The sequence below is a fragment of the Nicotiana tabacum genome, chromosome 5 (genome assembly GCF_000715075.1).
Source record: "Nicotiana tabacum cultivar K326 chromosome 5, ASM71507v2, whole genome shotgun sequence".
NCBI classification, from domain to species: Eukaryota; Viridiplantae; Streptophyta; class Magnoliopsida; order Solanales; family Solanaceae; genus Nicotiana; species Nicotiana tabacum.
Genome location: NC_134084.1, coordinates 156728524 through 156800612, shown reverse-complemented (window position 1 = coordinate 156800612; position 72089 = coordinate 156728524). Strand labels below are relative to the sequence as shown.

The 72089-nt window shown below is 38.0% G+C and overlaps 2 protein-coding genes, 1 long non-coding RNA gene and 1 pseudogene across 5 annotated transcripts; all 4 read right to left on the bottom strand.

The window, feature by feature from the left end:
- Positions 1–27275: 27275 nt before the first annotated feature.
- Positions 27276–30885, bottom strand: LOC107818256 (putative pentatricopeptide repeat-containing protein At1g03510). 3 transcript variants are annotated; one of them, XM_016644239.2, is made up of 2 exons: positions 27880–30885; positions 27276–27719 (listed from the first exon to the last, which is right to left on the bottom strand). In XM_016644239.2, exon 1 carries the CDS (start codon positions 30844–30846, stop codon positions 29395–29397), a length of 1452 nt encoding a protein of 483 aa, XP_016499725.2. In that variant the 5' UTR covers positions 30847–30885; the 3' UTR covers positions 27276–27719; positions 27880–29394. The 3 variants fall into 3 exon arrangements, with proteins under 3 accessions (XP_016499725.2, XP_075110328.1, XP_075110329.1); XM_075254227.1 differs by having other exon boundaries at positions 28122–30885; XM_075254228.1 differs by having other exon boundaries at positions 28618–30885.
- Positions 30886–36436: 5551 nt separating this feature from the next.
- Positions 36437–41066, bottom strand: LOC107764426 (uncharacterized; annotated as a pseudogene).
- A 7742-nt stretch (positions 41067–48808) lies between these two features.
- Positions 48809–49928, bottom strand: LOC107813588 (uncharacterized). The gene is made up of 2 exons (XR_001654386.2): positions 49787–49928; positions 48809–49055 (listed from the first exon to the last, which is right to left on the bottom strand). It is a non-coding gene; the product is annotated as an uncharacterized LOC107813588 (long non-coding RNA).
- Positions 49929–53265: 3337 nt separating this feature from the next.
- LOC107813583 (uncharacterized) lies at positions 53266–55357 on the bottom strand. Its single transcript, XM_075254226.1, has 2 exons — positions 54683–55357; positions 53266–54574 (listed from the first exon to the last, which is right to left on the bottom strand). Exons 1-2 carry the CDS (start codon positions 55222–55224, stop codon positions 53404–53406), a joined length of 1713 nt encoding a protein of 570 aa, XP_075110327.1. The 5' UTR covers positions 55225–55357; the 3' UTR covers positions 53266–53403.
- Positions 55358–72089: the final 16732 nt, after the last annotated feature.

Here is a 72089-nt window from a genome sequence, read left to right as displayed (position 1 = left end):
TATACCACTCCAGTGCCGACCCGCTCAAACTCTGGCCAAAGTAAGCTATCAGTAGCTCATCTTTGCCCCCCGTTCCTCTCATCTTGATACAAAAGCCCCATAGATGTGCTATAGGATTGCATGCCCTTCGTATAAATCGAACTTGGGCATCTTGAACCCTGCTAGTAATTGGACGTCAGGGAAAGGGCATAGATCCTTGTAGGCCACGCTGACCTGGTTGCCTAACCCGTGCATGTTCCTGAAGGACTGCTCCAGGCTTTTAAATTTCCGCATCACCTCGTCCTGCTCTGGGCTCTTAGCCTGCTTTTCAATCTCCGTCAGGACCTCAAAGTGGAGATTATAGTTATGGGGCTCGGGTGGTTTGAATGTGAGTTCAGGGGGGTAATATTGCGCATTGTGATCTTGAAATAATGGCTCACTAGACGATCTGTGCAATGAAGCTGGGGGAGGCGCCACAAAGACGGGAACATTTGGTGGAGGAGGATTCTGATTGGGTGGTGGAGTTTGGGGATCATAGGCCTCTCTTCCCTGATAGTAGTGATGGCTTGGGAAACTCGTTGATGGGCAGGTGGAGGGGTATTCCGGCATGTGTCCTGGTTGGAGAGTAGGAGTAACGGGAAGTTCATGCCCCTTTTGGGCTCTAGCTAAGGCTATCTGCATTTCATTCATTTCCAGCCTTATCTTTTCCATTTTTTCCATGGCCTCCTTCAGCATCTGATTTGTCGTCTTTTCTGACTCAACACTGTTGTCTGAGCCAGTCATGCTTTCTGGTATGGGCCCTTTTGATCTTGTTTGATAATGGTATGGTGTCAGTACGTTTTAACAAACTAACTGATATAGATTGGAAAAACAACAAACTTGTCAGTGTTAGAGTCTTAACAGATATTGTAATTGCACGTTGGGGGATGCAATGTTCTTAGGCAGTTAACCATTTCTAATATGCTTTTGCTCTGACCGCATGCATCATCCCGGCTTATTTTATTTGTGCCACTTTCGAGTGTTTCAGAGACCTCTCTTTTCTTCTTCTCTCTCTCTTTTTTTTCAATTACGGTCGAATCCTATAGAGATTGCCTACGTATCGTGACCCCGCATGAATCAGACCAGGCGTAGTTCGTGCTCAATAAAAGATAAATAATAATAAAATATTTTTTGGAATTTTCAGTTTTCATAATAAAACAAACTTGATTACAAAAGTTTAAAAACTGACCATACTAACAGACTTTGACAAAAGACAACAAACGGTCTCGAAAATCAAATAACCTGCATACTCTAATCAAAGAATTACAAACTCAAAAACAAACAGCCAGATTCCTTCCCCTATATGCCAATTCTAACCAAATGGTTGTTTTTTAGACGTGGCCCCTTCTCAATTCCACATGAATTTTAAGGCCGGGAAGGATTATTTAACGAACTTTCACAAACTTGTTCGTTCTTTTACGAAAATAGCCCTTCGACAACTGAAAGATACTCTAAGGCTATCTCGGCAAGAACGGTTTTAAGACATCACCGAAGCCGGGCCGGCTTATTTTAACTAAAAACCAAACGGTATTCACTTAACCACTGACTATTTTCTTGTTTTTCAAATAATAAAAGACCTGGTTTTGCAAACACGGTCTTTCAGCACTTCGGAGACAAAGATTTTAAGGTTGTGCGGGATAACTAGTCACAACCCAAAAGAATGACCAAAGATGGTCGTTTATGCAAAGTCAACCTTCTGGCATCCCCTTCGAGAATATTCGGCTATTTTTGACAAAACAGCGTGACCCAACTTTTTTATGACTCTTTTCTTCTTTTCTTTTTTTCAAATTAGAATAAAAGACCCGGTATTGCAAACACGGCCTTTCAGCGTCTCAGCGACGAAGATTTTAAGGCTGTGAGGGTCAAAAATCAAAACATAACCAAAGGTGGTTGTTTATGCAAAATCAGCCTTCCGGTGTCCCGTTTGGGAACATTTGGCTAATTTTGACAAAAACGGCGTCACCCGGCGTATTTATGACTCTTTTTTTTTCGTTTTTCAAATCAAAATGAAAGATCCGATAAACACAGCCTTTTTTAGCGCCTCGGGGACGAAGAGTTTAAGGCTGTGTAGATAACCAGTCAAAATTCTAAAAGAATCACCAAATGTGACCGTTTATGCAACGTCAGCCTTCCGGCGTCCCTTTCGGGAACATTCGGCTATGTTTTGACAAAACAGCATCACCCGACTTCTTTATGATGAAATTAAAATTTGACATATTGTTTTGGCTATTTTAGCAAAAGGGGAGGTTGGACCCGACGAGGATTGCCTACGTATCTCACGCCCTGTGAGAATCAAACCGGCGTAGTTCCGGCAAATAAACTAACTAATTTTTGAAAACAAACATATTTTTTCCTTTTTCTTTTATAGCAAAAGAAACTATTTTTCCTTTCCGTTTTTTTTTTTTTTTTGAAAACAAAGCAAACTAAAATAAATGACTCTTTCCTACACACTTTTTTTCTTTTTGGGTAAACAAACAATTTTTAAAAGTAAACTATTTTTTTTTTAAACTTCGGCAGAGTTCTGACAGTACTTGGACACTGGTTTTTTTCTAAATTAATCATCTAACTCTCCACTTGCTATTTTTCTCTTTTTCTCAATTTTTTCCAAAATTTTCTAACATTTCCTTAGATTCAGAAGCCGGTCAACATGCGGGTTCGAAACAAATAAATGCACAGAGCGTAAGTAGGATGCATCAGGATGGTCTTTTCTGTTTCAGGTTGCTATTCCTAGACGGACCCAACCCCTGTGTTGAGTCCCCTAAGTCAAAAATGCACATGATGTAGATAAGCGTTCCTACTAGGGATCCGGCATGAAGTTGAGTTATTCTAGGTTCAGAACTTGGGTGTTTGTTTTAGACCTGGCTTACCCGAGCGGACAACTCGAGCCGAGGGGTGGCAGCGTACCGGGGATACAGAAGCCCAACCCGGCTTTGCAACTTATCCGAACCTCGTTCTAAAAATGGGATTGACTCTAAACAGAAAAGAAGTCACACGAAGTGCACCCTTCTTCATGATTTAGAAAACTCAGAGAGGAGATGGGTTTCGGCACAATTTATATACAGTTCACGAAATATCAAAGCGGTAAAAGCAGTCAACTAGCATATTAAGCACCGATCACGTAACAAAATAGATAAAGCTCAACATAACAATTTATTCTAAGCTCGATTTCTAACCCTGAACCAGAGGTTCTAGGTATAGTCCCCAGCGGAGTCGCCAGAGCTGTCACACCTCCTTTTTACCCGTGCCCGCAAGGGCACAGAGGGAGTTTTTCCAATTAAAGGACAATCGAAACAGGATTTGTTTATTTAATTCAGAGTCGCCACTTGGGAGATTTATGGTGTCCCAAGTCACCGATTTAATCCCGAATCGCGGAAAAGAATGACTCTGTTAACAGTCCGCGAACCAGAAATCCGGATAAGGAATTCTGTTAACCTGGGAGAAGGTGTTAGGCATTCCCAAGTTCCGTGGTTCTAGCACGGTCGCTCCACTGTCATATTTGGCTTAAATATCTAGTTTTTATACGATTATGGACTTATGTGCAAATTTTAACTTTTAGCCGCTTTTATTATTATTAATTTTTATTTATTTATTTTAAGAATGTGAACATCGTTTAAAACATGTCTTTGGATTGCGTCACATGAAATGCACCCGCAATCCGGAACACATTTTATTCAATGTTTTGGGATTTGGATTTGGGTCGCATGAAATGCACACCCGAGTTTAAGAAGGTAAGATTATTATAATGCGTGCCTAAAACGACTAGCGCGTGGTTATTTTGGAAAAAGCCGTGAATTTCGCTAAGTGGCCGATTCCGAGTTCTAAGTAATTAATACATACATTTGTGAGGGCCCCGCAATCTATACGTTTTACTAGGCGAGGCTCATCTCATTTTATTTTTTTTTAATGGACAATCCTAAAATGACTACATTTTTCTATTAAAATTAGTCTCTAAAATAAAGAAAGAAAATCCTAATTAATTAGGAGCTTTCAAAAAATTAAGAAAACGTAACATACTAATTGCTAGATTAAGACAAATATTAATGGAAAGGAATTTTACTAAAAAAAAATTCGAAATTGTAAATAAAATAAGAAATTCGGCAACTAATATTCAAAAGAAATCAAATATAGCTAGATTGAAGCTCGCATTGTTATATATAAAAAAAACTATTGGAATTAATTATTCACAACCATTTGAAACTAGATTTAACCATAATTACTAAAGCATATTAAAAAGTTTATTAAACTTAGACATTATCTAGTCTTGTTTGAATTCAAATCACGCCTTAAATAAATTTAGCTACCCGTTCACGATTAACCTACTATTGACAATATTAAAACCTTCACAGCTAGTGAATTAACCTATTTTGCCAAGCCGATTCACTAAAGACCAACTTATGTTATTTTCCTCTTATTCCAATTATTAAACAGTTTGACGGTAAGGAGCATGCTTAAACATATATTACCTAATAACCGAACTAAAACAGAGTACTATTTAGTACATCACTATAAGATGCCTAGTTATGCAAAGCGATAGAAATTTATAAAATAATAATACCTGAAATAGCCTAAATACAATCAGTAAAAGAAATAAGGAAAAAGCTAAATTAAAACTTCAAAGTTCAATTCTTCATATGTATTCATGTTTTCACATTTTCAGCTTGCAATAGCTAGTATTACAGTCGTGTACCTGGTATTGGAAACAAAAGAAGATGAAGATGAGAATCAGCAGCAGTAGTAACAATACAGCACAGCAACAACAGTCCAGCAACAATAATAGCCCAGGAACAGAGTTTGCAAACCGGTGGAGCAGTAACCCAAAAACCAACCAGACTTAGGAAAACCAAGCAAAGACCCGAAAATCTCAATAACTTTCACAGACAAGACAGAATGAACCCAAAAAGACCGAAGAGGCTCTGGGATAATTCAGATTTTTGTTCTTTTAAGATTCGAAGTCGAACACTCTCAAGATTAAAAGTCTGTTTTTATCTCTTTTTGGTTCTGAAATTTCTATCTCCAAATTCAGTTCTTTTCTTCCTTTTTCTTCTCCTCTCTTCTAAGTGTTAAATGAGTCCTCTTATACCCAAAGCAAGACTCCCTTTTTCTTTCTACCTCCTTACTTTTTCTCCAATATTCTTCTACTATGTATAACTTTTAACTTTTTATTATTACCTATACTATTTTTGATTTTTACTTAAGTAAAAGTAGTTAACACGGACCCCACGGTTCCCCCCTTTTTGAATGGTCAAAGAAGGCATCATCATTAACCTCCTCTTTTGCTTTACATCATTTTGTTTTGTCCACCACTACCATATGTCTTGTCCCCCACTATAATATTTAATATTATTAAGCCTAGTGGACGGAGCACTTCAAATTAATAAATCTGCAATTGGTTAATTCCTGTATTACCCCTAAAACTACTGTTGCTGCCCTGATTCAAAAATCTGTTCAAACTTCAAACATTATCTAAAAACTAAAATCCAATTAACAACTACAACCAATTCACCCAATCAATTAACCAAATTATAGCAGCTATAACCAATTCTTAATCAAATTCAATCAATAAATTCAAACTAAACGATGAACAACAAAGAAACAACCAGAATTATTTTGACTGAACAATATTTTTAAACAACATCCTATTTTCAGATTCAACAACAATAACAAACAAATATATTCAATTTTTTTTTAAATTCAAATTAAGCTTAAATGGAACAAATAAACAGATTCAAATCACTAAACTAAATAACCAATTGATCCTCAAACTAGATCTAACAATATTACAGTCAAGACGAAGGATTCAAGTTATCAAATCGACATATTTCTATATTAAAACTAAATCCTTTTAAACGAATAAAAACAAACTGAAGAAATAATTAATTGAACTTAAACTTAAATCTAACGACATTATAATTAAACTAACAGTTTCTTTATTAAAAATAAACAATAACAAATGAAACAAACTGAAGAAATAATCAAGAAACGATAAACACGAACAAAAACAAGAATCAAACATCTACTGATTTCAGATCCGAGAATATCAAAACAAAATACGGACAGAAATGAAACTTAAACCCACTAACCAGATCGGAACGACGACGAACTCGAACGAAAACAAATCTGCCCGGAAATAATTATCGCACCAAAATAACTTGACGCCGAAGACGACCACGAACGGACGATCGAAGAAGATGGTCGTTTGGTGTCGTTTGAAGACGAAGCAGTGGCGACGAGGAGGCGGTGAAGTAGTAGCAGTTGCTACTGCTGAACATGCTCGATGGAGGGAAGCTTTGGTCGTCGTCCATGGCTGGACGTAGCAGAAGGCAGCAGAAGCGACGCTGCAGCTCGTCCATGGCTGGACGTAGCAGGAGCGGCAGTGGCGACGCTGCAGAAACTGGATGAAGCAGTAGCAGCAACGCGGGCAACCATGGTCGTGCATCGTGAATCTGGTCGAGCTGTTGGTCGTTTGGGACGAGGAGGTGGAGCTCGTTTTGGACTGGTTTGCTACGTGCCGAAGAAGATGACGAAGCAGCGGCAGCCGCAGGTGGTGACGATGGAGAAGACGATGCAACAGGGGTAGGCAGCCATGGTTGCCGGAGGTGATGGTGACGATGAGGAGGCAGCCATGGCTGTTAGGGTTTAGAGGGATTTGGAGAAGAAGAAGAGGGAGGGGGCGGGTAGGTTCTTAGGTTTTTTGGGTTTGTTTTTGTGAAATGAAAGATAGGGAGATAGGGGTGTTGGGTTTTTTGGGTTATGGACTGGGTCGATCCGGTTTGAAATGGACTGGGTCGATCCGGTTTGAAATGGACCGGGTCATAGGGGAAGGTTGGGTATATTTGGGCCTGTGGTTCAAAATTGAAGAAGAGGCCCAATTCCGATTTTCTTTGTATTTTTTTTTTTGCTCTCTTTTCTTTTACTTCCTAATTAATAAAACTAAAATTCTAAATTAAGTTAAAAACTAAATCGACTTATCAAAAATATTAATTAATTCCTAGCAACAATTATCGCACATTTAAATAGCAATTAACGATAAAATTGCACAATTTGGACGTTAAATGCTAAAAATGCAACGTGCATTATTTTATGATCTTTTTCATTTTGTAAAACAAACTTAATTACTCCTAAATGTAGAATTACATATTAAATGCAAATGTGACATATTTTTATATTTTTTTTATTAATTTAACAAATAAACATGCACAGACAAAATATAAATAATTATCCAAAAGTGCCACGAAAATTCAAACATTGCACACAAAGGAAAATTGTTTTATTTTGAATTTTTGGGAGTAATTCTCATATAGGGCAAAAATTACGTGCTCACAAAGTTCATCTCTGGAAATTTCTCTGGGTATTTGGGTGCACATGGTGTTTCCTTTGGTAGCATCAATATTTAAGAGTAAAGTATTTTCTCCTCCGGGAAGGCAAAGATCCATGGTACGATTTTGGACTCGCCACGCCATTTGGTGATGAAGAGTGGCTTAGATAGAATCTTTGGCTTGAGGGGGTCTTTGAATTTGGACTTGGATTTTTAGTGCTTCGGTTAAGTATGGATCATAAAGGGATATATTGAAATTTGGAAAGATAATTATGAAGACAGTCCCAGCATTCAGGGTAACTTCTGCAATACCCAAATTTGTCTGTTGGTACTCCAAGTATCTTGTATCTAGAAGAGAAAGTCGAGTTACAACAGGTTGACCTTTTCTCCCGTGATATGGTAAAAAGATTCGGATAGTACCAAAATGGATATGGGTAAAACCATGATCTATCCATTGCCTGGGAAAATCATTGGGATTTGAAGGGTGATAAATTGTTCCTCTCGAGTGGCAAGAATAGGATGTTGGTCAAGTTTTGAGGCAGCAACATATTCTTTAACTCCTTTTGGTCTGTGTTGGACTAAGGAATGAATTTGGGTCCAAGGTGCAAACGATTTTTTGGCAAAAGCAGAATAGGGGTTTATGAGGGGTAGTTCAGTGGAGGATATTTTTTATTCATTGAGCAGGATATCTACTTTATTGAGGTAATCATATTTTCTGGACAAGGTTTTATATAGAATAGGAGACATATTCATTTTTCTAGGGAAGAGGATGATGGAAATGACTCAGACATATTTAATAAACTGTTCCTCCCTCCGAAAGGATGGGCTGGCTCTGATACCACCCTAGGGAAGAGGATGATGGAAATGACTCAGACATATTTAGTAAACTGTTCCTCCCTCCGAAAGGATGGGTTGGCTCTGATAACACAGTATAAAGAACAAAGTAAAAGATTCCAAGAAAGCAAACTAAATTATAGATATGAAAGTTTCCCTAAAAAGGGACTAGCTTCAACAACCCATAAGGGATGGCTTGCCAAGCTACACAAACAGTTAATTTGTTTATAGTCACAAAGGTTTTCCTACAAAAGGGTTGGCTTCAACAACCTATAAGGGACGGTTTGCCAAGCTACACAACTTAGAAAACTTTTGTACTACAACCAACGTTAGTTGTTTATAACTCAGAAACTTTCGTACTACAATAAGCTAACTTTCAAAGAGTATTCTTACTCTATATTCATACATGGACCGGTTTTTTCATCCATTCGAAAGAAAGAACAAGAGGGAAAATTAGAAAGCACTCATATGTAATATATCACAAAAGATTTACAAAGGTTACAAGATGATCTTCCAACTACTACAAGGCCTCCTTTATATAGGACTAGGAGGTTATTACAAGACAAACTTATATGATAAAATAAACCTATCTTACATGGCAAACTTATCTACATGTGGGTCCTTCTTGGCATGTGAAGGACTTTAGGCAAAACAACTAAAAAGCTCCTGAAACATGTGAAAGGGGAGAAATATACATGGTGTAGCATGTTAAAGTATGAGGGAGCATGTGACGAAGCTTGTGGAAGCATGTGAAAACAAGTGGAAGTGGGGCCCAAATAGTATGGAAAGATGTGGAAATATGTCTTAGAATGGGTAGATGATTTTGAAGGGTTTTTTGGTGGGTAGTGTAGGATTATGGTGGGATTAGTAGGGATTTGGATAATTATCCTTCATTGATTCTAGGGTTGTCTTCTAGGCATATTTTCAAAGAACTTGTGTAATAATGCCTGGAACTTGACGGTCCTTCTCTGTTGCGTTCTTTATCCTTTGGATTGAGAGATGTATTCCGCAACTTTAATCTGGAAATGTCGTGAGTGATTTTTTCTTGGATGACTTCGTATGGGGTTTGATACTCTTTTGCTGCTTCCTGGACTCTTTCCCAGTGAGGATGAGTGTTGGTATAATCCCAGCTTGCCCAATCTTTTGGCCATATCTCTCTCAGGAGCACTTATTTTCCTGGAAAAGGATTCTTTGTGCCTCGTTATATTCTTCCTCCATTGATAAAATAGACACGGGAAATTTCCACCAGAATGATGCCTCTGCTTGTGCCTAGACTTTTCCATTAATAATCTTCACTGACATGTGGAACATGAATACCTTTGCTATGTAGGAATCGTTGAAATATTTTATCCAATATCTTCTACGTTTGAACCATAGCAAAAATACTTTAAGAGCTGGTGCAATGTTATCAAAATCCTTGAAGACGTTGCATTTGAATTCCATAAAAATATGATACTGATGGCATAGGTACCATAAAAACCATAATAGTTCTTGTGGAAAATCCTTGGCTTAAGCTATGAGTATATGGCAGAACGGATATTCTGGATTGACCCCATATGGCTTGAGAATGGATCCTCCATGTTGCCGAAAACATGGAGCTCATAATAAGTTCTTCTTTCCATAATAATTGACGGATCAAAGGGATCCATGAGGTTGAACAACTCCGGTGGATGATATGTTGGCTTTAATGAACTTGTTCCTGGTATATTTGAAAGCATGAAGATGTGGCTAATTAGCTCTTTCTTTGACTTCAGTTTTGGTAGGGAAAATCTTTTTGAGAATTCTTTCGGTCGAGACAAAAAATCCACGAGAATATTACCCTTTCCTTTCAGGTGCTTGACTTGAAATTTGTATGGAGAGAACCACTAAGCCCATCTGAGAAGCTGGGGATAGGGAATAATTTTTGCATTTATCTGGATCATCTTTGGGAAGGCCTTCATATTCATCTCTATTAGAAATTCTGTATGAATAAAGAAGAAATTGAATTTCTTGATTACATTCTTTACTGCAAGAATTTCCTTAAAAATGGAGTGATAATGTTGCTCGGCATCTTTGAACTTTCCACTGGCATATCCGCATATTTTTCTCTGACCATCTTTTTCTTCAAATAGAACAGCACTCTAATATTCATTGCTGGCATCAGTTTGTAGTATCTTCTTCCCATCTAAAGGGATGTAGAGGGACTTGACATTTTTAGATATCTTCTTTATTTTTCTGACTGCTTCATCCTATTTCTCTCCCCATGATAGAGCATTTTTCTTCAGCATTTCTGTGAGCGGTGAAATGTATGTAGAAATATTTGTGATAAAATTTCTTACATAATTTATTACATCCAAGAACTGTTGGATCTGATTTGTTGTGAGGTTGGTATCCGGAAATTGGAATAATTCCTAACATATATATGGTCCTGGACTGTATTCACCTAGGACAAAATGCATTCCGAGAAAATCGATCTCCTTTTGAGCAAGAACTATCTTTTTTGCTGAAAGCATGATCCCGTACTGCGTTACCAATGCCTCAAATTGACGAAGCAAATTGACAAGTTCTTCCAATGTATCACTAAATAACAGGATGTCATCAATGTAAACTAAGGAGGTATGGAGGTTGGGGTGGAAGATTTTTATCATGGCTTTTTGGAACAATGAGGGTGCTATTTTCAACCCGAAGGGCATGACTTTCCATTGGAAATGATGATCGGGGATGCAAAATCCCATTTTGGGTCGTTCTTCAGGGTGGATTCCCAATTTCCAAAATCCAAGTTTTAAATCAAACCTCGAAAAATATTTGGCCTTGGCTAAGTCGGAGAAAAAAGTGAGTTAATTTGGGATGGGGAATTTATCATCTTGGAGGAAATGGTTAAGTGGTTGGTAATTAATAACTAACCTGAATTTTCCTCTTGTCTGCTCAGCTTTTTTGTTGACATAAAATGCTTCGCATGCCCGTTGTGAATCCGATGGCTCTATTAGATCAAATTCCAAATATTCTTCGCATTCTTTCTTTGAAGGCTGAAGATGATCTGGATTCATGCCTGAATGACTGGCCTTTGTCAGATTGATGTTTTCATTTTTCTTGAACGGGAGCTTGATAAAAAAACTCTTGGTTTTTCCATAACGGGTTTTTCCCTTTCTTCATGAAATCCTTGTGGGATTGAGCACATGAATGTTCAATGAGATTTTGCTCAATCTCTTTGATTTGTTCGTCATTGGTGATTTGGAATAGCCTTGGAATCTCAGAATAAAGTTTGAACTGCTTTTTAAAAGCTATCCCATTAGCCTTATCTGGAGTTGATCCCTAAGTTGTCTGTAATTGTCGAATCCAACAATAAGATCTTTTCCTGGTACATTAGACCCTATCAGCTTGGTTCTGTACTTCAATCCTGTAAAGAACTCAATTGTGACTGGATGCTTTGTGATGAGGGTGGTAGTCAGGATTCCATTTAATGCAGTGTTAAAATTCTTAAAGTGCGGCACCCATTGATCTTCAAGGAGAACAACAGGATTTATGAGTGAGGAAGCAGCTCCGGTGTCGATGAAAGCAATAACACGAGTTGGTTTATCCCATTTGGATGAATAGACCTTGAGTTCTACTTGAGGAACGACTACGAGAGCATTGATCTCCTCTCGGGCTTCGAGCACTGGTTCTGAAATTTGGTAGTGATCATTGCCTTGATCTTCATAGACATCAAGAGAGAATAAAGTTTCTTCATTAGGTTCATCATCCATAGAGAATATGGATTCAAGGTCCTTCTCTTTTTCGAGATGTATGCCAGTGTAATCTTCAATCTCTTCAAGGAGTTTGACAGATCTTCTTAATTGGGGACAGTTTTAGCGTAATGTCCAATCTTGTGGCAAATAAAACATCTGTTTTTCTTGTAAAAATTTCCTGGCCTTCTACGTCTGAAATATTTTATACGTCATGGACCTTAATTTCCTGTCTGGAATTCTTGGCCATTTGAACCTCCTAAATTCTCTCCATCGCCTAGATGTGTGGCAAGAACATCTTGACCCGGTGATTAGGTTAGATTTGCGGCATGCTTTGTCAAGCGTTGGATTGTGTTGGATAATTTGTTTTAGGGCAGAGCACTTCGTACAAATGTCATCTAATGCGACGAAAATAGCTTGCCTGATATAACTAATTTGAGGGATTGTGATAGGCTGAAACTTTTCTTCAAAATGGTCAAGGTTCGGCTTGCCAACAACTTTGGAAGGAAAGAGACAAAGGCTTGCTTTAGATTGATGTCTCCACCGATCTCGAAGTATATCTTTGCCATTTTTTGAAAATGCCTGTCATTGTCATTTTTGTCAAATGACACACACTTCATCTCGAAGAGTTGTCTTCGCATTTTCTCCTGTCTTTGGCCAGTATCTCCGCAGAAAAATTCATGTAGGATGGGAAGTAAGAAAAGTATTTTTGTCTTGAATTCCAAGTGAGTTCCACCAATCTCTAAGAATTCCTGAGAACCGTGAAGTGATTTCTGACAGGATGATATAATTTTCTCGTTCCACCAAATTTTTTTGGTCACCATCCAAGTATAGAAGTCTTGGATCCTTTGATGCCATGGGCTTATATCTTCTTTATGGGATTGGTTCATCTGTCATGCCTTCTTGTTCCTCATCTACTTCAGATACTCCTAGATCTCTTGGCTGATTTACAAATATTGGTGGATTGTCATCTTCGGAAGAGTTTGTTGTGGATTCATTGCTTGATTGAGAGCTATCTTCCATTGTTTCATCGTCTGATGAATTTAGAGATTCCGACTATGGAGTATCTTCTTCTGATATGTATCTTGGCTAGGAGATATAAAGGTCTGGAGCCTTCTAGTCAGAAATTATCAGATTTTTGAGGTTCGATTCTTTTGAACTTTCTCCTTGGTCTCGCCTTTTCTTTGTTTGTTTTTGTTCCGCAAGAGCGTCCTTCCTTTCCTAAACCATTTTTGCAATATCAAAATCATGTTCTTCTTTTAAGGGTTGGGTGAAAGTGATTGGATTTTGTGAGGTAGATGGAAAAGTAGAAAAGGTGTGGTCTAATTTAGGCGGGGAATATGCTTGTGGAGACATAGGGAAGAAGGTAGGTTTTGAGGGGAAAACTGGGGTCTTTTTGTGGCTCAAAGTGGTCATTTCTCAAAAGTTGTATTTGTTCTCTGATGGAAATCGTCTCCTTTTGTTGTTGTTGGAAAAATTAAAAAAGTGAAGTTCCTGGAGGACAAATCTCGTATTGTAAATTTGAGTTCCAAGGCTTGGATTTGCCCGGCATGGTGAGACGATGTTTGCTCCATCTTTTTATCAATTGTTTCCATTTTGCTCATTATTTTGTTTTGTGTATGGGCCACGTTCTTTATGGTGTTGCCAATGTCGTTCAATAACTTGTGTTGGCAGATGGAGTTTTTTGATTGCCGGTTCATTGTTGCTTCAATGTCACTTGTTGAGGGTTTTTCTCCAGTAGGTAGCACTATGTTTTTCTTGGGAATTTTTGGAGCATGGTTTATACCCTCCTTTTCAAAATGATGGAGTGAAGGAAAATCTAGTGTATGACTGGAGCTTGAAGGACTTAGCATGAATATCTGTGGTTGTGTGGGATTTGTGGTTTTTTGAGTTGGTAAAGTTTCAGGTTCAGGTGGCACTTTGGATTCTGGGGTATGAGCTGATGGTGATTTGGGTTTGGGTGTGGTTTCACTATCCTCCCAGCTTGGAGTGAATTTTTCTGGTAATTTTGGCCATTCTTGGGGTTTGTAACTGACAAAAAATTCATATTTAACTGGATGGCTTAATGAGCCAATTAAAGGATCTTTATTTTCATAACTGGACGCTAGTGGTGTTCATCATATTCTCCAATTGGATCTTCCAAACAGTCTTGGCAGTCGCAATCAAGATCCCAAGGGCAGTGTCCCGTAAAGGGGTATTTGAACCACTAAGCCCTTTTTCCTTCTTTATCAGAATTTTGGCACCAGTCATGTTCTTTCATTATGCTTTTTGTATATTCCAAAAGAACTCTCCATCAGGTTCAGAGTATGTATCTGTTGTATCTTTGGGTTGAATCATTTGGCAAGAATAGATGGTTTGATTGGGCTTTTTGAGATGGGAAGGGTCAAAGCTTATGTAGATGGTTTTGTCTTTTCTTTTGGTAAAAGTTGATTCACCAGATTGCAGAGATTCTTCCAGTTCTCTTAACTCTTCATAATTTGTGATCCAGGAATTAGGTAGAATTTTGACAAGTTCATCTCTGGAAATTTGTCTAGGTATTTGGATGCACATGGTGTTTTCTTTGGTAGCATCAATATTTAAGAGTAAAGTATTTTCTCCTCCACAAAGATCCATGGCATAATTTTGGACTCGCCATGCCATATGGTGATGAAGAATGGCTTGGATGGAATCTTTGGCTTGAGGGGCTCCTTGGATTTGGACTTGGATTTTTAGTGCTTCGGTTAAGTATGGATCATAAAGGGACACGTTGAAATTTGGAAAGATAGTCATGAAGACAGTCCCAGCATTCAGGATAACTTCTGTAGTACCCAAATTTGCATGTTGGTACTCCAAGTATCTTGTATCTAAAAGAGAAAGTCGAGCTACAACATGTTGACCTTTTCTTCTTGATATGTTAAAGCAATTCGGATAGCACCAAAATGGATATAGGTAAAACCATGATCTCTCCATTGCTTGGGAAAATCACTGAGATTTGAGGGTGATAAATTGTTCCTGTCTAGTGGCAAGAATAGGATGTTGGTCAAGTTTTGAGGCAGCAACATATTCTTTAACTCCTTTTGGTCTGTGTTGGACTAAGGAACGAATTTGGGTCCAAGGTGCAAATGATTTTTTGGAAAAAGCTGAATAGGGATTTATGAGGGGTAGTTCAGTGGAGGATACTTTTTGTTCATCGGACATGATATCTACTTCATAGAGGTAATCATATTTTTTGGGCAAGGTTTTATATAGAGTAGGAGACATATTCATTTTTGCTAGGGAAGAGGATGATGGAAATGACTCAGACATATTTAGTAAATTGTTCCTCCCTCCGAAATGATGGGCTGGCTCTGATACCACAGTATAAAGAACAAAGTAAGAGACTCCAAGAAAGCAAAAAACCCATATCTATTTTGGTGCTATCCGAATCGCTTTAACATATCACGGAAGAAAAGTTCAACATGTTGTAGCTCGATTTTATCTTCTAGATACAAGATACTCGGAGTACCAATATACAAATTTGGGTACTGCAGAAGTTACCCTGAATGCTGGGACTGTCTTCGTAACTATATTTTCAAATTTCAACATGTCCCTTTATGATCCATACTTAACCGAAGCACTAAAAATCCAAGTCCAAATCCAAGGAGCCCCTCAAGCCAAAGATTCCATCTAAGCCACTCTTTATCACCAAATGGCGTGGCGAGTCCAAAATCATGTCATGGATCTTTGCCTTCCGAGAGGAGAAAATGCTTTACTCTTAAATATTGATGCTACCAAAGGAAACACCATGTGTACCCAAATACCTAGACAAATTTCCAGAGATGAACTTGTCAAAATTCTTCCTGATTCCTGGATCACAAATTATGAAAAGTTAAGAGAACCGGAGGAATCTCTACAATCTAGTGAACCAACTTTTACCAAAAGAAATGACAAAATCGTCTGCATAAGCTTTGACCATTCCCATCTCAAAAAACTCAATAAAACTATCTTTTCTTGCCAAATGATCCAATCCAAAGATACAACATATACATACCCTAAACCTGATGGAGAGTTCTTTTGGAATATACAAAGCATCATAGAAGAACATGACTGGTGTTAAAATTTTGACAGAGAAGGAAAAAAGGCTTGGTGCTTCAAATGCCCCTTTACGGGACACTGCCCTTGGGATCTTGATTGCGACTGCCCGTTTCTGGTATGGAAGAATCTACCATGATAGAGGGGCAGAACTCGGAGGCTACCACGATTATTCTGTGTGGTTCATCGACTGTGCAATAGGCCCGTGATCCCTCTTCGATCAAGTTTGCTTTCTTGGAGTCTCTTACTTTGGTCCCTCTATACTGTGGTATCAGAGCCAGCCAATCCTTTCGGAGGGAGGAACAGTTTATTAAATATGTCTGAGTCATTTCCATCATCCTCTTCCCTAGCAAAAATGAATATGTCTCCTTCTCTATATAAAACCTTATCCAAAAATATGATTACCTCTATGAAGTAGATATCCTGCCCGATGAACAAAAAGTATCCTCCACTGAACTACCCCTCATAAACCCCTATTTAGTTTTTGCCAAAAAATCAGTTTCACCTTGGACCCAAATTCGTTCCTTAGTCCAACACAGACCAAAAGGAGTTAAAGAATATGTTGTTGCCTCAAAACTTGACCAGCATCCTATTCTTGCCACTCAGAGGAAAAATTTATCACCCTTCAAATCCCAGATGATTTTCCCAGGCAATGGAGAGATCATGGTTTTACCCATATCTATTTTGGTGCTATCTGAATCGCTTTAACATCTCACGGAAGAAAAGGTCAACCTGTTGTAGCTCGACTTTCTCTTCTAGATACAAGATACTTGGAGTACCAACATACAAATTTGGGTACTGCAGAAGTTACCCTGAACGCTGGGACTATCTTTATAACTATCTTTCCAAATTTCAACATGTCCCTTTATGATCCATACTTAACCGAAGCACTAAAAATACAAGTCCAAATCCAAGGAGCCCCTCAAGCCAAAGATTCCATCCAAGCCACTTTTCATCACCAAATGGCGTGGCGAGTCCAAAATCATGCCATGGATCTTTGCCTTCCAGGAGGAGAAAATGCTTTACTCTTAAATATTGATGCTACCAAAGGAAACACCATGTGCACCCAAATACCCAAACAAATTTCCAGAGATGAACTTGTCAAAATTCTTCCTGATTCCTGGATCACAAATTATGAAAAGTTAAGAGAACTGGAGGAATCTCTGCAATCTGGTGAACCAACTTTTACCAAAAGAAATGACAAAATCGTCTGCATAAGCTTTGATCATTCTCATCTAAAAAAACCCAATAAAACCATCTTTTCTTACCAAATGATTCAACCCAAAGATACAACAGATACATACCCTGAACCTGATTGAGAGTTCTTTTGGAATATACAAAGCACTCATATGTAATATATCATAAAAGATTAACAAAGGTTACAAGATGATCTTCCAACTGCTACAAGGTCTCCTTTATATAGGACTAGGAGGTTATTACAAGACAAACTTGCATGATAAAATAAACCTATCTTAAAGCATCTCGCATTTACACATGGCATAGGGAAGGGCCATACACCAAGGCAAAGGCGGATCCAGACTTTGAAGTTTATGGGTTCCTATAACGATCTCAAGTTAGCAGTTGGGTTTACAATCAAATATTTATAGATATTTAATTAATTTTTTCATACATATACAAGGACTATGCAAAAGCTATTGGGTTACCGAGAACCCGCATATCGCCCTCTAGATCCGCCAATGCCCCAAAGGGTATGATGTAGTCCGCGTACCCTAAGCAAGCTTTACCTATAGATCACGCGGGTTAAAGAAGTTTAGTGTCCAAAATTTATTTATTTTATTTCTTGAAGTTAACGAGCATCGGTTATTAGTTAACGATCGAAAAAGAACTTTATAATTAACAAGCAGGCAAAATGCAGTATCAGATTTCGATCACTGCCTTCAATAATAATAGTAAATAGTATTGAAGTAGAAAAGAGTTTTCTTTTGCTTTGTTTTTATTTAAGATGTTGTCTTGTTCTTTTTTTCAGTAATTTTCTACTATATATAAATGGGAAAGGGCGGAACAAACAGCAATATTGACATTTCATTAGTGTGTTTCTGCTTTGCTGTGGGAGACATGACCAAAAGCCTCACTCATATTTTTAAAAATGACACTCTTGTCCTCCTCATTAATTGATTTGAAGGTCTATTCGGATATTCAGTTTGAGAAGCAACTAATGTAAAGCAAATGTAGCAATTTGTTGGGTTTTTGGTATTATTTTGACATGGAATGAAAATAGAATAGCTTTAGTTAAATAAAAGATAATACTAGCAAGGAAAAATTAATCATATCATAATTTTTACTTTGTACAATTTTTCAAATGGTGGAGAGAATAGCTTTGATCAACGTACGCTCATGCACCTTTTTTAGCGTTAATTAGTTTAGTAAATCAAAATTTCATGACTTCTTTAAGATTCTTCCATATGTTTAGAACGCAAGTACATTTGATTTTCTATATACTTATGTGACAGCAATTTCGTACGCTATGCAAAAAACGACATGCAATGACTGAACACAAAGTTTAATCATTGAATTTAACGTGAGAAAAGATGGCGAATTGAGAGAAATAGTCAACATTTTTACGCTTTGAATTGATGCGTAGTGAGACCCCATATTGACTTTCTTAAAGTGCTCTCTTGCCGTTGACGAAGTCACAAGTTTTTAGCAAATCAAGAGAGAACTTAATTTAATATACACTATCTTTATACTCTTTCTATCTCAAATTATTATTCGTAATTTTGTCATTTTAGAAGTTTAACACATATTATTTTATTCTCAATTTACCCTTAATAGTAATTGTTCTTGAAGATAAAAATGATACATAAATAGAATAAATATTCAATGAAGAAAAATTATGTTAAGACATAAATAAGAATAAAAAAATAGTCAAAAATTCCTCATAATTAAGATTTTCTTAATAAGCATGTAAAATAAAAACATACAATAAATAATTTGAGACGGAGAAAGTATACCTTAAAATCAAATCAGGAATAACCTTAGGAAATGAATGAAGGAGGCACATTAACTTCTCTCACAGGGTGTTATAACCAAACACCTCTGCAAGGAAAAAATTCCAAGCTTTTCTTTTTTACAAATCTAACCCATAAAAAAAACAATTTCATGTCAACTAAAAGAAAAAGAAAAAATAATAATAATAACAATAAAAATAATACAGTGAAGAAAGATGTCGAAAAAAAGAATTAAGAAGCGCGCAATTCACCAAGTATTGCTTCATGTTGAGCCCATCCATCTCTCTTCACCTAAAACCTTTTCAATTAATACCAGTTAATCACTTTTCAACATTTCTTCTCTACTAAAAGGGCAGCCTTGTGCACTAAGTTCTCGTTTTATGCACGGGTCCGGAGAAGGACCGGACGTCCTGCATTTCTACAAGAAGCTATTTCTAAGGTTCGAAGCCACCTCCTAATCACATAGCATCAACTTTACGAGTTATGTCAAGGCTCCCCTTCAACAGTTCTCCTCTACTGCATTATGGAATTAGTTAATGATCGGAAAACGACTTCTTCACAAGGAATGGTAATGCCCATGTCGTGATTGAACCCAAACTCCTCTTCGGCACAACGGAGAAGGGACTGAAACTGAGGGTGAGTTAAGAAAGAAATTGGTATAATATATCGCGTTCGGTTCTCTCCTACGTATACAGCAAAATGACCTTTGGGCACATCAATGGGAAGGCCATCTTCGTCGTCGTCGTAGCCATTTTTCTTTCCCAAACTCGAACACCTTTTCAAGATTTGCTTTAGAATTGCAGCTTGTGACAACTTGTTTGATTTTCTAATGGCCATTTTAATTTGTTTTTTTGAAAGTTTGAGAATGTAAATGAAAAGAAAGTTGAGAGTTTTGGGAAGAAGAAGAAAAACACTTCTTTCCTTTGAGAGAAAGAAATGCTAAAAAGTGAGTTGTGTGATGATAGAGGGATGTTCAGGTATTTATGAAAGAAGAAGACCCCAACTATGACTTTTTTTTTGTTTTACTTTTAATTTTGAAGTTGGGGTTGGGGGGGGGGGGGAGCATAATACACAGGCAGATTTATTAGCTCTATAACAACAGGTGGAACACATCCACACTACTTTCAGCCCCAATAATATATGCTATAATACATATATGTATATTGATTTTAAGGTATATATATACACACTTATAAAAGGCAGCTTGGTGCACTAAGCTAATAGCTGGATCCAGGGAAGAGCCCAATCACAAAGGTCTATTGTACGCAGAGCTAGACGTATCCAATGTAAAAGCTATGGATTCAACTGAACTCATAGTTTTTGCTCATACCCTATATTTTTGCCCAACAAATCATTAAATATAGATAAATAAATAAAAAATAAACTCATTAAATTAGATTGAGATGATATAGCATTACAAATCTGAACCCATAAAGTTCAAATCATGAATCCGCCTCCGATTGTACACTGTTTTATCTTGCATTTCTATTAGAGGATGTTCCCTTGACTCAAGCCCGTGACCTCCTGGATACATGGCAACAACTTTACTAGTTACACTGATAGTTTAGAGATTTATTATGTTGTTAGTGCAATTTTATTGGTTATAACAGATTACTGATGTACGATATTTCCATGTTATTGTATCAGGCTTGCTATGAAAAGTTCCATATTATGTTATTGTAGATTAAATTTAACTTCACTACTAGAAAACAGGCAAAACCCGTCCAAAACATACTGACCGAAGTCGGTCGGAAAAAAAAATGACCTAAATTGATCGAAAATTAAGTTATATGGTCGGAAAAGTCAACAAAAACATTTCTGACAAAGCAAATAGTGGTCCCACAGCAAATAGTATATAATATAGTATATAAGCTATATTCGATATAAGCTATATTCGATATAAGCTATATTTGATATAAGCTATATTTGTATATATACCATACACTTAGTATATATACTATATTATATATACATCTTATAGTGGTATATATAGTACATATAGTATAGTATAGTATGGTGTGTGTGTGTATATATATATAAGCTATTTGCCTGGAAGGATCGGTATAACAGTGAAATTTGTGCAAATTTGACGTTTAAATGTCGTAAGAGACTATCTGATTCCTTCAACTCCGCTCGAAAGAAGAGCAAGAAGCCTTCATGGGTTCTACCGCATTTATGGAAGGATCTGCTGAGGTATTGGACCACCAAGAAATTCGAGAAGAAGAGTGAATAGAGAAAGAAGGCTCGAGCATATGAGAAGGGTGGCTCCTTGCACTATGTGGGTGCAAGGAGCATGAGGGCTACGAGGAAACTACTGGTAATTCCTTAAAATATTTATATCTATTTTTATCGAACTATATTTATATATGTTAATTTAGTTAACACGTTTCATTATATTTGTAGGGGGGAAAATATGGGAGGAAGATGACTCATGATGAGTTTTTCATGGAGACTCACATCTGGAAGAAGAAGGCACTGACAGATCCAAATAGATGGGTCGAGGACCGGGCGAAGACTGCATATGTAAGTTTCATAACTACTATAAATTTTTATAATATTATATATTTAAAAAAATTCTATCTTCTAAATAAAGGGTCGCTACAAGATTAATGTGGAGGAGTACACTCAGAGCTTGCCATCAAATGAGCAAGGCGAGCGACCACCCCTTTCAGACGGAGAAGCGCAGAGGATATGGTTGGATGTTATCGGTGGTCCTAAAAAGGGTTATCATACGACCTTCCAGAGAGATCATTTCGGCTCTACATGGATGGATTGCAAGATATAGGGACTTCCGCCCAAGGCAAGGCAATTGATAGATCGACTATCTCGTCTGTGGAACAGAAGATCGCAAAGCTGACAGCAGAGCTTGAAGAGACAAAGGATAGAGAACAAAGAGAGATGAATAATTTGGTACCCTTCAAGTTCAGCTAGAAAAGAGGGACGAACAATTTAATCTCCTGCAAGATCACCTGGCCAATCTTCTTGCTAGTGGTGCTTTCCCCATTCCCAGTCTCCTGCACCTTCCCATGTGCTAATCCTTCTCGTCGTGATCCTTCGAACCATGCCGAAGATGAAGGTTCTAGTAGTGAAGATGGAGATGATGCAATATAAAACACTCATTGAATGGTGTGTATTGTTAAACAAAGTATTGAACTTGTCAACATTTAGTTGGGACTAGTTTTGAATGATGATTGTTTGTTGACATTATTTTGTTATTGAACATTTGTCTAGTTATTGTTGTGCTTGGCGTTGTTGTTATTAGCATTGTTGTTGTCGTTGTTATTAGCGTTGTTGGTTAATTATTGTTGTTGTTATTGTTAGATAATTGTTGTTAGATAATTGTTGTTAGATAATTGTTGTTAGTTAATTGTTGTTGTTGTTGTTGATTAATTATGGTTGAATGACAGCAATATAATGCTGCCATTATAGGATAGATATTGGTTGTAATTGGCAGGTGGTGTAGCTTAAAAATAGACATTTTCTGCCCGGTTTTTACCCAAAAAGCAGACCGAAATCGGTCGGATTTTTCTTTTGGCCCAGAAATTCAAAATTTCCAACCGAATTCGGTCGGGAATTTCAAATTAAATAAATTTAAATTCATTTATTTAAATAAATAAACAATTTATAAATAAAATTATTATTTATTTGAAATACCGACCGTTAAATTAAAAAAATTATTATTACCGATCGATTTCGGTTGGTAAATGATGTTTGACAGTCAGTCAACGCTTTGAAAATATCGACCGATTTCATTGGCAACATGTTAGCGACCATCATTTTTTTGACTAATTAAAAGCAGTCGGAAATCGGTCGATTTTTTACAATTTCCGACCGATTTCGATCGGTTTTCTTGGACGAAATTAAGCAGTTTTTTAGTAGTATAGTTTGATACTGGAAAAAATTATATTCTGTAAGTACATAGAATTATCGTTACAGAAGAGTAAGGTATACAATAATACTATGTATCTATTATTCAAAATCCTAACTATAACATGTTTCTGCACAAGACAGAAAACACAAGATATGTTGATGTATGTGTAATAGAGAAAGGACAAGGTGGGGGCCAAAACCCATTGGGTTTACATTTTGTATGCTGGCCCTCCTTATGGCAAAGAGGCCCCATTTCTCTTTGTCATTCTAAGTTTAATTTCTTTTTCTTTTTTTGGATTTTATTTCAAGTAGTATAGGTTTTGGAACATTGAATTTGAATTCTATTCTGGTCTAACTTTCGGTTTGTGCTGTGGTGTATTTGGTAAACGATATTTATGATGTCCAGAGACATGTCTTTCACTGCCAAAGGATGGTTGCAAGTTTCAACATCCAGACTTTAATGGTATTTGTTTCCATTTCCATCATTCTGTCTCAGCTTCTGTTGAATTTTTCTTTTCCTAATAAATAGCGGTTCACTTTTTGCTTCATATCTACTTCTGTGGCTCCTGTTATGCCGCCTTCAATTTTCTTGGTTTTTCAACTAGTGTCCAGTATCTGCATTGGGACGAAACGAATTCAGATTTGTGCAAGAAAATTCCATTTTGGGAAGTAAAACGCTCCCTACCAAAAGTGACTCCAGACTGAGGGCTCGACATCCTTCATTTCTCTTTTGTTTATGTTTTTCCGTTTGGGAACATATTGATCGATTTATCTAGATTCGTATTGCATAAAGTTCATTTAAGGGAAAGTGCTTTCTAATAGGAATTTCTCTATTCCGAGGGTCTAAACGTGAAACCTCTAACTAAGGGTGGATGATCCACTTGCCCAACTAATCCAAATTTACGCCGCATAGGGCCCAGTTAAAGTAAAAACGTTTCCTACCAAGAATTTCTCTATCCTCAAAAGTTCGAACTTGAAACCTCCGAATAAAATCTTCTTAATTCATCCCATCACATTGGCGTTTATTTTATGTTTTTGAATATATAAGAGTAACTTTAGTTTCTTATTCTTCTACAAAAATTTGACAGAAAATACAGTCACTTTTAGGCATTTCTTAAAAGTAAAAGATATAGCCAAAAGGGTTATTGGTAATTGTCCATAATAACTAAAACTAGTTATTCAACAAATAAAGTAGACAAATCACTACACTAAGTTCAATTATTTTTATAGTAAAATGTTATTAGTATATAAGTTAAACTGAAAACGAAACTATATATTGCTGTAATTTTGTTTTTCTTTTGGTCTAGATTTTTGGCAGAAATGCAAGTGCACATCGACTTTTCAATTTTGACTCTTTCCGTACACAGTCATATCGTTATTCGCAGTTTTATGTTACACAAGAGATACATTCAATCTCTCTGTCCTACCACTCAAGATTTTTCGTGTTAATCTAGAAATTAACTTGTACTTCCATCTTAAAAACTATTTACTCATTACCAAGAACTAAGAAAATTTATGAGTGTGTGTGTGTGTTTAACTTAAGCGTAAATTAAGCATATTCCAATAAACTAAAAGGGATTTCCCAAAGAAGTCAGTTTAAGGTGAAGGTGTACTTTTATTACACTAATAAAAATGAGACTTAACTCGAGCTCAACACCTGTTTAGAGCTCGATTTGTTTTTGATAGGTGATATACGTTACTCCCATTGTTTCTATTGATATGAACCTATTTGATTAGGCACGGAGTTTAAGAAAAAAAGAAAAAACTTTTGAATTTATAAATCATCGCATAAAGATAAATTGTTTTCAAATATGGAAAGGGGTCATTCTTTTTTACAATGACTAAAAAGGAAATATGTTCACATAAATTGAAACAGAGGGACTACATATTTTGCGAACTGTTTGGAGTTGGGAATAGCTCAATATGTTGCTGTTGATTCTTGACGTAACAAGAGAGAAACCAAACATTTTTAAGTCACTAAATATAAGATAGGATTGAGATCTGTAAATGGTCCTCCAAGAGAGGACCAATGCAGATTACAGCAGCACCATTTGCAGAACAGTCACTGTTATCAGACAGTGAGCACACTCCAACTCCGATATGCACCACGGATATATTCTCCCCCGACCGACCACATGCTGATTTAGAATTTAAATTTGAAGTATAAATTTTAAGTAAGAGTTCAAATTTTAATATATATATATATATTTATGCTCTCCGTAGAGTACTTTTTTTTTTTGAACCCATTAAACAAGGCTCCATCTATATCTGCATCCAACCCCAACAATAACCAACCAAAACAAAGAAAAGGAAAAATCTTCAGCTCCAATAATGTGTGTGGGTGGGGGAGGGGGGGGTGGTTTGCTGTTTACGATTCTAGTATCTCTTTGCATGTTCTAAGGCTCAAAAAAGGATCCCCAGAGCTATCCTTTTTTGAGCCTTAGAACATGGTTTCGGTTCCCATTATATATATATATATATATATATATATATATATATATATATATATATATATATATAATGCCTATATATATATATATTAGAAAACACAACATCCATCCCTCAAAAGGCCAAAGAAAGAAAAATAATCAGATTTGCCCTTTAAAGTCCTTTCCAAAGAACAGAATTACATCCTTCCTTCAAAGGCCAAAGAAGGAAAAAGCAAGTAAACTCCCAACCATACTATACCCATCAATAAAGAAACTGGAATCCCCTCCAACGTTTAATTCTCCAATTCTCCCATAACTAGGGAGTAGAGAAAGGAAGGGAACGGTATAAAAAAGTCTAATTATGACGAATCCTCTGAGATAACTACAATTATTTTCGGATTCTAGTATTAGTTGATTGATTGAAATTGAGAGTGCAATAAAAATGAGTAATATTCACAATGCAGAAGTAGCAATGTTTTCAGAAGCAAGAAAAAACATTTGTAAAAATGACACTTGTCTTTTTAACTTACCGTGGACATGACCCTTAATAGGAGGGCGTGAAGGTCGAGAATTAGGGTAAAAGGTTAGCAGGTAGTCGAGCGTATTTCTATGTTGTACCAATAGGTAGTAGTATTAGTCTTGTACTCTCGTATTCATAGATTTCTATTATTTGTTGATTTTTCCCCCTTTTTTCTTTTTCCTTGAGCCGAGGATCTTCTTCGGAAACAGGCTCTCTATCTTCACTAGGTAGGGGTAAGGTTTGCGTACACACTATCGTCTTCAGACCTCACTTGTGGAATTGCCCTGGATCTGTTGTTGTTTTGTTGTACTTCTTGTCTCTTTAGTTTGTCATTATCTATACACTGAATTACACAACAACTAGAAGCTCACATGCAGGAAAGAGAAAGGACCAGATCCAGGTAGCTGAAAACCGAATGTACACAAGATTGATCAAGAGTGTCTCTCCAAGTAAATAATGAGTGTGGATAAAGAAAACAAAAAGAATGACAAAAATAATAAAAGAATGTGCCTAAAGCTAATTATGTACCACAATTTTCTTCTATTTGGAGTTTGATGGTGACTGAGGCTTCTCTATAGCACATGAATGCCATGTTACTCTTGAAGCCTGTCCCTTCAAAAATGTTTTACTCCAGTACTAAAGAGTCTTGGCGTATCTGGTAAAGTTATTGTCAAGTGATCAGGAGGTCAAGGGTTCGCGCCGTTGAAACAGCCTCTTGCAGAAATGCAGGGTGAGGCTGCGTACAACAGCCCCTTATGGTCCCGCCCTTTCCTGCACCCCGCGCATAGCGGGAACTTAGTGCACCGGGCTGCCTTTAGTAAAGACTATTGTAAAGCCCTGTTATATCAGCCCCAACAACTTTGAAACTACCTTTAAATGCTATACATCATTCATATGCTCTAATTGCCTCATCCAAATTGTAGATGGTCCTATAATTCATCAAGTCTAACAGTCTACCTGGGACACATTCCTTGATATTTTATCTTAGTAATTTCTATAAATGATAAACTTAATGCCAAGCAACAGACGAAAAATTGAACTCAAACACAGAATCTTCACATTTATGGGAGTGTCAACCATTTGGAGTTGGCTTTCTTTTCACTAGCACTGACTACTATAAGAATCCACGAATTACTGCAAAGGCTATCGAAATTGGTTTTCTATTAACTAAAATGTATCAGGATTAAACCAAGCAGATAATCTACCACCGCACATGCAGAAAGCTTCTTTTTTTTGGTTTTTTGGGTGTGTGTGTGTGTGGGGGGGGGGGGGGGGTGGAACTCCCAGTTACTTCTATTTAAAGCATTATTATAGATCACAACTTATAATATCAAACCCCAAAATTAAGAGAAATGATGTCATGATAAACCATCCAACGTAGTTTGTTTTCGGAAGAGTTTTAAGGTACCCATATGACGTGGCCTAAGTACAAGAAGCCTCAGTTTCTAAGCCAAAAATATTTACACAGACAGATATATGTATATATTGTATATATAGAGAGAGAGCAGATATAAGGATGGTTGAAATAGATAGGCCGAGGAAAATACTCTTTGGACCCACAGCAAATTCTGCAAATGTTAAGGATTAGGATTTCACATCCGGTTCGGAACAAACAAAAGCACAAGCTAGCAGCAATTAAGTAGGTTGAGAAGACCGTAGATAGTACATGCACAATCACCCGAAATTTAGGAAAACAATGTAAAACGGCTTTCTATTCATACCTTATTGTCACAGCTTTGAATCTCTCCAACTATGCTTTCAATTGTTCGTTTTTACAAGAGCTCAGTTGAGACCCTGTGCACTCTATTACCTTCCTACATGAGATGAGCATTTCTGGAACTTCTAAATCTATTGGACTGCTCTCCACGCTACTTCTGAGCCACATCGGATGGGCATTGTGTCATCTGCAGGTGCAGCACCTCCTTTGTGTACATCCACCTCTGCAATGGATGAGCACCCGCCACAACTCCTGGGCCATTTTGAAGTAAAACTGTAATTCTTTCCCACGACTCCCTGTGGTGCAGTAAAACTGTATCAGGATAAAAGTGAAAAGACCTCGTACATCAGAGCACTTAGCAGAGTGACGAAAATTACGGTACATATAGTTATAATAAATTCACAATCAGAGGCAGGTTTCAATTGCAGGTGCTGTCCATCTATCAAGCTCAACTACCTTCTGAGAGCTGCAGTATGAACTTGCACCTCCAGATGCGAAATAAACCATCAGTAAATATCTTCAGATTATCATACTATATACATAAACCATGTCACAGCGAAAAACCTTTGAGGTACAATCTTTATTTTGATGAAATATGCATTGGTGATGGTACTATACTTGAAGATATCTGGAAATCTTCAAACAACATAGCTCATTTTCCATCTCGATAGTCGATGCATTGTTATAGAAGATCTTACCCAATTTATTTCATGAATTCCATTTTGATATACCGTGAAAGCCAAGCATGTTCAACTGAACCACAAGGCTCACTTTACACATGCATAACTATCAGATTCCACAACTTTTCCATTGTCATTGTTTTAAAGCTTTTCTAACTATTAGTTATCCTCCAGTCATTCCACAACTTAGCAACTGAATCTCAATGCACAATGACGAAAAACGAGCAATAAATTCATCCTTCACTGAGGAGGCAAGGATATTTCGTATCACTGAATATGGTTTGGACTTCCTTTCACATGGCTCATCTGTGCCTTATATGTCAGTGGGTCTCTTATTAGGACCCATTTCATTTGATTCCTGACCATGAAGTTAAGAACTAAGAGTAAGTCATTTCCTGATATTATTTTGTAACCTTTATGCTTCAAATATGAAGAAACTTAAAGCCATTTCCTGATATTTAGTTGTAACCTTTATGCTTCAAATATGAGGAAACTTATAAAGAATTATGGTTACTTTTCCAGATGAGCTAGTTCTTGCCATCTTGTGCGCTTCATGCAGCCCTGGCGACTAGCGTGTCCCACAGATTTTAACATTGAATTGCCATAGTTTCTTCTTTATCTCCTCTAATTCCTTCCTCCTCCCTGCCCACCTGTAATTCCATCATCTTTAACTGCTATAGACTCTCCTTACGTTGCTCATTAAGTCCGAGCATATCAAAGTCATGGCACAGCCCAAATCCTCTTTCTCTGTTGTCACTTCACAAATAAGAAATCGGTTCATCCCCTCAAGTCCAACATAATTTTTAAGAGCTTCAATGAAAATTGAATTTGAAGAACGTCTCCAGAGTAAAGGTTTCTTCCAAGTAGCTCTTCATTGAGATGGAAGAGGCACTCCTCTGCCCCAGCGAGCTCCTTATTTAGCTTCATGTCAATTTGATGAATATTTTTGGTTTCCTTTGTCCTGGAATATTTGGATGTAAAGGTTACTCCCCGTACTCTACTGCTTTAAATGCCCGCAGTCGCACATAAGAAACTAGTCCACATTGAAACATGGTCTTTGAAAAATCTAACTTCAGCTACACACTTGTAGGAGCACTCCATGTGTGAACCACCTTGAACATCATAACTGCACTTATAGTATGCTCTAATCACTTGTCGCAATCTATCTTACACAACGAGAATAATCAAGGACCCTCACAATCTGTGCCAGTAATACCTCATAAAACATTTCTTTTAGCTACAGAATCCATGAGAAGAAGAATGTGGCGTATTTCTGACCATTGCTTTTATCTCATCTACAGATATCCACCAAGCTATGTCCTATGTCTTTCTTTAATCCCTTCTCTTTTATCTGTTCCCTCAACATCTCAATTTCATTCCACATGCCATTCCTGGCATACATGTTCGATAGCAGAACATAAACCCCGTCATTTTGAGGGTCCAAATCCAATGCCCTTTGAGCAGCTACTATACCTAGTTCGACATTGTCAAAGTTATGGCAGGCACTAAGCAAGGCTCCCCACAAGGTAACAGTGAAATTATCATTATCTTTGTAAGATAACTCGTTGATTAGTTTCCATGCTCTATCCAACTCACCTGAACGACACAGTAAATCAATCACACAACTGTAGTGCTCGGGGCTGGGTTCCAAACTGTAATTAGATGCCATTGATTCAAAGTACTTCATTCCAAGATTTACGTGGCCAGTGTGACTACAAGCGGAGAGAACAGTCAACAATGCTACACCATCTGGTTTAATTCCATCCATCACCATGTTATTAAACAAATTAATCACTTCTTCAAATTTCCCATTTCTTCCGCAAACACCAAGCATTGATGTCCAAAGAACAACATCCTTCTTTCTTTCTCCACATCTAAAGCCGACCATGTCGAATACATGCCTAGCCTTCTCCACTGACCCACATTTGCCATACATTTCAATCAACAAACTTTGAAGAAAAACATCAGATTCCAAGTCATGAAGTTTTCGAATAACACGTCCATGAACTTGCTTACCCAATTCAAATGCAGAGAGCCCAACGCAAGCACGCAAAGCAGCTGAAAAAGTGAAATTATCCCAAGATAGATTCAAGCACGGCATGTTCCTAACCAATGCCAACCCCTCCATCCACATCTTAGCTTCAGAATAGCCCGAAAGAAGCGCGTTCACGCACACTGTGTTCTTCACAGGAATTTCATCGAACAACACAGCTGCGTTCTTGATACACAACGATTTGGCATACATGTCAATCAAAGCAGACCCCACATAAACACTAGAAATCCAACCTGATTTATGCACAAGGGTATGAACCATTTGCCCAAAGTTTACATTTTTAATAGCAGATGAAGCTGTAATGGAGCTACACAAGGTGTATGAATCAATGTCGATAGCACTAAAATGCATGAAAGAGAATGTTTTAAGAGCAAGAAAATGAAACCCATTTTGTGAAAAATGGGAAAGAATTGAATTTAAGAGCAAAGAGTTTTTGGGTTTGAGGAATTTGAAGAAGTTGATTAAGGTTTTAAGGTTATTACCATTGGGAAGTGAAGTAGTTGTGCATGTAGTAGATATGAGTTTGAATTGAAAGTTAGGGGAGATAAAGAGTAATCCTGTTCTAATTAGATGTGCATGAAATACTTTAATGGCTCTCAGATTCTTTGAGTTGCAAAAATGGTGAAAGATGTTAGTGATGGAATAGAAGTTTGGTCCTGTTTCATACTGGGAATAGGATTGAGTCCACATATTTGAATTCACGTCAGTTTAGTAATGACAAGTGATTGTTTCCTCCCCTTATATAAAGGATAAATACCTGCGCACCCAGTGTTTATGACATAACTAGGCCCGGGCTTCGTGCCATTATAAAAGAAATAAATGAATTTCAAATTAATTTATAATATATAAATTTTGTCAAAATAGAAGAAATAAATATATCATGTAAATGCAGGCAAAAATTTAGTTCCATATATTGACGTATATGTGCTCACGAACATATGAGCTCCATTTTAATGAATTGTATTTTCTCATGAAATAAAATTAAAAAAAAAAAAGAGATCTTTTTTGTGGAATTTTATTCACTTTAGAATTGGTGAAAGATATCAATGAATTTAGAAATAATTTTTTCATGTATATGCAGGCAAATTTTTTATTCTATATATTGATTGTATATGCGCCGCAAACAAATAAAACTGGATGAACTGCATTTTTCTTTATTTATTTTCTCATAAAAAGGAAAATAATTTTTTGGAGGAATATAGTGACTATGTTGTTTTATCACATGATTCTCTTTATAACATCATTTTACAAACTTGTCATAGTATTCTTTGGATTTGATTTTTCATATATTCTCTATAACAATATTTCACTATAAGTATGACCGTATATATTAAATCCATAGTACATGAATATTTGCTTTTCTTTCTTTTGCTATTCCAAATTTTTTTTTTCTTCTTTTTCTTTCTATTCATATTCTACTCTGTAATCCCCCTCAATTTTTCATCCCTTAAATAAGTTCTTATTTTCCGAAAGTAGTTTTTTCCCTCTAAATTTTTCTTAATATTTCCCTTTTCTCCTAATTTACTATTGGTACTTCCTTTATGGGCTTTCTTTTTTCTTCTCTTTCCGTTCATTTTCTCCCCTCTTTCCCCGGTTACTCCAAAAAATCTTAAACTATGCTCCTCCTTAATACACACAAATATCCACTTCCTTCCTCTAATTCTGTGCAGCAAAATTTAAAAATTTTGTTCTCCATCCTAAAATTTCCAGGAAAGTAATCCTTCAGACGAAAAAAAAAGAAAAGAAAAGAGCTCCAAGCCTGAACATTGAAGCATTGAGTTTGAAAAATGAGAAGGAAAAAATCATTCCTATCGGCAATTTATCATAAACACGGAGGGTTCCTTTTTGTTCTTTCTTTTATCCTACAAGATCAGTGCAAAGATAACATTTTTCCCTTTTCACATTATTAGTGTGGAGTAAAGACTTTAACCAAATATTTTAGGATTTTTGTTCCTCTTTCTTTTTTACAATGTTTCAAGATATTTTCTTCATATAATTAGTGGCGAATAAAAGATGTCTAACCAAGCACTCCAAATTTGTGATGCTACAATTTTAAATTGTAAATGGTGACAAGACTAATTTATAATTTCTTAATTTTTATAAAAAAAAATCATATTTTTAGTAATAAACATATTGTCGTGATTCTGCTATGAAGTACAAAAATGGATAAATTACCTATTACAATTGTTAAAAACTTCATATGAAGAATTTTTTGTCTCTTGAGACAAATATTATGGAAAAAATCAAACGGCACCAACTGTGTCCTATCGTCTATTGAAGGATATCGAGTTGCATCCGCAATTCTTGTGCAAGGACCAAGTCCTCTTGCTCCTTGAACCTTAGTGCCTTCGACGACTATGACACAAGTCGAGGAAAATAATTATAAGTCCCGTGATAGAAAAATTAAAAAAACACAGATCGAAACTTAAATAGAAAAACCTAAAAATCTAACACCAACTAAACATGAAGCTTCAGACAATCCATGGGCTTTTCCGTTGGAGCTTCCACAGTCACTTCTTCTCCTCCAATAATTTCTTTCTATTGTAAAGGCACTGATGGGGGTATCAAATGAGAAACCAACATATTCTCATCTCAACGTATAATAAAAAATATATTGATTAGGAAAGTAGATAATTATAGCTTAATAGAAGTTTCGCCGCCGAGTTTTCATTCATCACAAGAAAAGATTGAATAGGAGGAGGATGAAAGGAAGACTATTGTTTCATTCTTTTTTATTATGGAGCAAGGTTGTAATGGTTGAGAAAATAAAGAAGGTTGTAATGGTTGAGAAAATAAAGAAGGTTGTAATGGTTGAGAAAATAAAGAAGGTTGTAATTTTCTTCCTTCGCTAAGTCCAAAACGGAACTCTTTCCGTTTTAAAACTGAAGTTGTCTCTCTTCGCTTACTCATTATGGAGCTATAATTAAATTCTTAGTATTTTGTAATAAATGAGTTCTTATAATTATACAATATATCTTATTATTAGACAACTAAAAAAGTAGTGAAAAAGGCAAAAAAAGGAGAAAAAAGATAAATAGAATCCTTGGCTAAAAAGATGTGTCAAGTCACCTTTTTCATTCCCTCCTTTATATATATATTAGTAAACTTATCCGTGCTTCGCGCGGTCATAAAAGATATTAAAAAATTTATGAATAATTTATTTAAATATTTTCCCTCTTTCTATGAGAAGGAAAATGCTCATAAACAACAAACATTTGGGGTTAATTATAGTCATATGCTTATTCATTTGTTTGGATTATTTTAATTCTATCTAATTAATAAAGATTTAAGGAGTATTTAATAAAAAGGTAAAATTAAAACTAAATGTTCTTAAGATTCATCTTATAATTGCAAATTACCATAAACATAAAAATGTTTAAAATACTATTGGTTGTATATTGAGAAGGTATAATTTTATACAAATGGATTTAATAAAACTTTTTTATTACCAACATGAAGTGTTCGTAGGCAACAAAATCAGACGGATATTTGGAAGAACACCGCTAGTAGTCACAGTTAGTTTCTCAATATTCCTCATAGTCAAAAGTAGATGTCTTGGAATATTAATTTTATTCTTGTGATCTCGAACCTTCATTCTTAATCGATTCTAACACCTATAACTTTTAATTACAAGTTCACTAAGAAAGAAATTATGTACATATAAAGATTTGCAACCACTTCTAACAAATCAAACTTCCCCTTATATATATATATATATACTTCTAACAAATCAAACTTCCCCTTAATATATACAAATAAAAACTATTTGAACACAATTCACTCCTTTAAATTGGACAAAATCTTGAAATTTTGAACCATAAGTAACACAAATAGTTGTTTTGAATTTTTTTGCTCAACCAATCACTCCGTTCTAGACAAAATACAATTAATTATATTAACATTATTTTTCAGAAACCAAAATAAAAAAACCTTCTAAGTTTAAGAAAAGTAAAAATCGATTAATTTCCATACGATGAGAAAATTTACAATTAAACATCCCTATCTTATCACATCTCTAATAAGCACACCCACAAAAACTAAAGGAAAGGAAAAATATTGCTTACATAAATAAAATAATGTAAAAAGAACAAATTAAAGACGAAAAACTAAAAGGGGAAAATAAAGAATATACATTAAGTAAAATTAAGTCATCTAAATATATGCATTCTAATAGAAAGCTTGAAGAATTGGGAAAGAAAAGATAAATTGAAATGTAGTTAGGAACTCTTGGAACCAAATGGCAAAAGACAAACAGCTACGACTGCACCTAAATTAGAGCTCATTTTCTTATAGTACTAAAAGTTAGAAATAGGGACCATTATGAGGAATATGAATAGAATGATCAGTTACAATAACGAGGAATATGAAAGGCTGGAATAGTATCACATCATTAATACACGCTAAAGGAACAAAGCCCAAGCGAAAATAATCAAATTAACTCAAAAATCCCGAAATTGGCCAAACCCGACCCCCGGGCCCACGTCTCGGAATCCGATAAAAATCACATCACTAGAATCCTTATCCTCCCACGAGTTCATACATACCAAAAACATCGAAATCAGACCTCAAATGACCCCTCAAATCCCTACTCAAAGCTCTCCAAAACTCAAGCCCTAGCCTTCAATTTTAATCCTCAAATCCCACTAATTTCATGTCTAATTAGTTAGAAATCAACATAGAATCGAGTATTGAGCTCAAAAACCTTACCTCCAAGTGTTACCCCTTGAATCTCTCTTCAATTCCTCTCAAAAAGTTCCAGGTCCGCAAACAAATGGTAGAAAAATGACCAAATTTCGCGAAGGCAAGAATTTATATGTTCTACCTAGGGGTTCCGCACCTGCGACCAAACGTCCGCATCTGCGGAACTTCACTTAAATCTCATATTCACACCTGCGATCAAAACACCGCACCTGCGGGCTCACAGGTGCGACTAACCTTCCGCATCTACGATGCATCCCCAGCCAACCAGCATCCGCTCCTGCGATCTAAAGGTCGTTTCTGTGGCGGGACGCAGGTGCGGTTATGACAGAAAAACAGCAGCTTCAATTGCAACTCTATATTCCAACTCTACGATAACCCGTCGAAATCATCCTGAGGCCCTCGGGACCTCAACCAAGCCTACCAACAAGTCACATATCATCGTTCAAACTCATACCAACCTTCGGAACACTCAAAACAACGTCGAAACACCAAATCACCCTCGAATTCAAGCCTAAGGAATTTCAAACTTCCGAATTCCGCAACCGATCCGAAAACCTATCAAACCTCATCCGAATGACCTGAAATTTTGCACACACATCACCAATGACACAACGTACCTACTCCAATTTCCGGAATCCCATTCCGACCCCGATATCAAGATTTTCACTGCCGACCGGAAAACGCCAAAATTTCAATTTCGCCAATTCAAGCCTAAATCTTCCACAGACCTCCAAAATACATTCTGATCACTCCTAAGTCCCAAATCACCTAAGGAAGCTATCCGAACCATCAAAATTCACATCTGAGACCTTCTTCACATAAGTCAACATCCGGTTGACTTTTCCAACTTAAGCTTACTCAAAAGAGACTAAGTGTCTCATTCCTCTACAAAACCACTCTGAACCCAAACCAACCAACACGATACAATGAAATACAGTTGAACAACACATAAAGAAGCAGAAATGGAAAAAACGGAGCGGTATCTAATGAAACGACCGGCCGGGTCGTTACATCACTTCAATGGCTACAGAGTCTCTCCAATTTCTGTCAAGGGAAATACGGGCAACCCACTCTTAAGGAGCAGACAAACAAAGTGATCAAATACTAGTATAAGTTGCTTGCAATAGGAAATGAAAAGAAAGAGAGAACACAATAGAAACCCCAAGTCTAGAGATGATTAATTCTCACAGAGAGAACACAATAGAAACCCCAAGTCTAGAGATGATTAATTCTCACACTTGAAAAAGGGATCAAATACTAAAAGCTTCACAGAGGAACTCAATAGCAGTTCATAAGCTACATGATATAACAAGCCTTCTATGAAAATGACACTTAACAAAAATATCATAAATCAGATTCCCCTTGTGTTAGTTAGGGGGACATATTGAATCATTTTTCTAGTGCTTATATAGACTTCAAAAACCAGTCAGCTTTGGTGTATAACTAGTCAAATGGTATGCTTTTAGGAGTAACTAACTATGTTAAGAGTTAAGTAGGAGGTTAAGCAAGATGCCCTGGATCAGATTAAATCAGCTTACACCAAGCAGATTGAACAAGTAAATCTGTTCTAGTAGTTAATTTACACTACATTGAGCCGGGTTTGAACAAGTTTCACTCCAACTTCAGGAAAACTAAGAGGATTTTTTTTTCTTTTTCAGAAACGGCAATTCATTTTAATCAATGTACTTGTATTAGCAAACCTAGTATTAGTATTTATAGAACACAATAAGGTCCCTAATATAACACATCTAGGTTCCAGGCACAAACAAAAAGATACTAGTTTGGTGGTACCATAAGTCATACACAGACCAAGAAGAGACTGATCACTAATCAACATCATGATAAGCTTAAGTTTGTTCTCCGCGAATTCACCTTGCAAGCTGAATATCATATCTGTAGTAAAATCCCGAGCAATCTCACAGACAATGCCTTTGGAAAGGCAACTTCCTAATGAGAAGCTCAGTACCCTTCTGATATTTTTGGAGAGCAACAGTCCAGGGCGGTAACGATGTGGCTTCTTCACTCTTCCAGTGGTAGGGGCTAATATCCTTGCAGCCTTTATAGAAAGTTGTTTCCTTGGAGCCTTTCCACCGCTAGATTTACAGGCTGTCTGCTTCGTACGAGCCATTTTTTTCACAATCTGGAACTCTATTATTGACCAAGCGGAAAATCTGAGAAAGAGTTGCAGAGAGAATTTGAATTTAAAATATGAAATAACAACTAAGAGGATTCAATCTAAAGTAAGGTTTGATTTTTGTTTATGGTTGATGTACCAGGAACTAAGACACTATGAGAAAAGATCAACTCCATGTTTTTCATTAAGAAAAATAAAAGAAGATCACTCCTTTTTAGAATCAGTATATACTCAAAACATTCAAGAGGACAAATTTGAATTGAAAATCACCACATATAATGGGAGATTTAAAAAATTGAAGTGACTTAATTTCTATAGATGTGGCGCTCTTATTGTAAAATCAGCTAATGAGATCTCCGAGTGTTTACCAAGTTGAAGATTCCTTCACATATACAAGCAAGACAAAAAATTCACACTAGGACACCCTATTAATTGATTGATTATCTTAGTCCATAGAGAGCTTGTAGTTGTACAATACCAATTTCAACTATTTCCTTTTCTTCAATTTAATCTTTATCCTTTCTATATATGAGAATCAATATATGGGAAGAAAAAGATGGCACAGAGAGAGAGAGAGAGAGAGAGAGAGGAGGTGACACAATGTCTGGCATCAAGTCATCCATCAGCAAGTGGATATGAATTCATTAGTTGGAATACCTAATTTCTGCATTTCTCCAAAGGGAGAAACAACAGCGACGCTTTATAAATATCATAGCATTCAACGATTTGAGAACCTGACAGAAGAGGGAAGAGCCTGCTCTCTGACCAGGCTCTTCCCATTTGACACTTACAGCATCATCTAATCACTAGATGTTCTCAAACCTGTTAGAAACAAATGGATGTATTGCTAGGAGATGAAGAATAATCCGTGGGCATAATTGACAGAGCAGAATGAATAATCTCAGCATTGCGATGAGAAATAGCCAAGAATGAGATAAAAGGGTTACCATTGCGAGAGTAACGGACTGCAACTCCTTCAATCTTCACTTCACTTGAATGGCTGCGCAGTCTCTCCAATTTCTGTCAAGGGAAAAATGAGCAGCTCAATCTTGGGGAAAAGAGTGAAAGAACAAGAGGCTTTGACAGAGAACTTAGTCCTAGAGTATAATAAACTGTTCAATGGAAAAAACCGTCTAGTGTACATCCCAGATCACAGTGGATAGACAAAATACAAACGGAGCAAATTTGCAGAAAATGATGATGATGATGCCCAAATTCCCCATAAAGGTTATAATATTGCAGAATGACCAAGACTTCAAACTCTAGGAAAAACACAATTCCTATTACAAATATCAAAGTATTATCCCATAATCACATTAGATTTATACACTATAGACAGTACTGTAATATAGCTCATCAAAATATATTGTAATATTGTTGAGATCCATTTTGGAGGATATATTTCTCCAATGTCACGTGTAAGAATTTTATTATATTAAAAACTGAAAATAAGAACAACAATGATCCTTTCACTTTTATTTCAGCTTCCCCTTAATCTTAAAGCTCTTATTTTGCTTTTAAAGTAACCTCTAGCCTTTATAAAGAAATAGGAGAATAGATCATAAGGAAATTCATATTATTTCTCATAGTAAGAGTGCAATAGCATCTAATTTGCGAGATAACGAAGAGGACAAAACATTCAGAATTAGAAGCGATTTACCTCCTCAATAAGTTTGCCTATAAAGCAAAAGCAATGTTCAAATTTCATTTTTCCTGTTTCCCCAATTGCATTGGATGAGATTAGGAAAACATCTTCATTTCTTCTTTTCCAGATGAAACTCTGGTATCATGTCAAGCAAAGAAGGATCCTTTGCTATAACGTCTATCAGTAACTCTGTTGTTGTTGTTGTATCAAATGAGAAAGTCTTCCCAGTCATTTCCTTTAAGAAAACCCTCGTTTCACCAATTCTGTTACTTCTCAGAAACCCTTGCATAATAACATTGTAAGTTGCATTGTCTGGCAAACATCTACTGTCCTCCATTTTTCTTAGCATATCTTTAGCTTCATCTAACAACCCTTCTAGACAAAACCCATTAATCATTGTGGTGTACATTATCACGTTAGGATGTAAACCTATTAAAGAAAGCTTTTCAAAATTGGCATGAGCTTTGTCCAACTTTCCATTTTTGCACAATCCATCAATGACAATATTGTACAGTTTAATGTCAGTATCTTCTCCCTCTCTTCCCAACTTACGAAAGAGTGACATAGCTTCTTCAACAAGTCCATTCTTAAAATAACCACCAAGCAAGATGCTATGAGTAACCAAATTAGGTCTCTGCCCTGTCTATAGCATCTCTGCGAAGAACTTTTGTGCAGTGTCACTTCTTCCAACTCCAAAAGACCTTGTAAGATAATATTGTAGGTAAAAATATCAGGTTTCAACCCCTTTCTAGAAATTTCAAGAAAAAATTGCATGGCCTCGTCCAACTTCTTTTTCTTACAGTATCCATTTATTAGTGTGTTATAATTAGTAATGTTAGGCTCAATGCTCTTACCTATCATAGAATCAAAAATTCTCCTCGCTCTATCCATTTGACCTCGCAAACAATATCCATCTACTATCGCGTTGTAGGTTACCACAGTAGGCTCCTCACCTTTTCTGATCATGTGTCTCATTATTTTCTCGGCGTCTTCAACTTTTCCTTCTTTGCATAGTCCATCGATCACTATGCTGAAGGTGTACACATTTGGATAAATATTAACATTAACCATCTCGTAGAACAAAGTCCTAACATCTTCCCACCGACCAAACCTACACAAACCATCAATCAATGAACTATATGTGATAATGTTGGGTGGAATGCCTTTCTGTTTCATCTCATTTAAAAGGCTGATAGCAGCATCTACCATTCTATCTTTGCAAAGGGCATCTATAATAATGCTATAGATGCATCTGTTGGGCTTAGTGCTACCTTGTTCCATTAATTGGAGCAAACTATAAGTTTTTTCAGTATGGCCCCTTTTACTAAGCCCATTCATGACAACTGCATACATTACTTCTTCCGGCTCACAAATATTCTCTCTCACTAATTTTTTGAACAAGTGAACGGCATCGTTAACCTTATTTTCAGCAAAGAGTCCCCTTATTAGGGTGTTAAAGGTAACAACATTAAATGGAATGCCAGTTTTGAAGAAAATGGCTAATACAGAAAATCCTAAATCAGCACGGTGCATAAGGCAATAACTGTTAATCACTATATTCAAGATGAATTTATCAGTTGGAATACCTAATTTCCACATTTCTCCAAAGAGAAACAACAGCAGAGTAGTGCTTCATATTTACCATAGTATGCAACAATTTCGAGAACCTGACAGGAGATGGAAGAGGCTGCTCTTTAACCATTTGACGGAACACATTCACAGCATCATCTAAACACTTGACGTTCTCAAACCTGTTAGAAACCCTAAGATTAGCTTTTATCGAAATGGATGTATTGCTAGGAGATGAAGAATAATCTCTAAGCGTAATTGCCCAAGCAGAATGAATAATCTCACCATTGCGAAAGTAACGCACTGCAACTCTCACCATCTTCACTTTACTTCAATGGCTACGGAGTCTCTCTAATTTCTGTCAAAAGGGAAATACGGGCAGCCCAATCTTATCTTGCCCTAACTTTGGAGAAGAAAGCAAACAAAAGTGGAATGTGAGTTCTCACTCTCACATCCCAACACTCTTAAATTTAATAACAGGTTTCCAATTCGGTGTTCGGTATCGGCTGGAGCCCGACTATATTGGGGTTCGCGTCGGTAGGATCCCATTTGGTAAGGCTCCCTATCAAACATTTTTCCATACCTACGGCTTAAAATCGATTTTTCCGCACTCACGGCTCAAAGTGGAAAGAGCAGCCACATCCACTCCATAGCCACGGCTGGAAGTCGAGACCGCTGGTCAAGTAGTAGCATCCTTTGTTGGTGAGGCGATAGTATGTTAACGAAGAGTTTAAAGTCGAGAACTCAAATAGAAGATGATGGTGTTAATTGATTTTGAATTTTGATACACCTTAATCGTTTTTCCTTTTCTTATCCTTTCTTTTTTTGCTCAATTCCTTGAATTACAACAAATGCATATTGCTGAATTATTCCGAGCTGTGCATCCGTTTGATACTTAATTGCTGTTATAAATATATTATATTATGGACATTTAGTACTCCGTTGTAAATAATCTTCTCGAAGAAGCTTATTCACATGGGACTCTACCGTAAATATGTTTATTTATTTAGCACTCTATTGGAAATAAGCTTCTCGAAGAAGTTTATCACTTCGGTACCCGGTTATGGATAAACATTACCCCAGGTAGAAGATTATCCATACCGGATATAATAAGTTTATCCATTCAGTACTCCGTTATGGATAAATATTGCTCTCAGTAGAAGATTATCCATATCTGGTACAGTAGCAGCTTACACAGCAGCTTGTAGTAGCAGCTTACACAGCAGCTTGTAGTAGCAGCTTACACAACAGCTTACACAACAGCTTCCTTTCTTCTATAAATAGAAGAGATTTCAGTTCATTATGTACATCAGTTTGAATTCGAATAATATAACAATTTCTCTCTATACTTGTCTTTACTTTACAGTCTTTATTTTATAACACGTTATCAGCACAAGACTCTGACATCTCGAGCAAATACTTTGAAAGTATTAGAGGTAAGAACTTTCTTTTCCTAAATAATGTCAAATCTTTCTAAACTTGAATTTGTAGCCCTGGATATATCGGGCAAAAGCTACATGTCTTGGGTGCTTGATGCTGAAATTCATCTTGATGCGATGGGTCTGGCAGACACCATCAAGGATAAAAATCAGACATCAAACCAAGACCGTGCCAAAGCAATGATATTCCTACGCCATCACCTTGATGAGGGCCTGAAAATGGAATATCTTACTATTAAAGATCCAGCCATACTGTGGAATAATTTAAAAGATAGATATGACCACCTGAAGATGGTCGTTCTTCCACAGGCACGTTATGATTGGACTCATCTAAGGCTACAAGATTTTAAATCTATCAGTGAGTATAATTTCTGCTATGTTCAGAATTATTTCCCAATTGAAATTATGTGGTGATAATATTACTGATCATGATATGTTGGAGAAAACTTTCACCACTTTTCATGCCTCGAATATGCTCCTGCAACAGCAATATCGAGAGATGGGATTTAAAAAGTATTCTGAACTTATCTCACATCTTCTTATAGCAGAGCAACATAATGGGCTATTAATGAAAAATCATGAAAGCCGACCTATTGGTTCTTGTCCATTCCCTGAAGTGAATGAGACGAACTTCCACCAAGCTAAACGTGGAAGAGGTCGTGGCCCCAGTCGTGGTCATGGCCGTGGTCGGGGAAGAAACCCCAATCATGGTAATAATAATTCACCAAAGAAGCATTCTCACCACCAGCAGTGGAAAAGGAAGGAACAAAAGCATGAAGCGGTGCAAGCGCCAAATGCAAAAAATGCATGCTATAGATGTGGAGGAAAAGGGCACTGGTCACGTACTTGTCGTATGCCAAAGTACCTGGTTGAGCTTTATCGAGCCTCCCTGAAGAAGACAGAGAAAAATGCTGAAGCAAATTTTATTTCTGAAGATAATTTAGACTTCATGCATTTGGATGTAGCTGATTACTTTGCACTCCCAGAAGGAGAAATAAGTCATGTAATCGGTAGTGAATCTGTAGAAATGTAAATATTTTAATTTTTGTTGTTTGTAATAGATAGTATGGTTATATAATTGTTGTACATAAATAAAAGTTATGCTTTGATAATGATGTTTACTATAATATATTTTATTTATGTTATTTTGAAGAATATGGATAACCCTCAAATTTTGTTTGGATCAAAGACAAATCATGAAGATATATGTGTTATTGATAGTGGAACAACTCATGTCATATTCAACGATCAGAAATACTTTTCTTATTTGCATAAGGAAAAAGCAAATGTTTCAACAATTTCTGGTAATATAAGTTTGATTTAAGGCTCCGGAAGAGCCATAATATTTCTGTCTAATGGAACAAAACTTATTATAGACAATGCATTGTTCTCCTCCAAGTCCCGAAGAAACTTGTTGAGTTTTATAGATATCCGCCGAAATGGGTATCATGTAGAGACAATAGATGAAATGAACAAGGAATATCTTTGTATTACAAAGAATATTTCTGGCCAGAAATGCATTGTAGAAAAGTTACCAACTTTATCTTCTGGCTTATACTATTCAAAAATTAGTAGAATTGATGCACACTCTATTGTAAACCAGAAGTTTACGGATTCAAATACTTTTGTGCTTTGGCATGGCCGTTTGGGCCATCCCGGATCAATATGATGAGACAAATTACTGAAAATTCGAGTGGGCATCCATTAAAGAACTTGAAGATTCTTACATATGACGAATTTTCTTGTGATGTTTGTTATCAAGGAAAAATGATCACTAGACCATCACCAATGAAGGTTGGTATTGAATCCCCTACCTTTTTAGAGCATATACATGGGGATATATGTGGACCTACTCACCCACCAAGTGGGTTGTTTAGATATTTTATAGTCCTAATAGATGCATCTTCAAGATGGTCTCATGTGTGCCGACTATCATCTCGCAACCTGGCGTTTGCAAAGCTATTAGCCCAAATAATTCGATTAAGGGCACAATTCCCAGATTATCCTATAAAGGCTATTCGCCTTGATAATGCTGGAGAATTCTCATCTCAAGCTTTTGATGATTATTGTCTATCCGTTGGGATAAAAGTTGAACATCCTGTAGCTTATGTTCATACTCAAAATGGCCTTGCAGAGTCATTTATTAAACGCCTGCAATTGATAGCAAGACCACTACTTATGAAAACAAAATTGCCCACTACTGCTTGGGGCCATGCTATCTTGCATGCAACATCACTTATCCGTCTCAGACCGACACATTATAATAAATATTCTCCGTCAAAATTAGTTTTTGGTCATGAACCAAATATTGCCCATCTACGAATTTTTGGATGTGCTGTATATGTGCCAGTAGCACCACCACAACGTAGTAAGATGGGACCATAAAGAAGGATGAGAATATATGTTGGGTTTGAATCACCCTCTATTATTCGCTATCTTGAACCATTAATAGGAGATTTATTTACTACTCGATTTGCAGATTGTCGGTTTGATGAAACAAATTTTCCACAATTAGGGGGAGAGAAAAAGGAAATCAAAAGAGTAATTGTGTGGAAAATTTCATCATTATCTCACTTTGATCCTCGTACCCTTATATGTAATCAGGACGTCCAGAAGATCATCTATTTACAGAATATAGCAAATCAAATGCCAGACGCATTTACTGATTTGAAAAGGATAACTAAGTCACATATCCCAGCAGAGAATGTGTCTATCCGAATTGATGTCCCAGTAGGACCATCTACTAGCATGAGAGATAGTGAACCTAAAGCACGCCTAAAACGTGGTAGGCCTTTGGGTTCTAAGGATCGAAATCCTCGAAAAAGAAAATCGACAAATGATCAAAACGATAATATGAAGGGATCTCCTGAAGAGACCCAAAATTTGATTAGTTCTGAGATTCCTGAAGAAATTAATGAACCCGAAGCTCATATGAGTGAGGAACTTTTAATAAGTTCGATCGGTGATGGGATTAATTTAAATCGTTCTGAAATAGTGGTGGATAATATTTTTGCATATAATGTTGCACTTAATATTATACAAGATAGTGAGGATCTTGAACCTCGATCTGTCGAAGAATGTCGACAAAGATCTGATTGGCCAAAATGGCAAGAGGCAATTCAATCGGAATTGAAGTCACTGGCTAAAAGAGAGGTCTTTGGATCAGTAGTCCAAACACCTGCTGGTATAAAACCAGTTTGTCATAAATGGGTTTTTGTGCGAAAAAGGAATGATAAAAATGAAGTTGAAAGATACAAAGCTCGCCTTGTTGCACAAGGATTCTCACAACGACCTGGAGTCGATTTTGATGAAACATATTCACCTGTTATGGATGTCATAACATTTCGATATCTCATCAGTTTAGCACTACATGAAAAGCTTGAAATACATCTAATGGATGCAGTTACAAACTGTATGGTTCACTTGATAATGAAATTTATATGAAAATCCCTGAAGGATTTAAAATGCTTGAAGCAAAATCTCAGGAAATGTATTCAATCAGATTATAAAGATCTTTGTACGGTTTAAAGCAATCTGGGCGCATGTGGTATAATCGTCTTAGTGAATATTTGCTGAAACAAGGTTACATAAATGATGTTATTTGTCCATGTATTTTTATAAAGAAAATGGCATCAGAATTTGTTATACTTGTTGTTTATGTTGATGACATAAATCTTGTTGGAACTTTAGAAGAGCTTCAAAAGGCAATTGAATATCTTAAGAAAGAATTTGAGATGAAAGATCTTGGAAAGACAAAACTTTGTCTTGGTCTGCAAATTGAATATTTAGCAAATGGGATATTTATCCATCAATCTGCCTATACAGAAAGGGTCTTAAAACGCTTTTACATGGACAAAGCTCACCCATTGAGTACACCAATGGTTGTTCGATCACTTGAAGTGAATAAGGATTTGTTCCAACCTCCAGAAGAGGACGAGGAACTCCTTGGTCCCGAAATACCCTATCTCAGTGCAATTGGTGCACTAATGTATCTTGCTAATGCTACAAGGCCTGACATAGCATTTTCTGTTAATTTACTAGCAAGATATAGTTCTTCTCCTACACGGAGACATTGGAACGAGATTAAGCATATATTGCGATATTTAAAGGGAACTCTTGATATGAGTTTGTTTTATGCTAACAAAGATAGTGCAGACCTTGTTGGTTATGCAGATGCAGGTTATTTATCTGATCCCCATAAAGCTCGATCTCAAACCGGCTACATATTTACATATGGAGGTACTATCATATCATGGCGCTCCACAAAGCAATCTATTGTTGCTACTTCTTCAAATCACGCTGAGATAATAGCTATTCATGAAGCAAGTAGGGAATGCATATGGTTGAGATCAATAATTCATTTTATTCGAGAAAAATATGGTTTGGAGTGTGAGAAAAGACCCACAATTTTATACGAAGACAATGTTGCATGCATAGCCCAATTGAAGGAAGGATTTATAAAAGGAGATAGAACGAAGCACATTTCACCAAAATTATTCTACACACACAATCTTCAGAAAAGTGGTGACATTGATGTGCAACAAATCCATTCAAGTAATAATCCAGCAGATTTATTCACTAAATCTTTGCCAACTTCAACTTTTGAGAAGATGGTATACAAGATTGGAATGCGGAGACTCAAATATTTGAAATAAGGTTTTCATCAGGGGGGTAAAATATGCGATGCACTCTTTTTCCCTTAAGGTTTTTTTTCCCATGGGGTTTTCCTTATAAGGTTTTTAATGAGGCACCTAGCAATGCGTCTTACTAAATATGTGTACTCTTTTTCCTTCACTGGGATTTTTTTCCACGTGGTTTTTCCTAGTAAGGTTTTAATGAGGCACATTATCTTTTAATGAACATCCAAGGGGGAGTGTTATAAATATATTATATTATGGATGTTCATTTAGTACTCCGTTGTAAATAATCTTCCTGAAGAAGCTTATCCATATGGGACTCCACCGTAAATATGTTTATCTATTTAGTACTCTATTGAAAATAAGCTTTCTGAAGAAGCTTATCACTTCGGTACCCGGTTATGGATAAACATTACCCTAGGTAGAAGATTATCCATACCGGGTATAATAAGCTTATCCATTCAGTACTCCGTTATGGATAAATATTGCTCTCAGTTGAAGATTATCCATATCTAGTACAGTAGCAGCTTACACAGCAGCTTGTAGCAGCAGCTTACACAGCAGCTTGTAGTAGCAGCTTACACAACAGCTTCCTTTCTTCTATAAATAGAAGAGATTTCAGTTCATTATGTACATCAGTTTGAATTCGATTAATATAACAGTTTCTCTCTATACTTGTCTTTACTTTACAACCCTTATTTTATAACAATTGCTGAATTATTATTGATAATCTTTTACTATTCTTCCTTTTGAAGTTTTGAATAAACTATTACCCATAAATTAAGAAAGAATTGAAATTTGAATAAAGTTATACACCATATGCTGGGTACTTATTAAGTTGAAAAAAATATATCTTCGGGCCGTAAAAAGTGTCTTGGGCTATATGAAAATGTTTTCTTAGACTTGGCCTAACCATCACTTAGAGACATTTTAACCACCTTCTTTGCATTCTCCGATGCCGAGTGGGCTAGTTGTCCCGATAGCAGCAGACAGTCTTATACCTTTCTTTGAGATTTAAAAAAATATCTTTTCGTATGAAATGTTATTATTCGTTGATATATCTAAAGCTTATGCCGTAGAAGCTGACATGAGGCTATTGGCCTTTTTTCTGCATCTTCCCTCGTAGAATAGCATCTTTTACTATAAGAAAAGACTTTCTCGGTGGAACCAAAAAAAAAAATTGAGCTCTTTTTTTTGGTTGACCTTTAGCCACGCACAGCGGCTATGCACATGTGTCTCAGTGACATATGTTTTAGGGAAAACCTGTTATCACCGAGTTTCGAAATTTTTTTTGGTTATTAAAAAAAAAAAAAGAATACAACAAAATGAATGTACTATAATGTGAAGACACGAGATATGGAATGAGAGAAATCATAGGATATTTGAAAAGCAGGAAACTTGAAGAGTTAGCTAGGAACATAGCATGCATATGTAATGTTAGAGCAACAAAGCATAATAGGCAGCTTATACAAAAATTTCAGTTCTGATTGTAAATAATAGTAGAAAGGAGGCGAGTATAGTAGATATATGTATAGTTTGGAGAGATAGAGCATATACGACAGTAGGCTGAGTTGTAAGCCAACTGTGGATTTGTAAAGCTTCAATGGTGATTAACGGAAATTTCTAATTACCAAAAAAAATAAGAACTATAATGTGAAGAGGGTTCGACACTTGAATATCTTGGTCAATTTTCACTCTTTAACATGGAATAACATTCATTCTTTAGCTCAATGTCATTTCTCTCGCTTCAGAGTGGTGCCTCTTCTCATTCTAACATCAAACTATTATATTTTCTAAATCCTACTGTACAAAGCTGGATATCCTGCTTTACGAAACTGTGTAAGCAAAAATAGGGATTAGTCCATCACTCTCCTCGCTTCCTCATGCACAAAGTGAGATCAACGAAAATATCATCTCTACGGGGAATTATGACACCACCAAATCTAATGATCAAAGCCAAATTCTTCCTCAGTTTGACTGAGCAAATCTTGAGCCACTAGATCCAAAGTCGCTAAAGCCTCTAGCAGCATTTATGCCAAATGCTGGTAAAGGCTCATATTATTACTGCTAAAAATAATACTTTTAGCAGTATTTATTTAGCGGCCACTAAAACTGCTTGAGAAATGTCCTAGCCCTATACATTTATTATTATTTTCTGCACAAAAAAAAATTTCGTAACAATCGTAAATATTACCATAACAAACAAAATAATCAATACACCTTAAGAGCTCCTAGTTCCACAACCATCTTCTAGGAAGAGTATCGTGAATGTTATGCCTCTAACTGAGAACTAATTACATGTAATCTGGTGAATCAACCTAAGACATCTATGAGCTTTCCTAGACATTTTTACTAACTCTATTCTCTCTATAGTTTCCTTCTTTATCTGTCACTACTATCTCTCTCTCATATATATATATATATATTCCCTTGAATATTTTCCAATTCCTTGCCCTCCATTTGTGACATATCATATCACTCCATATAGATGTCACCACTTCCTTTTTGAATTTCTTCCGTTGTCTTCTGCAATAAAAAATTTAAATGAATATATACAAGAATTTGAAGTAAAACATCCATGTAAAAAAGCAAAAGTATTTCATTAAATCCACAACAATAAAACAACTTTCAATTCATGTATCTCATTCACTAAAAAATAAATCCTATGTCATTTCAAGTCTAAGAGTCTCTTCAAGTCATGATCTTGGCCAGTCTCATCTGGTGATCGGAAGACCTTCTGGTCGTCATTCACCTCTACTGTGACATGTTGTCTCCTGATTTATGATCAACGAAATCAGTAGGTTAGCTTCAAATTTTGCTTTGGCTATTAAGAAGAATATTGCTTCTCTCCGTGATGAAAGTCTTTACATTCTAAATTTATGAACAATCATAGTCTATGACCGGAAACAATAAAATAAAATGAGTATTAACATGATGACTAGGTAATAAGATATAGTACTTTTACTAAGTCATAACATTCCATAGATTAGCATAAAGATCATCCACTGGTCTAGCTACAAACGCACGAATACATGTCTATGCCTGTTTACAAAGATCAACAGGACAAGTAGATAAATATGCTAACCACTTCTGCCCCCCTCCCCACCCAGAAAAACAAATTTTGGGTGAGAAATGGGAGGAAAAAAAATCCTTTTTCCGTTTCTTTTCTCACCCAATATAGAAAAGGAAAAGGTCTCACTGCAGCAATCAACCAGAACAATGCTAGTTAAGGGAATAAGACAATCACAAAGAAGCAGCACATCAACATGACAAAAAGATTAAACCATACCAAAAAAGAAAAAATCCAAGTTAAAGATAACAAGTGATGGATCGATTAAAAGGTACTACAATTTCTACTATTTTAACCTCTGTAGCGAATACATTTTTTTTCCTTCTTAAAAAATTATGCGCTGGTTTCAAACATATCACTGACCATATGATTAATATAATCATGTACCACATATGTTTAGACTAAAGAAACTTTATCTATATAATATTCAGTTACCTTCCATCAAGCGAGGAATGGATGTAATTAACTCAAATGGATATGTACACCGAGGGCATGTTGGTTCCTTTTTGTAGGCAGCCCACTGAAGGTGCAAGTCACACTGAATTCCAAAGTAAGGAGATACATATAGCTGTCAGGACTTTCCCATTATTACAAAAAAATAAACTTGCAAAAGATGCCAAAGCGTAGAGAGTAATGCACGTATTAGAAGATCATTACAGCATCTACTAAGAAGGTGATGATCATTTTAAAAATTACTGATCTGTTGCAGAACACAACAATCAACAAAAATATATGAAGATCAAGTTACACATATTTGAAAGGTGAACAGTACTGCAGCTTGAAGCGGCATCCTCCGCTCTACAGGTTGACGTAAAACTACAATCCCTATAACCAAGAGAACTCAGTTGATACAACAAAGCTCACATGAAAGGTTAAACAGCAGATATACCTGGCTAACTGCTAAAGAAGATAGATGGAGAAAAAGACACTCTTTCATCAATTCATACAACAATTGAAAAATAAAGAGAAGGGTAGCCTAGCTTTCAGGTAAAGCCAAATAGCCTTGTCATGCTCAAAAATACAAATCCACTGTCGTCCGTTATAAAGTTGACAGAGAAATTAGATACAGCAATACCACAATATATATAATTAAGAACCATAGACTGACTTCATTTACGGTACACTCATGAGCCAATTAAAAAAAAAGCATAAAGCAACATCAAGGATTAATTTCACTCACCTGCAACTGGCGTGAATCTTGACATACTGGCTGTTGTCAAAGTTCATAAAATGAAGGGCAGCAACCTGTCACTTTTTTGATGAAGTAAGCAGCTGCATTGATGCCGTCGAGAAGATGCAAAATGTAGTACAAAAGAGAATACAAAATAAACTGAGTTAGCTCCATTACATGAGAGGCTATTCTAAGACCAGGAAGCTAACAAAGTTCAAGAAATTGTCGGGGGAATCTACATGGGACATATTGTGCCAACTAAAAAGATACATAAACAGAACAACCTGCCATATTAACACAGCAACCAAGACATATACTGAATCGCTTTGGATCAGTTTAATTGTTAAAAGAAGCTCTACTAGAGATCTTTTCATAATATACCTCTGTCAGACATGAAGAAGTGCGTGGACCAGCCATGGTTGTGTATGCCCAAGTTGACTCTAATTTAACTCATAAATATAGAAATTAAAACTTATCAAAACCGAGTGTCTGAAAATGATGTCTCAACTTTTAAGGATTTAAAGAACTATTTTAAAAACCCCATACCCATTCATCTTATTTTTAAAGTGACAATTCTATCAAACACCGAATAGGTTTTTAAATATATCCTCTAGAAGCAAACACCAACTAGTTTAGTATAAATAAATGAATTAGGATCAAAGCAAATCACAAGTAACATAGTAAAACAAATGAATCAAAATGAACCTAGTCTCCTTGGCGTATATGGTAAAGTTGTTACCATGTAACCAGGAGGTCACGGGTTCAAGCCGTGAAAACAGCCTCTTGCAGAAACGCAGGGTAAGGCTGCGTATAATAGACTCTTGTGGTTCGGCCCTTTCCTAAACCCCGCGCATGGCGGGAGCTTAGTGAACCGGGCTGCCCTAGTATCCTATGATAATAAAATGAGAACAAAAAAAACATTGTAAAATTTTGGGAAAACAAAACAGAAAAGTGCTTACTTCAAGGCAACAATTGATGAAGAGACGGATGCTGGTTGAAGCAAGTATCGGCAACAAAGAGCATGAGCAAAATCAGATACCTATTCAGTCATAAAGAGAAAATAAAATCAGTCGCGACTTTCAGCAAATTAATGTTGTACAACGAATTTCCTCTAAATTGATGTTCAATCAGCCGCGAGTTTCAGCAAATTGATTTTGTACAACGAATTTCCCAAATTGATGTTCAATTAGCCGCGACTTTCAGCAAATTGATTTTGCACAACGAATTTCTCCTAAATTGATGTTCAATCAGCTGCGCGTTTCAGCACAAAGTTTCTCTAGATACCTTGATCTTCAGAATCAACGTACTTAGATAGGGTTTGGGAAAGTTCGATGAAGAGTCAACAGAAATACAAGTTATGGGGCGGGATGAGTTGGAGATAGGAAGGGAAATGAAAACGTATAGGGTTTGCTTTGGAGGGAAGATTAAAAACAAAAGTTGGCTCTTTTACTGGCCTTCTTTATTTAATTGTTAGTGAAACTATACCTTTTCTAGGCCTATATATATATTCCTTAAGACAGTGTTCATAATGAATACCCTTAAGAAATCTCTTGCAGTGAGAGAATTTGGTCATATTATGTATATAAGCAATGGAGAACAAGGCTAAATGGCGACAACAACGCCTTATAAGTTTATTAATCCTGGTAAACCTACACCTTGGAATTCAGGAGAGGTCGGGCAAAATTAAGAGTCAGGCATTTTACTTGGACGACTCTCTGAGATTTTTCACCTTTTAGAGGCATAGTTTCTGCCCGTTTGGGTGACTTTTAATCCCCACTGCAACTGCATGAGTTTCTCTCTTGCACAGACGGAGGTTGAGTAGATCCAATTCCCGTTTGTGTTAGTCAGGGGGACATAGTCAATCATTTTGGTAACCAAGAGAGAGAAGAGGTGACTAAATGACTAGCATCAAGTCATCCATCAGGAGGAAAAGGTGAAGGAATCAGGGGCTTTGACAGAGAACTTAGTACATCAACCTAAGCTTAACTATGCTTTATTAAACAGTTTGAGCATTACTTTCATTTGACAACTTGTCCAATATCTAAGCTCATACTCTAATCCTAACTTTGCTTCATATGTCAACCCCACAAAGCATGAACACAAAATAGATTGGGAAGTGACCGCCATATACAAGATCACATGTTCTGACGAATGCTTTCTCAAGTCAATACTGAATAGCTTGATAAAAAAAATAAGGAGGATTTTAGATGGTTTACCATCAAACTAGTACATTAACCTTAGTTGGACCTTAAGAAGAATATAGATGGATTTCATAGTACTGTGGCAGGTGTTTACCCAAAATGTCTTACTTGATAACATATTGACGAACACTAAACACAGTTATATCATCTTTTATTGAATATTTCATGACCAATCTCGAAAGAAGAATCAATTATTTGATCTTATAGTAGATGTTAGAGTGCAAAAATACCTGAAAATGATTAGATACCAGTAAAAGCCTATGTTACGGGAATGAAGATCTTGTACGGATTCCTCAAAATACTATATGAAGCAAAAAAGCTAGGCGTATAGTACTGGAGATTTACATGTATCCATATCAGATACTTACACATATGAGTCCATGTAATATAGGTGGCAAATGATATGGCACTTATATAATTTCTCATAGTAAGAGTGCAATAGCATCTAATTTCCAAGACAAAGAATAGAAGAAAACATTCAAAATAAGAAGCGATTTACCTCAGTAAGCTTGCCTCTAAGGCAAAAGCAGTGTTCGAATCTCAGTTTTCCTATTTCCCCAAATTGCATCTTTTCCAGAGGGAAAAACATAAACTTGCGCCCTAGACATAATATAGATGATAAAATCAAGGGAAAGAGTATTCACATTTTACTCTCTGGGTGAAACTCTGGGAAAAAATATTCAAGTCTTATTTTTCGGGTGAAACTCTGGTAACATGTCAAGCAAGGAAGGATCCTCCGCTATAATGTCTATCAGTAACTCTGCTGTAGTTGCATCAAATGAGATAGTCTTCCCAGTCATTTCCTTTAAGAAAGCCTTTATTTCACTAATTTTGTTACTTCTGAGATATCCTCGCATAATGATATTGTAAGTTACATTGTCTGGCGAACATCCATCGTCCTCCATTTTTCTAAGTATATCTTTAGCTTCATCTAACAACCCTTCTAGACAAAATCCATTAATCATTGTAGTGTACATTACTACGTCGGGATGTAAACCTACTACAGAAAGCTTCTCAAAAATGACACGAGCTTTGTTGAACTTTCCATTTTTGAACAATCCATCAATGACAATACCGTAAAGTTCAATGCCAGTGTCTTCTCCATTGCTTTCCAGCTTATGAAAGAGTGACATAGCTTCTTCAACAAGTCCATTCTTAAAATAACCACCAAGCAAGATGCGATGAGTACAAAAATCAGGTCTTTGCCCTGCCGATATCATATCAGCAAAGAAATTTTGTGCAACGTCGATTCTCCCAACTTCAAACAGACCTTGCAAAATAGTATTGTAGGTAATAATACTAGGTTCCAACCCTTTTCGAGAAATTTCAAGAAACATTTGCATGGCCTCATCCAATTTTTTCTTCTTACAGTATCCATTTATTAGTATGTTATAGGTAATAATGTCGGGCAAAACGGTCTTATCTGTCACGGAATTAAAAAAAATTCTGGCTCTATCCATTTGACCACACAAGCAATATCCATCTATTATTGTATTGTATGTGAATAAACTAGGCTCTACACCTTTTTCGATCATGTGTCTCATTATTTTCTCGGCGTCTGCAGCTTTTCCTTCTTTGCAAAGTCCATCGATCATTACGTTGAAGATGTACAGACTTGGATAAATATTAAGATTAACCATCTCACATAACAAATTCCTAACATTTTCCCATTGACCAGACCTACACAAACCATCAATCAATGAATTATATGAGACGATGTCTGTAAGAATGCCTTTTTGTTTCATCTCATTCAAAAGGTTAATAGCATCATCTAGCATTCTATCTTTGCAAAGGGCATGTATAACAATGTTATAGATGCATGTGTCGGGCTTAGTGCTCCCTTGTTCCATTAATCGGAGCAAACTAAAAGCTTTTTGTGTATGGCCCTTTTTGCAAAGCCCATCCATGACAATTGCATACATGAATTTGTTAGGCTCACAAATATTCTCCCTCACCACCTTTCTAAATAAGTCAACGGCGTCTTTAAGCTTATTTTCAGCAAATAGTCCCCTTATTAGGCTGCTAAATGTAACAACATCAAATGCAATACCATTCTTCAAGAAAATGACCAATACAGAAAATCCTAAATCAGCACGATGCATGAGGCAATAACTGTTAGTCACTATATTCAAGATGAATTCATTAGTTGGAATACCTAATTTCTGCATTTCTCCAAAGAGAGAAACAACATCAGAGTAATATTTCATATTTACCATAGTCCTCAACAATTTCGAGAAGCTGATAAGAGAGGGAAGAGGTTGCTCTCTGACCATTTGGCGGAACGCACTCACAGCGTCATTTAAACACTTGACATTCTCAAAACTACTAGAAACCCCAAGTCTACCCTTAATCGAAATGGACGTATTGCTAGGAGATGAAGAATAATCTCTAGGCGCAATTGCGAAAGTAGAATGAGCAATCTCAGCATTGCAATGAGAAAAAGCCAAGAATGAGATGAAGGTATTACCGTTGCGAAGGTAACGAATTGCAACTCTCGCCATCTTCACTTCACTTCAATGGCTACAGTCTCTCCAGTTTCTGCCAAAGGAAATACGGGCAGCCCACTCTTAATTTGCCCTAACTTTGGAGTAGCAAAGAAACAAAAGTGATGCGTTTCCCACTCTCTTGCAATAAGATGATAGTTTTCTTAAGCAAGTAGTTGCACTACATTTTTCTAATGTTACTAATTTTATTTATATTTATCATTTTAAGTAATTAAATAGTATAAAATTTCTTTAATTTACAGTGTAGATATTAAACTTTTTTTTCCATATACTATTAAAAATATATCTTTACCATCCAAAGTATATCGACCAAATTCAAAAAGCGACCAAGTCGAATGAAATAAGCAATAATAATAATAATAATTTAAGAAAATTTGATCGTTTTTAGTGCACTTTACTTTTAGTATAGAAAATACGATGTAAAATGGATATCAAATGTGATTTAATGCGGCTTATTAGAATATTCATATGATTTACAAATTGCAATTGTGATGTTTTGTACTTCAATGCCACACAAGAACCGGGGTGATTTGTGTAGTATTCAATTTTCGTGTGCACAGATTATAGAAAGACCTGGTTCTTCTATGTGTTTCTTATACTACTGTTGCGAAAATAATAAATGCGGAAAGTAAATAACATAAGTATTTTTACGTGGAAAACACCCCGCTCAAGAAAAACCACGACCTACTACTCAGTAGGATTTTCCCCAACACTTAACTAAATCACTAAGTTAAAACAGCATTTACAAAAACTCTTTGTAAACCTAAGGATTACCTCTAATTTCGTTGTGGCAATCAGCCTCTAACTGTTGCGACAACTTCAAGTTAACTTTAACTTAAATACTAAGAGTACCTAATACAATTACTTCTACATAAAGCTGAAAGGTACAATTTGAAAAACACCTACTACAATGAAACTAGAATAAAAGATAGGCACTTGGATCTGGTTCATGTAGCTTTAGGTTCGCACACTTCAATCACACAAGAATTGCTTGCAAAATGCCTTGCTATTTTGCTCCCAACCCACGTTTAACTTCAGCTTTTGTGCGTACCTGTAAAATGATAAGATCTTGCAATTTATAGAGTTTGTAGAATAGGAAATAACTAGAGTTCCAATACTATACTATTCTTTGGTGGAAGAGTTTTAGTTATCTTCAACTTCTAACTCCTCCCTTATCTAGGATAGAGTTCTCTCCGAGTAAGGACTAAAAAGTCCTTCTCCTTATTATTTATGCAACCTTTTCGATCAGGAGATATCAGATATAACAACTTAAGCTTATCTCCTTCACGTGCATCTCTTATGCTCGAGTCTGTTGTGTTTGTGTACATTATGTATGGACCTGGTTCATGATTGAGTTCCTTTGTCAATCATCAAAACAAACTTCACATGGACCAACAAATTCCCTTTTTTTTATGATGACAAACTCTGTGTTTTTCATTAGCATAAGCTCTGTTCAACTCAGCTTAACATCAACACAAGGTTAGAGTACTTTTCATTTTTAAAGTCATTAATCATCAAGGACCAAGTTCATTAGGTTATAAACATCACAGTCCAAAGTAAAAGCACAACCATCTTTCCCTTTTGGTATCATCAAAAAGTTATATAATTATGTTTGATAACAAGATGTTAATAGAAATTACTCATGGCCACTAGGGCTACTTCAAATGCAATCATGGAGTCAAGCATCATTTATCAATCTAATAATATTATCCATCTAAGAAGCATCAACAAACAGTTAGAGCACAAAAACAGTTGATTATTGATACTTAGCCATCCACAAAGCATAAAGAGAAATAAAAATACTGGATCATGAGCAAAAGAAACAAAAAAAATCCCATCCGGGTCACTAGTTGGTCTAACTAGGCTAGGAAGTCTTAAGGCTGAGAAGGACCAGGTTCTTGGTTCTTGGCTTGAAGCAGTTTCAGCATATCCTGAAGAATGTCATCATTCTTCTCCTTCTCCTTTGCCAGATCAGCTCTGAGAGCACCTATCTCAGTCTCCACTTCTGCCAACCTTTTTTTTAGCCTTTCAATTTGAGCATCCTTATCCCTACTTTCCTGCACCAAAGCTCGTATTTTGCTGTTCACATGTACCTTTTTTCATCAACTAGGTTCTTTGGGAGTGGTGTGGACTTTATATTCACAAGTAGTTAGACTATTTTCCCCAAAGTGATTCTTTTTTACACCAACTTCCCATTTCTCGATGGGTACATTTAAGTGTGCAAGTATAGCTATGAGAATAAAACCATAAGGTATGGCATGAGTTTTGGGGCCAGTATCACGACCCTAAACCCGGACCCGATCGTGATGGCGCCTCTCGTGAAGACAAGGCCAGCCGCCACTTTTCCATTTCAGTTTTAAGCAGTTAAACAATAAGATTTGAGTCTAAAGCATAATAAATAATCCAAAAGTAAGCAGTGAACATTACATTTTGCAGAAATAAAACCCAACACAGCCCGATATCGGGGTGTCACTAGTCATGAGCATCTATCAATGCACTACAAGTCTGAAATGTCTACCAAGCTATTACAGAATAACTGAGAAAGAGAAAGAAATGAGATAAAGGGGGAGAAGCACAGGACTGCGGACGCCAAGCAGCTACCTCGTGAACTCCGAAATCTGCCGAGAGCTCTCAACCCTCGCTAGCAGGATCAGCAATGCCTGAATCTGCACACGGGATGCAAAGAGTAAAGTGAGTACTCCAACTCAGTGAGTAATAATCATAAATAAAGTCTGAAAGCAAAAAATCACGCAAGGCACATTATAGGCTATACGGAAGCAGTAAAAGCCAGTAAAAACAGTGAAACAGTGATAATGTGTAAAGTCATTTTAGTTCAGTTCAAACTTTATGAAATGACTTTTTAACTATTAAGCAGGTAAGTGACAGATAATAAGATAGATAATCACATAAAAGATTGCTCCTCGGGCACAATGTCAACAATACCAGCCCCTCAGGCTATATCTCATATCATAATGGGTACCCGCGCTCACTGGGGGTGTGCGGACTCCTGGAGGGGCCCCTTTCGGCCCAAGTGCAATATCCTTGTGGCATCATCACTAGGCCCTCAGCCTCATATCAACAAGCCACATCGTGAAGTACAAATCTCAGGCCCTCGACCTTACTCAATTAGAATCTCACAAGCCACTCGGGCAACAGTAAAACATGATGCTCAGCCCAGAATATTATTTAAAATATCATTTAAGTGTTAAAATAGAGTAAAAAACATGGCTAAGTTATGAAAACAGTAGAATATAGCATGACTGAGTTCAAGTATAAAGTCAAACAGTGAGAAAATATCAATAAAAATCCCCTAAGGGTTCAAATAGTTGGCACGACGCCCAGATATAGCATTCAGCCCAAAACATGATGACAGAAAATAGTTTTCAGTCAAATACGCGATAAAATAGTCATTCGGGACGGACTAAGTCACAATCCCCAACATTGCACCACCCCACACTCGTCATCTGGCGTGTGTGTCACTTCAATATAGCACAACGATGTGCAATCCGAGGTTTCATACCCTCAGAACATCATTTACAATCATTACTCACCTCAATCCGGTCAAATCTCTAGCTCGCGATGCCTTTGCCCCTCGAATCGGCCTCCACTCGCGTCGAATCTATCCAAAATCAGAATCACGACATTAAAATATGCTAAGGGAACGAAGCCCAAGCGAAAATAATCAATTTATAGTATAAATCCCGAAATTACCAAAAACCGACCCCCGGGCCCACATCTCGGAATTCGATAAAATTTACATCAATAGGTTCCTTATCTCCCCACAATTTCATACATATCAAAAGTACCAAAATCCGACCACAAATGATCCCTCAAATCCTCAAGTCTAGGTCTCCAATACCAAGCCCTAGTTTCCCCAATTTTAACCCTTAAATTCCATTAACTATAGCTCTAATCCGTGAAATAATACCATAGGAACGAGTTTTAGGTCCAAAATCCTTACCTTAATGAAGTTCCCTTGAAATCCTTCTTCAAAATCGTCCAAAAAGCTCCAAAGCCGACTTAGAAAAGGTGGAATAGGTCAAAAAACGCGAAGGAAACAATTTATATGTTCTGACTCAGGGATTTCGCATCTGCGGCCCAATTCCCGCTTCTACGATCAATGAACCACTTCTGCGGTTCCCACTTAAGTCCCAACTTTTTGCATATGCGATGCCTTTTCCCGCACCTACGCCATCGCTTCTGCGGCTCCGCAACCTCTTCTAGGCCTCCAGCCTTCCCAGGCTCCTTTACGCTTATGCGGCCTTCTTCCTCGCATTTGCGGCATCGCACCTGCGGTCCCCAATCTGCAGGTGCGGAAACACCAAAAGCAGAAAATCTGCAACTTCACCAAAAATTCTAAACTCTCTATCAACCATCCGAAATCACCCTGAGGCCCCCGGGACCTCAACCAAAAGCACAAACATATCCCAAAACCTTATTCAAACTTATACAAATCTTCAAAACACTTCAAACAACATCGAATCAACCAAAACACATCGGATTCAAGACTAAGTTTTCAAAATCTTCCGAATTCCGCTTTTGATCAAAAACCCAACCAAACCAAGTTCGAATGACCTGAAATTTTGCACACACATCCAAATGACACAACGAAACTACTGCAACTCTCGGAATTTCATTTCGACCCCTATATCAAAATCTCACCCGTATCAACCGGAAAATGCCAAAAATCCAATTTCGCCAATTCAAGCCTAAACCTACTCCGAACCTCCAAAATTCATTCCGATCATGCTCCTAAGTCCCAAATCACCTCCCGAAGATATCCGAACCATCAGAACTCACATCCAAGCCCTCTAACACATAAGTCAACATCCGGTTAACTTTTCCAACTTAAGCTTCCTCAAAAGAGACTAAGTGTCTCAAAGCTTACCAAACCCTTTCCGAACCCGAGCCAACCAAACCGATCACATATAGAACCGATAGACAAAGCAATAAAAAGCAGATATGGGGGAAATAGAGCGGTAACTCATGAGACGACTGACCGGGTCATCATATCCTCCCCAACTGAAATAAACATACGTCCTTGAACGAGTCAAGAAACATACCTGAAGCCCAAAATAGGTGAGGATATCTGCTCTGCATCTCTCGCTCGGTTTCCCAAGTAGCCTCCTCTACGGGCCAACCTCTCTACTGCACTTTCACTGAAGCTATATCCTTTGATCTCAACTTTCGAACCTGACGCTCCAAAATAGTTGTTGGCTCCACATCATAAGTCAAATCACCATCCAACTGAACCGTGCTGAAATCTAGAACATGAGACGGATCCCCAATATACTTCCAGAGTATATAAACATGAAATACCGGATGCACACTCGACAAGCTGGGTGGCAAAGCAAGCTCATAAGCCACCTCCCCAGTCCTCCGAAGCACCTCAAAAGGCCCAATGAACCAATGACTCAATTTACCCTTCTTCCCAAATCTCATGACACCCTTCATGGGCGAAATCTTTAACAGAACCTTCTCGCCAACCATGTAGGACACATCCCGGACCTTCCTATCAGCATAACTCTTTTGTCTTGACTGCATTGTACGAAGCCTCTCCTAAAATACCTTCACCTTGTCTAAGGCATCCTGCACCAAGTCTGTCCCTAATAGCAGAGCCTCACCCGGCTCAAACCAACCAATTGGAGATCTACACCGCCTCCCATACAAAGCCTCATATGGATCCATCTGAATACTCAACTGGTAGCTGTTGTTATAAGCAAACTATGCAAGCGGTAGAAACTGATCCCATGACCCTCCGAAATCAATGACACAAGCATGCAACATGTCCTTTAATATCTGAATAGTGCGCTCGGACTGCCCATCCATCTGAGGGTGAAAAGGTGTGCTCAACTCAACCTGAGTACCCAAATCTCGCTGCACAGACCTCCAAAACTGCGAAGTAAACTAAGTGCCCCTATCTGAAATGATGGAAACTGGGACACCATGCAAACGAACAATCTTCCGGATATAGATCTCTGCCAACCGCTCTAAAGAATAGGTAGTACACACAGGAATGAAGTGCGCAGACTTGGTCAGTCGATCCACAATCACCCAAATAGCATCGAACTTCTTCAAAGTCCGTGGGAGTCCAACTACAAACTCCATGGTGATCCGCTCCCACTTCCACTCTGAAATATCTATCCGTTAAAGTAAGCCACCCGGTCTCTAATGCTCATATTTCACCTGCTGATAATTGAGACACTGAGCCACAAATCCCACAATGTCTTTCTTCACTCTTCTCCACAAAAAATGATGTTTCAAATCCTGATATATCTTCGTGGTACCCGGATGAATGGAATACCGCAAGCTATGGGCCTCCTCTAGAATTAACTCCCGAAGCCCATCCACATTGGGCACACATATCCGACCCTGCAGCCTCAACACCCCATCATCACCAATAGTCACATCCCTAGCATCATCATGCTGAACTCTGTCCTTAAGGACAAGCAAGTGCGGATCATCATACTGGTGCTCTCTGATGCGATCATATAAGGAAGATCGAGAAACCACACAAGCCAATACCCGACTAGGCTCCGAAATATCTAACTTTACAAACCGATTGGCCAAGTCCTGAACATCAACTGCAAGAGGTCTCTCCCCAACTAGAATATATGCCAAACTCCCCATACTCACCACTTTTTGGCTCAAAGCATCGGCCACCACATTGGTCTTTCCCGGATGGTACAATATAGTGATATCATAATCCTTTAGCAACTCCAACCATCTCCGCTACCTCAAATTAAGATCCTTCTACTTGAACAAGTGTTGGAGGCTACGATGATCAGTAAACACCTCACAAGACACACCATACAAGTAGTGCCTCCAAATCGTCAACGCATGAACTATGGCAGCGAACTCCAAATCATAAACGAGGTAGTTCTTCTCATGGGGCTTCAACTGACGAGAAGCATAAGCGATAACTCTACCCTTCTGCGTCAATACAGAACCAATACCAACTCTCGAAACATCACAATACACGGTATATGAACCTGAAGCTGATGGCAAAACTAACACTAGAGTCGTGGTCAAGGCTGTCTTAAGCTTCTGAAAGCTCTCCTCACACTCATCCGACCATACAAATGAAGCACCCTTCTGAGTCAACTTGGTCAAAAGCGATGCGATGGATGAAAATCCCTGAACAAACCGGCGATAATAACCCGCCAAACCAAGAAAACTACAAATTTCTGTGGCTAAAGACGGTCTGGGCCAACTCTGAACCGCCTCTATCTTCTTCGGATAAACTTGAATACCCTCACTGGACACCACGTGCCCCAAGAAAGCCACTGAATTGAGCCAAAACTCACACTTGGAGAATTTTGCATAAAGCTTCTCCTCCCTCAATCTCTACAACACAACTCTCAAATGCTCCGCGTGCTCCTCCTGACTACACGAATACTTCAGAATATCATCAATGAAGACTATGACAAACGAGTCGAGATAAGTCCGGAACATGTTGTTCATCAAATGCATGAGCATTGATGGAGCATTGGTCAGCCCAAAAGACATCACCAAGAACTCACAATGACCATATTGGATCTTGAAAGTTGTCTTAAGAATATCCGAGCCCCTGATCTTTAACTGGTGATAACCTGAATTGAGATCAATCTTGGAGAACACTCTCGCTCCCTGAAGCTGGTCGAATAAATCATTAATGTGAGGAAAATAATACTTATTCTTAACTGTCACATTGTTCAATTGCCTATAATCAATGCACATCCTCATAGTGTCATCCTTCTTCTTCACAAATAGAACTGACGCACCCCAAGGTGACACACTAGGCCGAATGAACCCCTTATCAAGGAGTTCATGAAGCTGCTCCTTTAACTCCTTCAACTCCACTGGTGCCATACGATACTGCGGAATAGAAATGGGTTGAGTGCCCGACACCAGGTCAATACCAAAGTCAATATCCTTGTCCGGTGGCATGCCCGACAGGACTATATGAAACACATCGGGAAACTCTCTCACAACTAGAATAGAGTTAATACTGGGAGTCTTTGCACCGACATCCCTCACAAAGACTAGATATGAAAGACAACCCTTCCCAACCATACACTGGGCCTTCAAGAATGAGATTACCCTACTAGGAACATAATCAGTCAAACCTTGCCACTCAATCTGTGGCACACCCGGTATAGCCAATGTGACTATTTTAGCATGACAGTCCAGAATAGCATGACACAGAGATAACCAGTCCATGCCCAAAATAACATCGAAATCCACCATACATAATAATAAAAGATCCACTCGGGTCTTTAGACCCCCAATAATCACCACACATAATCGGTGCACACGGTCTACAACAACAGTATTATCTACCGGGGTAGATACATGAACAGGTGAAGCAAAAAACTCACGGCGCATACCCAAATAATAAGCAAAGTATGATAACACATAAGAAAAGGTGGAACGGGGATCAAATAATACAGAGGCATCTCTGTGGTAGACTAAACAATACTTGTGAAAATAGCATCAGAAGCAATAGCATCGGGTCTAGCTAGAAGTGCATAGAAATGGTTCTGACCGCCACCTGATTGGCCTTCCCCTCTGGAGCGACCCCTAGCTGACTAACCTCCACCCCTGGCTGCGTGGGTGGGTGATGATGAAGTAATTGGCATTGAAGTCATTAGCTGACCCCTCTGTTGAGATGGACTCACGAGATGACGAGGACACTACCTCCCCATATGACCCATCTCTCCACATTCATAGCAGCTTCCAGGTGCTGGAGAATGGGACTGAATGGAACCCCTTGTACCAGAATGACTAGAAGATGTACCTGGCATAGAAGAGCCCTAAACTGATAGAGCACAAGACGAACTCTGAGCTGGAAGGGCACTAAGTGATGACTGGCCCTGATGAGAACTGTGAGAACCATGACCCAATGACGCCCTACGATAACCTAGGCGAGCTAGCTGAGCATGCTGGAATGGATGGCCTCTGCCGTGCTGAAATTAACCTTTCGAAGGAGTACCACTGTAACTACTAGATCCTCGAGGCCTCTTGGACTCCCTCTCCTCTCGCTCCCGGCAACGAACAAACTCAATCTCGCGAGCAATGTCCACAACCTCCTCAAAAGTTGCACCCATCACCCTCTCCCATGTCATAAGAATGCGAAGATGATAAGTGAGGCCATCAACAAACCTTCTAATCCTCTCTCTATCTGTTAGGACCAACCAAATCACATGATGAGCTAACTCGGAGAACCTCATCTCATACTGCATCACAGTCATCTCTCCCTGACGCAACCACTCAAACTGCCTGCGCAGTTCCTCTCAGCGAGACTGCGGCACATACTTCTCCAGAAAGAGAATGGAGAACTGCTGCCAGGTAAGGGGTGTTTCACCAACAGGCCTACGCCTCTCAAAAGTCTCCCACCAAGTGAAGGCAGCTCCAGAAAACTAATAAGTAGTGAAAGCGACCCTGCTGGTCTCCAAAATACCCGTTGTACGAAGCATCCTCTAACACTTATCCAAGAAACCCAAGGCATCCTCGCCCTCTTCACCCTAGAAGGTCGAAGGCTGAAGTCTATCAAACCTCTCCAACCTACGCTGCTCGTCCTCTGGCATGGCATGAACTACATAGTCCTGAGCAGCTGCAACCGACTGGGCTGGATGCGCCCCCGGTGTCTGATGTCCCTATACAACCTGCTCAGGTGTGCGAGCGGCGGGAGTCTGATTGCCTCCCCCGGCCTAAGAAGTAGCTGCGTCTGTAGTGACTGAAACCGCCTCAGCTAGGCCAGTGCAAATTGATAGAATTTGAGCCAAGGCCTCCTGAAGACCCGGAATCACAATGGGCACAGCTAGTGCCTGAGTTGGTGCTGCTGGAGCGTCCACAACTCGGACCTGATTCTAAACTGGGGTGGTTGTAGGTTTGCAGGTGTTGCCCTAGCTGTTGTGCGAGCCACACCCCTGCCCCTACCGTGACGATGATCGCGTCCTCGGCCTCTAGTGGCCACAACTGGTGGTACTAGTGGTCATCCATCTTGACTGGTAGCGCGTGTCCTCACCATCTATAAGAGAATAGAATAACAGAAGTTTAGTACTCGGATCAACAAATTCGCACGACAAGAATTTCAAGAATATGAAGTTTTCCTAAAGGTTCTTTAGCCTCTCGAGGATAAATACAGTTGTCTCCGTGCTGATCCATGAGACTCTACTAAACCTGCTCATGACTCGTGAGACCTAGGTAACCTAGGCTCTGATACCAACTTGTCACAACCCTAAACTCGGACCCGGTCGTGATGGCACCTCTCGTGAAGACAAGGCCAGCCGACACTTTACCATTTCAGTTTTAAGCAGTTAAACAATAAGAACTAAGTCTATAGCGTAATAAATAATCCAAAAGTAAGTAGTGAACATTACAGTTTACGGAAATAAAACCCAACACAGCCCGATATCGGGGTGTCACTAGTTATGAGCATCTATCGATACACTACAAGTCTGAAATGTCTACCAAGCTATTACAGAATAACTGAGAAAGAGAAAGAAATGAGATAAAGGGGGAGAAGCACGGGACTGCGGACGCCAAGCAGCTACCTCGTGAACTCCGAAATCTACTGGGAGCTCTTAACCCTCACTAGAAGGATCAGCAATGCCTGAATCTGCACACGAGATGCAGGGAGTAAAGTGAATACTACAACTCAGTGAGTAATAATCATAAATAAAGTCTGAAAGCAAGAAATCACGCAAGGCACATTATAGGCTATACGGAAGCAGTAAAAGCCAGTAAAAATAGTAAAGTAGGGATAATGTGTAAAGTCATTTTAGTTTAGTTCAAACTTCATGAAATATCTTTTTAACTATTAAGCAGGTAAGTGACAGACAAATAAGATAGATAAGCATATAAAGGATTGCCCCTCGGGCACAATGTCAACAATACCAGCCCCTCGGGCTATATCTCACATCATAATGGGTACACGCGCTCACTTGGGGTGTGCAGACTCTTAGAGGGGCCCCTTACTGCCCAAGCTCAATATCAAGCCATCTCGTGGCATCATCACTAGGCTTTCGGCCTCATATCAACAAGCCACCTCATGGCATACAAATCTCAGGCCCTCGGCCTCATAATCATAATCACTGTTTCCTCATAACATAGGCCCTCAGCCTTACTCAGTCAGAATCTCACAAGCCACTCGGGCAATAGTAAAACATGATGCTCAGCCCAAAATATTATTTAAAATATCATTTAAGTGTTAAAATAGAGTAAACATGGCTGAGTTTTGATAATAATAGAATATAGCATGGCTGAGTTCAAGTATAAAGTCAAATAGTGAGGAAATATCAATAAAAATCCCTAAGGGTTCAAATAGTTGGCACGAAGCCTAAATATGGCATTCAACCCAAAACATGATGATAGCAAATAGTTTTCAGTCAAATACGCGGTAAAATAGTCATTCGGGATGGACTAAGTCACAATTCCAATAGTGCACGACGCCACGCTCGTCATCTAGCATGTGTGTCACCTTAATACAGCACAACAATGTGAAATCTGGGGTTTCATACCCTCAAGACATCATTTACAATCATTGCTCACCTCAATCCGATGTAAACTCTAGCCCGCGACATCTTTGCCCCTCGAATCAGCCTCCACTCGTGTCAAATCTATCCAAAATTAGAATCACAACGTCAAAATATGCTAAGGGAACGAAGCCCAAGCAAAAATAATCAATTTACAACTTAAATCCCGAAATTACCAAAATCCGACCCCGGGCCCTCAAATCCTCAAGTCTAGGTGTCCAATACCAAGCCCTAGTTTCCCCAATTTTAACCCTTAAATTCCATTCATTATAGCTCTAATCCCGTGAAATAATACCATAGGAATGAGTTTTAGGTCCAAAATCCTTACCTCAATGAAGTTCCCTTGAAATCCTTCTTCAAAATCATCCAAAAAGCTCTCAACCCGACTTAGAAATGGTGGAATAGCTCAAAAATCACGAAAGAAACAATTTATATGTTCTGGCCTAGGGATTTTGCATCTGCGGCCCAATTCTCGCTTCTACGGTCAAGACCACCGCATCTGCGGTCCTCACTTAAGTCCCACTTTCCGCATCTGCAATGTACAAGCAGCACCTGCGCCATTGCAAATACGGTCCCACAACCACTTTTACGATTCCTGCCAACTTCACCATCTTCCGCTTCTGCGACCAATCTTCCGCACTTGCGGTGTCGCACCTGTAGTCCCCAATCCGCAGGTGCGGAAACAACAGAAGCAGCAAAAATATGCAGCTCCTCCAAACTCCCAAAATCTCCGTCAACCATCCGAAATCACCCCGAGGCCTCCGTGACCTCAACCAAAAACACAAACATACCTCATAACCTTATTCAAACTTATACCAATCTTCAAAACACCTCAAACAACATCAAAATCAACCAAAACTCATCGAATTCAAGCCTAAGTTTCCAAAATCTTCTGAATTCCGCTTTTGATCAAAAACCCAACCAAACCAAGTCCGTATGACCTAAAATTTTGCTCACACATCCCAAATGACATAACGGAACTACAACAACTCTCAGAATTCCATTCCGACCCCTATATCAAAATCTCACCTATCAGCCGAAAAATGCCAAAAATCCATTTTCGTCAATTCAAGCCTAAATCTACTCCGGACCTCCAAAACACATTCGGATCACGCTCCTAAGTTCCAAATCACCTCCCAAAGCTATCCTAGCCATCAGAATTCACATCTGAGTCCTCTAACATATAAGTCAATATCGGGTTGACTTTTCCAACTTAAGCTTCCTCAAAAGAGGCTAAGTATCTCAAACCTTCTCAAAAACCTTTTCGAACCCGAGCCAACCAACCCGATCACATATAGAACCAATAGACAAAGTAATAAGAAGCAGAAATGGGGGAAACAGAGCGGTAATTCATGAAATGATGGTCCGGGTCGTCACATCCTCCCCAACTTAAACAAACGTTCGTCCTTGGAACGAGTCAAGAAACATACCTGAAGCCTCAAATAGGTGAGGATATCTGCTCTGCATCTCCCGCTCGGTCTCCCAGGTATCCTCCTCCATGGGCCAACCTCTCCCCTGCACTTTCACTGAAGCTATATCTTTTGATCTCAACTTTCGAACCTGACGCTCCAAAATAGCTACTGGCTCCACATCATAGGTCAAATCATCATCCAACTGAACCATGCTGAAATCCAAAACATGAGACGGATCACCAATATACTTCTGAAGCATAGAAACATGAAATACTGGATGCACACTCGACAACCTAGGTGGCAAAACAAGCTCATAAGCCACTTCCCCAATCCTCCGAAGCACCTTAAAAGGTCCAATGAACCGAGGACTCAATTTACCCTTCTTCCCAAACCTCATAACACCCTTCATGGGTAAACCCTTCAACAGAACCTTCTCACCAACCATGTAGGACACATCCCGAACCTTCCTGTCAATATAACTCTTTTGTCTCGACTGCACTGTATGAAGCCTCTCCTGGATTACCTTCACCTTTTCTAAAGCATCCTGCACCAAGTCTGTCCCCAATAGCCTAGCCTCACCCGGCTCAAACCAACCAACTGGAGATCTACACTACCTCCCATACAAATCCTCATATGGAGCCATCTGAATACTCGACTGGTAGCTATTGTTATAAGAAAACTCTACAAGCAGTAGAAACTGATCCCATGACCACCGAAATCAATGACACAAGCACACAACATGTCCTCCAATATCTGAATAGTGCGCTCGGACTGCCCGTCTGTTTGAGGGTGAAAAGTTGTGCTCAACTCAACCTGAATACCCAACTCTCGCTGCAGAGACCTCCTAAATGGTGAAGTAAATTAAGTGCCCCTATCTGAAATTATGGAAACTGGGACACCATGCAAACGAACAATCTCCCGAATATAGATCTCTGCCAACTGCTCTAAGTAGTACACACAGGGATGCCAACTGCTCTAAAGAATAGGTAGTACTTCCGAAGTATAGAAATATGAAATACCGGATGCACACTCGACAAGTTGGGCGGCAAAACAAGCTCATAAGCCACCTCCCCAATCCTCCGAAGCACCTCAAAAGGTCCAATGAACCGAGGACTCAATTTACCCTTCTTCCCAAACCTCATAACACCCTTCATGGGTGAAACCTTCAACAGAACCTTCTCATAACCTTGTAGGGCACATCCCGAACCTTCCTGTCAGCATAACTCTTTTGTCTCAACTACGCTGTATGAAGCCTCTCCTGGATTACCTTCACCTTTTCTAAATCATCATGCACGAAGTCTATCCCTAATAGCCTAGCCTCCCAACCTAAACCAACCAACTGAAGATCTACACCGCCTCTCATACAAAGCCTCATATGGAGCCATCTGAATACTCGATGGTAGTTGTTGTTATAAGAAAACTCTACAAACGGTAGAAACTGATCCCATGACCCTCCGAAATCAATAACACAAGCATGCAACATGTACTCCAATATCTGAATAGTGCGCTCGGACTGCCCGTCTGTCCGAGGGTGAAAAGCTTGCTCAACTCAACCTGAGTACCCAGCTCTTGCTGCACAGACCTCCAAAACTGCGAAATAAACTATGTGCCCCTATTTGAAATGATGGAAACTGGGACACAATGCAAGCGAACAATCTTCCGGATATAGATCTCTACCAACCGCTCTGAAGAATAGGTAGTACACACAGGGATGAAGTGCATGGACTTGGTCAGCCAATCCACAATCACCCAAATGGCATTGAACTTCCTCAAAGTCCGTGGGAGCCTTACTACAAAGTCAATGGTGATCCACTCCCACTTCCACTCTGGAATATCCATCCGCTAAAGTAAGCCACCCGGTCTCTGATGCTCATATTTCACCTGCTGACAATTGAGACACTGAGCTACAAATCCCACAATATCCATCTTCATTCTACTCCACTAATAATGTTGTCTCAAATCCTGATACATCTTCGCGGCACCCGGATGAATGGAAAACTGCGAGCTATGGGCCTCCTCCAGAATCAACTCCCGAAGCCCATCCACATTGGGCACACATATCGGTCATGCATCATCAACACCCCATCATCACCAATAGTCACATCTCTGGCATCATATGCTGAACTTTGTCCTTAAGGACAAGCAAATACGGATCATCATACTGGCGCTCTCTAATGCGATCATATAAGGAAGATCGAGAAACCACACAAGCCAAAACCTGATTAGGCTCCGAAATATCTAACCTCACGAAACGATTGGCCAAGGTCTGAACATCAACTATAAGAGGTCTCTCCCTAACTGGAATATATGCCAAACTCCCCATACTCACCGCCTTTCGGCTCAAAGCAATGGCCACCACATTAGCCTATCCCGGATGGTACAATATAGTGATATCATAATCCTTTAGCAACTCCAACCACCTCCGCTGCCTCAAATTAAGATCCTTTTGCTTGAACAAGTGCTGGAGGCTATGATGATTAGCAAACACCTCTCACTACACACCATACAAGTAATCCAAATCTTCACCACGTGAACTATGGTAGTCAACTCCAAATCATGAACGAGATAGTTCTTCTCATGGGGCTTCAACTGATGAGATGCATAAGTGATAACTCTACCCTCCTGCATCAATACACAACCAATACCAACTCTCGAAGCATCACAATACATGGTATATGTACCTGAAGCTGATGGCAAGACTAACACTAGAGCTGTGGTCAAGGCTGTCTTGAGCTTCTGAAAGCTCTCCTCACACTCATCCGACCATACAAATAAAGCACCCTTCTGAGGTAACTTGATCAAGGTGATGCAATAAATGAAAATCCCTAAACAAACTGGCGATAATAGCCCGCCAAACCAAGAAAGCTACGAATTTCTATGGCTGAGGATGGTCAGGGCCAACTCTGAACCGCCTCTATCTTCTTCGAATCAACTTGAATGCCCTCGTTGGACATCACGTACCCCAAGAAAGCCACTGAACTGAGCCAAAACTCACACTTGGAGAATTTTGCATAAAGCTTCTCCTCCCTCAATCTCTGCAATATAACTCTCAAATGCTCTGCGTGCTCCTCCTGACTACGCGAATACAACAGAATATCATCTATGAAGACTATGACAAACGAGTCGAGATAAGGTCGGAACACGTTGTTCATCAAATACATGAATGTTGTTGGGGCATTGGTCAGCCCAAAAGACATCACCAAGAACTCATAATGAACATATCAGGTCCTGAAAGTTGTCTTAAGAATATCCGAGTCCCTGATCTTCAACTGGTGATAACCTGAACGAAGATCAATCTTGGAGAACACTCTCGCTCCCTAAAGCTGGTCGAATAAATCATCAATGCGAGGCAAAAGATACTTGTTCTTAATTGTTACTTTGTTCAATTGCCTATAATCAATGTACATCCTCATAGTGCCATCCTTCTTCTTCACAAATAGAACCAGCGCACCCCAAAGTGACACACTACGCTGAATGAACCCCTTATCAAGGAGTTCCTGAAGCTGCTCATTTAACTCCTTCAACTCAACTAATGCCATATGATACAGCGGAATAGAAATGGGCTGAGTGCCCGACACCAGGTCAATACCAAAGTCAATATCCCTATCCGGTGGCATGCCCCGCAAGTCTGCAGGAAACACATCGGGAAAATCCCACACAATTGGAACAGAATCAATATTGGGAGTCTCTACACTGGCATCCCTCACAAAGGCTAGATACGAAAGACATCCCTTCCCAACCATATGTTAGGCCTTCAAGAATAAGATTACCCTACTGGGAACATAATCGGCCAAACCTCGCTACTCAATCCATGGTACACCCGGTATAGCCAATGTGACTGTCTTAGCATGACAGTCCAGAATAGTACAACACAGAGATAGCCAATCTATGCCCAAAATAACATCGAAGTCCACCATACATAATAATAACT

Coding starts and splice junctions, on each gene's coding strand:
- LOC107818256 (XM_016644239.2), bottom strand. CDS start 30,846: ATGTGGACTCAATCCTATTCCCAGTATGAAACAGGACCAAACTTCTAT.
- LOC107813583 (XM_075254226.1), bottom strand. CDS start 55,224: ATGGCGAGAGTTGCAATTCGTTACCTTCGCAACGGTAATACCTTCATC. Junction 54,575..54,682: donor GCCGTTGACTTATTTAGAAA/GGTGGTGAGGGA, acceptor TTTGCTCCGATT/AATGGAACAAGGGAGCACTA.